Source organism: Magnolia sinica, chromosome 4, assembly GCF_029962835.1.
Source record: "Magnolia sinica isolate HGM2019 chromosome 4, MsV1, whole genome shotgun sequence".
In the NCBI taxonomy this organism is placed as follows: Eukaryota; Viridiplantae; Streptophyta; class Magnoliopsida; order Magnoliales; family Magnoliaceae; genus Magnolia; species Magnolia sinica.
This window is the reverse complement of record NC_080576.1, coordinates 100,573,413-100,645,501: the sequence shown is the minus strand read 5'-3', so window position 1 is coordinate 100,645,501 and position 72,089 is coordinate 100,573,413. Positions and strand designations below refer to the sequence as shown.

At 39.2% G+C, this 72,089-nt stretch overlaps 3 protein-coding genes across 11 annotated transcripts; 2 read left to right on the top strand and 1 right to left on the bottom strand.

Annotated features, from left to right (window-relative positions):
* Positions 1 to 17,408: 17,408 nt before the first annotated feature.
* Positions 17,409 to 30,712, top strand: LOC131243515 (endoplasmin homolog). Its single transcript, XM_058242912.1, has 15 exons — positions 17,409 to 17,577; positions 17,717 to 17,846; positions 19,735 to 19,888; positions 19,976 to 20,056; positions 20,397 to 20,508; positions 20,639 to 20,765; positions 20,847 to 20,985; positions 25,318 to 25,435; positions 26,522 to 26,709; positions 26,836 to 27,051; positions 27,198 to 27,363; positions 27,538 to 27,679; positions 27,765 to 27,915; positions 28,927 to 29,331; positions 30,103 to 30,712. The coding sequence occupies exons 1-15, from the start codon at positions 17,511 to 17,513 to the stop codon at positions 30,376 to 30,378; spliced, it is 2,472 nt and encodes an 823-aa protein (XP_058098895.1). The 5' UTR covers positions 17,409 to 17,510; the 3' UTR covers positions 30,379 to 30,712.
* A 133-nt stretch (positions 30,713 to 30,845) lies between these two features.
* On the top strand, positions 30,846 to 61,541 carry LOC131243517 (calmodulin-lysine N-methyltransferase). 8 transcript variants are annotated; one of them, XR_009170105.1, is made up of 9 exons: positions 30,846 to 33,688; positions 35,845 to 36,037; positions 40,241 to 40,320; positions 42,217 to 42,277; positions 42,463 to 42,578; positions 50,151 to 50,283; positions 52,661 to 52,970; positions 53,297 to 53,348; positions 53,492 to 54,083. XR_009170105.1 is itself a non-coding variant. In XM_058242916.1 (8 exons), the coding sequence occupies exons 1-7, from the start codon at positions 33,394 to 33,396 to the stop codon at positions 52,941 to 52,943; spliced, it is 1,161 nt and encodes a 386-aa protein (XP_058098899.1). In that variant the 5' UTR covers positions 30,846 to 33,393; the 3' UTR covers positions 52,944 to 52,970; positions 60,136 to 61,541. The 8 variants fall into 8 exon arrangements, 6 of the variants coding, with proteins under 6 accessions (XP_058098899.1, XP_058098901.1, XP_058098900.1 ...); XR_009170103.1 differs by having other exon boundaries at positions 53,297 to 53,363; XM_058242916.1 differs by lacking the exons at positions 53,297 to 53,348; positions 53,492 to 54,083 and adding an exon at positions 60,136 to 61,541.
* Positions 61,542 to 61,788: 247 nt separating this feature from the next.
* Positions 61,789 to 65,751, bottom strand: LOC131243518 (thaumatin-like protein 1). Of its 2 annotated transcripts, none has more exons than XM_058242920.1 (3): positions 65,267 to 65,740; positions 63,494 to 64,166; positions 61,789 to 62,401 (listed from the first exon to the last, which is right to left on the bottom strand). In XM_058242920.1, the coding sequence occupies exons 1-3, from the start codon at positions 65,319 to 65,321 to the stop codon at positions 62,182 to 62,184; spliced, it is 948 nt and encodes a 315-aa protein (XP_058098903.1). In that variant the 5' UTR covers positions 65,322 to 65,740; the 3' UTR covers positions 61,789 to 62,181. The 2 variants fall into 2 exon arrangements, with proteins under 2 accessions (XP_058098903.1, XP_058098904.1); XM_058242921.1 differs by lacking the exon at positions 61,789 to 62,401 and adding an exon at positions 62,966 to 63,014 and having other exon boundaries at positions 63,463 to 64,166; positions 65,267 to 65,751.
* Positions 65,752 to 72,089: the final 6,338 nt, after the last annotated feature.

Genomic DNA, 72,089 nt, shown 5'->3' with positions numbered 1-72,089 from the left:
GTTTGGGATTAAGATCTTTGCATGTGTGGCTTAAATCTTGGGTTCGGGAGTAGGACCCTTACTCTTTCATAGGGAATAAATCTTTGATTCGTGTGTAGGATCTTTGCTCTTTCGTATGGCATAAACCCCAGGTTTGGGAGTAGAACCTTTGCTCTTGTGTAGGGCATAAACTCTAGGTTCTTGTATAAGACCTTGACCCGTGTGGACTAAAGTATCGGGTTCGGGATTAGGACCCTTGTCCTCGTGTAAGACATAAACTAGAGTCCTTGTGCAGGGCTGTAAAGGTTTAAGGTAAACATGATTTAAAACTTTCGTTAGTGAAATTTGGTACACTCTAGGAGAGAGTGAGTCCGCCGGGAGTGAAGTAGGCAAATAGTCGAACCACTATACATGACTCTGTTTGGGATTGTCATTTAAGCATTTATTTAATTATGCTATGTGGCTGAATGCTTAATTATATGCTTGTATGACTAGATGAATGCTAGGATTGATAGGTAGCAAATCTCACACACACGTGTACATTATCTTATAGACTAGTTGCTTTACTTGCATATCATTTGTAGTATATATGTGATTAGACCCTCTATTAGCGTAGAAATCTTAGAGTTAAATTGTCTTGCTTAGTTTAATTAGAAAATAGTTTAAGTTAAACAATTTAGATTTTTAATTGACATAATTTTAAATAAGTCTTAATCACCCCCGCCCCCCCCCTCTCTCTCTCTTATCTAGGACTTAGTCATTCATTCATTAGCTCTACCAAGCTTCTGCACTTAAACGCATTGCAACCCATTACTGTATTTTTAGTGTAGTCCAGCTATTGTTAGTTGTCCGTATTCAACCCGACTCGATCGAACAAGCTTAGGGTAGCCAACCTAACTTGAGCTACCCCTTATTTCGGACGGTTAGCCGACTGTCCCAACATTGTAAGTAATTCTAAACATTACTACGGACTAGGCATTCGTCATGCAATCATAGTGATGTTTTATATGTAGCATAAATTCAATGACACTATTACTTAGGCATTTCATCAAACATGTAAATATCAATATAAATAACATGCTCACTTAAGCATTTTATCAAACATGTGATCATCAATAAAACCACACATTCACCTAGGAATTCCATCAAACATGTGAGCATCAATAGAATAACACATTCAATCACTTAGTCATTTTATCAAACATATTAACATACATAAATAAGCAATAATACATGTTGCAATGAAATTAAAATGTGAACACGTTAGCATCCACTGAGTTATTTACAAATAACTAATTATTGACTAAGACTCTCAAGGGTCGATAAAAAATAACTTAAAGATAATTGTCTGCACCTTAAAGGAATTCACGCGATATAATCGCACTTAGGGTTAGGATTGTTTTGAGGAAATGATCAATTTTTAAATCAAATCAAAAGGGTTAAAGTAAGATTTTTGAAAATTCTAACATAGGAAGTATGATTTATTTCTTACCTCCGACTCTAATGGGGTAGATTCGGTGAAGAGATCGTCGACTCTTATGGCTTGGTTGAAGCACTAGCAACACATAAGAACAATGAATACCAAATCCAACTATCAAATACTCCCACCCTCACTCTTTCTCTTCTTCTCATTCACTTTCTCTCTTTTTCTCTCTTAAACCCTAGCAAATTCAGATTCAGCGGAGGGGAGCCCAAATGGGAAGTATTTATAATGCCAAAGGTGGTGCTTTTGGTCCTAAGGGTTATGTTTTTAGTCATATAATCCTATGGGAGATTGTTTCTAGTTGTCAAGGCCCATTGGGAGATGTATGAGTTAATCTAAGGAATAGAATAGTTTTCCTAAATGATGATTTATGCAAGGCTTCGATTGTCTTACATATCAGACACATCGATCAACAGTTATAATCAAAAGTCAGTTTGACTGTCACTGATGGTCGATTTGGGCCACGATTATACGGATACGAGCATGATAATAATCTCAATCGGTGCCTTAAATTTGGTCATCATTTAACGGTTCAAAAGCCACAACTTTGGCAAATACGGATACAAATAATTAACTTAAGTTTCTGGTTAATTTCAGGAATATTCACATATCTCATGCACTGGCCTTGCTAGTCCAAGTTGAGCGATTTGAGATGCGATCTCAACTCGATTCTCCGCGATGGATGTCAATCCCACTAAGATGAATGTCTTTCTATAGTCTCAGGTTTATTGACCCACTAACAAGACCTACAAAGCTTGTTTAGATCATCATGGTAATTTTAAAATTAATTGGGTAGCGAAATTTCTTGTGCATGGTTATTAGGGTCTTAGATTAGCTAAGTACATAGTGTGACCTATTCGCAATTGACAGAAATGAAAATTCGATCATAATCACCCTAAACCGTTGGTTCTTAAGCTAAAGGAGTAACTGGGTTAATTTGATTTGTTAATTAAGATTCGACCCGTAGTTGTCTTGACTTTTGGTAGGTATATATTAAGTTATGGTTGTCTTAATTAGTCAGTGATAGGTCAGTTAGATTTATGCCCTAGATGAATAAATCATGAGACTATACTTGGGGTTTAAGTGATTGGGCAGATTCATTAGCTTCATACAATCGATTAATTAGATTTGTATAGTTCTTTACTGGTAGCGCCCGCGTATAAGCTCACCTCGATCGTTAATGGTCAGTAAGTGGCAATGTAAGCTAATTATAATGAAAATTTTAAAGATTTTTGAAAATTTAAAATAACAAAAATCTGGGACGTTACACACTCGTATTTGCATTTGGTACATTGTCATGTACACTTTCAGCTTTAGGCGATCCTATGATAACAATCATAACTATGTTGTTACAAGTTAAATCAGGGTGATTTTAGGTTCATTGGAAAAATAATTTGACGACATTTTAAATGGGAGTGAAATCATTTTATATGGACACCATTTGACTATTCAAGTGTGTGCTTAAAGTATATAATGACGTTCACAAATTATTTGATACCATTTCCAATATCACGCAATCCTATGAAAATGGTGATAGCTCCCTCTTATAGGTTGGATTTGGGTGATCTTAAGCTTGTTTGAAAAATAATTTAATGAGCTTTCAAATTGGACTACAATTATTTTATTTGGACATCATTTGACCTTTCAAAACCTGGGTCGTCTATAATAACGTTCGTATTTGTTTTTAGTATCGCGCGATTTCATGAAAATGGTCATAACTCCCTTATTACATGTCAGATCATAGTGATTTTGGACACGTTAGAAAGCTAATTCAACAACATTTCAAATAATAATGAAATCCTCTCATTTAGACACCCTTCGAGCTTTTAAAAGTATCCTCAAATTCTGACTATTAGTAAAAGATCCACCTAAGCCTAATCTTTTAAAGAAAGATGATAAATCAATCTTCTAAAAGTGGAGTTTTTGATATATCCTGTCTTCTTATATCAGTTTTTTCTAAGCAAATCTATTTGAGCATAATCTTTGTAGAAAAAATTTCATCTTTTAAAAGTGAAGTTTTATACTATCTCTTTTATTTCCTTATATTCATTTCTTAACAAAAGACCCCACTTAAGCAAAATCTTTTGAAGAAATAAGAATAACATATCTTTAAAAAGTAGAATAGTTATAATATTTTTATTTTCTTCTTGTAAAACTGTAATGTCCTAAAAATCGGCACTTGAGTCTATAGACTTCGATTCTGAGTTTTCGAGTATTAACTTAGTAAAATGCACGTGTGTCCTCACTCAGATTCACATTAATTTCATAAACAAATAATCAGAGTAACACATTAACTTACTAGAACCAAAGCGAGGTAGAGATAGCAAAAAATATAAAAATATAGGGTTAACACCCAAAAGTTACAGTTTCAAAAGTGATATCCACCCGTATGAAAATTATACGAACCATAATAAATACAATATGACCAGAAGAACAACTATCAAGTGGGAAGAAGCTAGATATCTATTGGGCGCCCTGAGTGCACCACCAACTGATCTTATTCCTGAGCTATCTATATATGTCAAATAGGATGTGTCAAATGTTAACATAGTGAAAATATATCCCCAAGATTGTTACTCGGGATATTTTAGTGAATAGCAGGTTCACACAAATACATATTCATACATGCAATATACTTAAGCATGTTATCTTTAATGCACAACTATTAAGCAAGTTACATATGTTACCAACACAATCGAGCACAAGTAATGAGTGCATAACAAACAAACAGTTTCCTAATCTATTTGGTAAGTATATTAATACTATGATAAAATGATGCATGATCCTTACAATCCGGTACTCCCTCACAAGAGACTTCCACGCCTATTTCGCAAATGCTAACACTCTCTCACAAGAGACTTCCACGCCTATTTTGCAAATGCTAAAACTCCCTCACAAGTGACTCCAACGCCAAATCGTAACCTATCATAGTATATGCATGATTAGTCGAGTGTTATTAGTCCCTGTTCATAGAACATGTTGGAAAAGCTATGATACCGCTGTTATATCACGAGATATTATCCGGATCACGTGACTCGTTTCGGCACGTGGCGGCTCCTCACTAGTGTCTATTGATCCAAAATAAGGGATCAATATGGTACGAGTCATCACCCAACACCAAGTATGAACAATCAATTTAGAAGTGTCTGCTTGTCATTCAAAACCAAATCATACAAAGGGAAGGGCTCCACTCAATCCCATTCACACTCGATTGTTTGAATGGTACTTTAGCACAGAACTATCGGCCGAGTAATTTGATGGAGGCCATTTGAACAATGTTATATCACCTCCATCAGTGCTTACTAGTCACTACGAGGAGGCTCGTTACCCCAGCATAGGCTGACAACTCAAACATGGTGTCCCATACCACCATACTTGGCTCATGAGTCTTCGTAGGATTATAATGCACTAATAGTTATGAGTAGACTAAATCGATGGTAATGGTAGTATCTCAGATTCTATTGAATGTTATACAATTACTAAGCGTAAGAATGATTGAGCTTGCATTTGACTAATGTGATTGACTATGGAGGACCCTATGCAGACCGACATTGGGTGTAAAGCATCCTGTATACATCTAATTATCACCGATTATTCGTGTTAAACTTCTGTTTGTTGTATAAGGGATAACCTCTTTAAAGTAGGTTACCTACATATTTAAATAATTTATGGAGCTCGATCCACCACAATAACACAATTAAATCATATTAATATTTATTAGCATTCGACATCAAAGAGTTCTAATATTAAGAGTTTCATGTCATTCAAGCGTTTCATCAAGCATGTTATTAACTAAATAGCAAACAAACACATTTAATTATTATAAAATACTAGATAGAAGGTCAATGGTAGATCTTCACCTTATAGTAAAAAAATAGTTAATTAGGATGCAGCCCTAGCGTTGAAAATTTAGAAAAACACTTCAAACCTTAATTCATTGACAATATGAACGTTAGTATCGTAGATTCTATTCTAATTAGATTTTAATTAAGGGTTAAGGGTTTTACCTAACTTAATTCGAGCAAACCCTAACTTGATTCGATGAGTCAGGGCCCCAAGTCCTAGCACAATCATTTCCTAGAGTTAAGGTTTCCGATAAAGGACAAAAATGAAAGGGAGTTTCTAACCCTAATGTCTCGAACGTGTAGAAATTGAAATAAATAGATGAAAAGACAACTGAGAGAACTCTTACCTAGCAATGGATAAAACATTTAATATAAAATTGTCAGATTTCAGTTGATGAAGGTGTGAAAATAAGCATAGAGGCAAGATATTACAAGATCCGACAAGCACAGTGATCAGACGACGATGATCTAGCATTAAGCCCACCATTTCTCTCATCACTCTCTTCTTTCTTCTTCTCTCTTTATCTAGGGTAAAATCATATGGAAGTAAGGGTTGCACCCAAAAGTCCTATTTATAGCATCAAATCTAGTGTAATGGCCATAAGTATTGGGTTTTTACTATACTAGTCATAGGAAAGTGTGTTTTTACCCTTTGGGGGCTATTATAGGGTGTAGGGTTCAGCACACACCATAGGATAACTAGTCCTAGTGATGATCTATACATAGACACAATCGCCCCACCATTTAGATGCGCCGATCGACAAGTATGATCAGAAGTTAGTTCGACGGTCACCAACAATCGATCAGACATGCGGCTATATAGATTTGTGTGGGATATTACTATAAGTTGCTGCTCTAAATTTAGTTACAATCTAAAGGCCCGAGATCCACAGCTTCGGCAAAGATCGGACGCAGGCAATTAACTTAAGTAATGGATTGTTCAAGAATATTCACACATCCCCATGCACTTATGTTGAGACTCAAATATTGCATATTTAACCATTCAATTACATTAGTTTTCCTTACATTTAATTAATAATTTGATTTAATTATATATGTTTTTGTCAAGTGAGGTGATTTGGAAGCTTATGATGAATATACGCTTAAAAGGATGAATTTAAAGCTCAAAAGAAGGCAATGAAGAATTAGAGATTTGGAAGTTATTTATGAAGAATTCACATGCCAAAGATCTAAGGAAACTAAGTCAGGAATGAAGAGAATCGAAAATTTGAAGTGAAGAAAAAGAATCCTGAAAATTATCCTGAAAAAAGATATTCTAAAATTCCGGGCCAGAAAAACATAGTTCTAAAAAAGTGCCAAAATAAACTTCGATTCTATCGAAGATTGTTCGATAGAATCGAATGTACAATCGAAGCCAGATTGATTTAATCGAGAATTTAAGATATTTCAAGCCAAATTCACTGGACAGTTCTGAATGATTTTTCGATGCAATCGAAGACCCTTCGATAGAATCGAAGGCGTACGCAGATTTTACGCGAACTACATAAATTTGAGGCGGTTTGCGGATTTTTCTAACTCGATGCGAAAGTTGGAGATCTCCAACTACAAATAGGAGTCCCTAGGATGCTCTAAAGCATCTTTTAGGATTTAAAAAGGTTTCAAGGAGCATAACAAATAGGTGGAGCAACCGCTAAAGAGTTTTTCTTCTTCCGTAGTTTATTTTTCACACTTTGTTTAAGAGATTTGGTTTCAATCATGTCTATGATTGGCTAAACCTCTTAGCTAGGGCTAAGAGGTGAAGCTTGTTGCGTGTTTGGATAATTATCTTGTTTTGATTCTTGTTCTTATTGAGCTTCATTAATTTTTAGTTTGAATTTAATGAATATTTTCAATTTTCTATGATTTATTGAGACTCAAATTACAATAGATACTGTGATAGCTTTGCATATCTTCTTTTCCTATTTTAAGATTGTGAGATTGGTAAATCTTATTGTTCATCATTATCTCTTGGGCATGGTAGGGTGATGGAATCCTTTCCAATCATCATAATTCTCCTCCATTGAGAATTAGGTCAATAAAAAGTTCAGATTTGATTTAAATTGTTTTATCTTCCAATTTGATAGGATGAGACTCCAATTTCAATTGTGTTCCTTGAACAAGTAAGGTAGCATCTTGATATCTATAAGTGGATTCTTGATGCTCTAGTTCCCACCTTTAAATTCATAAGTTTTAATAAATACTATTCATCATTACTTTCGATTATTTAGATTTCAATTTAGATTTTTTTCTAGTTATAGTTCTAGTTATTTACAAAATACGTACAAGTTTAGTCTTTATAAATTCGACCTCGGTCTCACGAGTTATTACTAAGTCGCGACCCTACACTTGGGTTTGTGAACAACTTATCTTGTGAGTCAAAGTTGAGAAATTCAAGACATTATCTCGGCTCAACATCCACGATGGACGTCAAGCCTGGTAAGACAGTCGTTATCCTATAGTTTCGAGTCCAGCGGACAACTAACATGTAGTTTAGATCTAATCCAATGAATTTGGGCATTTTTTGGATGAATTGGGGAGCAAGATTTCTCATGCACGATGATTAGGGTTTGAATTAGTTAAATTCATATTGTGGCTTATTTGCAATTAGTGAAAACGGTGATTCGGCTCTAAGCACCCTAATCAAGAACCTTATTTCAACTACATTAGAAGTGGTCTGAATTAGTAAAATATATTAAAAATAGAAAATTCTAATTTAACCATACATATAATTTCTAGCATGATTATAAGCAATTCCGAAGAAGACACTGAATATAAAAACTTTATGAAGAAAAAGATATGTCCAGACCATCGGCAACATGCAACTGCAGAAATTTTCAGTTTTAATAGGTCTATTGCTTATAATATTTTTGGTAACTTTAGTTATTAAAATATTTTTATATTTTTTTATTTTAATTCATTGTCAAGTTTACTTTATCTCCACCACATTTCATTTCATTTAGAGTTTTAGAAAAATTATAAAAATTTTAGAAGTACGAGCTACTTGAAACTAATAATTTTCTATGTAGTTTCCAAAACATCATGAAGTTAATCCCATTTTAAATCTTGATTTTAATATAAAAGTAGACTCATTAATCTTTGATATGGCTTTTGAATCACCTCAATCAGAATTGTATTTAAGGAGATGCAGAATTTTGAAGTCAGCATACTAAAACTATTAATTATGTACATAACTGTACATTATTATATAGATCTACTCGGTTCAACCGAGTCCCACTCAGTTCAACCGAACATTGCAGTCCCTGAGTTTCACTTGGTGCAACCAAACCTCGTTATCCAAATTTGCTTCGTTGCTTGACGTTTTCTTGGTGCAACCGAATATTACTGTGCTAATTTGATCGGTGCTGATGGGGATTTTCTCCTCATGGTTCGACCGGTCGAGGAGTCTGTTTGACCGGTCGAGGGTGGTGCTCGATTGGTCGAGCGGCGCTCGACTCAAAGTCCAGCGAGTAAGTACTTTTGGAACTCCGTGGTACTCGACCGGTCGAGGACCCTACTCGACCAGTCGAGGTTACGCAGATTTATATCCGGATTTTATGCGGACTGCGTAAATTTGAGGCGATTTTGCAAGAGGTGCGAAAGGAAGTTTCTTAAACTATAAATATGGGTCCCTAGGGCTGTTCTAGGGAATGCAAGAGAGTTTCCTAAAGCTTTGTAAGGATTTGCTAAAGGGTTTAGGGCTATCAAAGGTGTGTGTGTGTGAGAGAGAGAGAGAAAGAGAGAGAGGAAGCTTGTGGAAGGGAGGTTCTGCTCATAGAGGTGATCTACTGTACATTCGACATATCAGCGCTTCTACATCCTCGTAATCGGTGAAATCTCTCCATTTTCTTTTATTCTCTTATTGCTCATCCGCTCCTGTGTGAGTAAAGAAGGTTTAATCCAAGCAGTGTGTGCTTATGATTGGTTGTAACGTTTTACTTTATAGTGGATTATTGATATGGATGAGGTCTCGTGGTTTTTATCTCTTTGGAGTTTTCCACATAAGAATCTCTTGTGTCGTGTAGTTTGTACTTTGATTTATTTCATTACTTTATTATCCCATAATTCTGGTGTTTTTGGGAGGCTAGATCCTAAGGTTTTGTGCAACGGCCCCCAAAAAAGTAGTATCAGAGCATCCAGGTTTATTGAACGGAGTGGGATCGGTTCTGAATTATGGAAGGTGGGTCATCAAGGACGATCAGTCTCAATAGTTCTACCTGTACCATATGGAAGGCTAAGATGGATGATTCGTTTTATTGCAAGGACTTGTATTTTCCAATTTAGGGCATATCAGCAAAGTCAAAGGATATGGCCGATGATGATTGAAAGAAATTGGATCGGAAGGCGGTGGGGCTTATTAGATAATGGTTGGACGATTTCGTATTCCACCATGTGTCTACGGAGACCTCGGCCGCAAGCCTATGGTTGAAATTGCAAGGGTTGTATGAGAGGAAGACAATCGACAATAAGATTTTTCTGATAAGACGACTTGTGAATCTCAAGTTCAAAGATGGTGGTTATGTGGTTAAGCACATGAATGAGGTTAGCAATACATTGAACCAGCTCTTCGCTATGAAGATGGTTCTGGATGACGAATTACAGGCTCTACTAAGATCTTTACTTGATAATTGGGAGACATTTGTGGTGTCTCTGAGTAACTCCGTGTAAGACGAAAATGTGTCTATGGAACAGGTAACCAGTTGTCTCTTCAATAAGGAGACAAGGAGGAAGCCTCAGGGGTCTATTTAACAAGAGGCCCTTGTGACACAAGAACATGGGAGAGGAAAGAACAGAAAGGGCGGGAAGGCCCGACATAAATTAAGAAGCAAGTCAAGAACCAGGAAGGATGTTGAATGCTGTAATTGTGGCAAGAAGGGCTACTACAGGCATGAATGTTGTAAGAAGAAGAACGACAAGAAAAAAAAATGAAAGGAGCAAGAAGATGAATCAGATTCCATTACGGTCGCTCCAGATGGTGACGTTGTAGCTATTCTTTCAGTAGATCATGATGTTTGTCTCACAGCTACGAGTCAGGACACCACCTGGGTGATAGACTCGGGAGCCTCGTTTCATGCGACTCCATGCAGAGGTTTCTTCACAGGCTATTAGTCAAGTGACTATGAGATCATGAAGATGAGAAATTCTGGCATATCAAAGATCGTAGGAGTCGGTGATATTTGTGTGAAGACCGATGTGAGCTGTACATTGGTTCTCAGGGATGTGAGGCACATTCCTGACCTTAACCTTAACTTAATGTTGACGGGAATGTTGGATGATGGTGGCTATGAAAGTCGATTTATTAGTGGGCGTTGGAAGCTCATCTAGGGTTCATTGATCGCGTCCAAATGAAAGAAGTGTTGTACCCTTTATAAGGCAAGTGTCAGCATGTGCAAGGGTGGGTTAAACGCAGTGGAAGATTCAGCTATTGACATGTAACACAAGCGTCTATGCCACATGAGTGGAAAAAGACTTTAGCTACTAGTAAAGAAGCAGCTCATTACAGACGTGATAGGTATACCTCTCAAAACCTGTATTGACTGTTTACCAGGGAAACAGTATAGAGTTTCATTTGTTAAATCTGCTTCTCATGTTAATAAAGTGCATGCATTAGATTTGGTTTATTCTGATATTTATGGTCCTATGAGGACAAAAACTTTGGGTGGAACATTGTATTTTGTCACTTTTATAGATAATGTATCAAGAAGGGTTTGGGTTTATGCTTTGAAATCCAAAGACGAGGCTTTTGGTGTGTTTAAATTGTTTCATGCTATGTTTGAGAGAGAGAGACAGGTAAATCATTGAAGTGCATTCGCACTGACAATGGTGGTGAATACATCGGTGACTTTTATAATTATTGTAAGTCTCTAGGTATACAACATGAACAGATAGTTCCCAAGACCCCCCAGCATAATGGTGTGGTTGAGCGAATGAATCACACAATTGTAAAGAGAATCAGATGCATATTATCCCATGCGAAGTTGCCTAAGATGTTCTAGGGAGGAGCAATGCACATGGCAGTGTATTTGATAAACATGTCTCCGTCAGCCCCGTTGAATGGAGAAGTAGTCGAGAAGGTGTGGACTGGACAAGATCCATCGTACAGTCATCTCAAGGTGTTTGGATGCAGGGCATCCATTCACGTACCAAAAGACGAGAAGTCTAAGCTCGATATGAAGATCAGACAATATGTGTTCTTCGGGTACGGTGATGAAAAGTTCGGCTACAAATTGTGGGATCCGTCTGAGAAGAAGCTCGTCAGGAGTAGAGATGTGGTTTTCTTTGAAGACCAATGTATTGAAGACATTTGTAAGCCAGAAAAGACGCAGCTTAGTTTAGGAGAACTAGAGGATATGAATCTGGTTATTCCTCCCATGGTGCCTGATGACGGGGGAGTACAACAAGGTGCAGAGGACGAGGAAGTTCCTATAGAAGACGGACCGGGGGAGCAACTCCCACCTGATCCACCTGTTGAGCCACAAGTGAGGAGGTCATATAGGGATAGACAGCTGTCCAAGAGGTACTCATCGCATGAGTACATTATGCTCACTAATGGGGGGTAACCACGAGATTATTTTGAGGCCCTAGCCAATGAGCATAAGGGGGAGTGGTTGAAAGCTATGCAAGAGGAGATGAAATCCTTGCATATGAACCACACCTATGATATGGTGAAACTGTCTAAGGGCAAAAAAGCTCTGAGCAATAAGTAAGTGTTCAAAAAGAAGATTGAGCAGAAGAATTCACAAATGAGGTTTAAGGCCAAACTTGTGGTGAAAGAGTTTAGTTAGAGGAAAGGTATAGACTTCGAGGAGATATTCTCATCAGTGGTGAAGATGACATCCATACGGGTGTTGCTTGGGTTGACGGCTAGCATAAATATAGAGATAAAATAGTTAGATGTTAAAACTGCCTTTCTCCATGGTGACTTGGAAGAAGAGATTTACATGCATTAATCAGAGGGGTTCGAAGTCAAAGGCAAAGAGTATATGTGTGCAAGCTGAGGAAGAGCTTGTATGGGCTGAAACAAGCTCCAAGGCAATGGTACAAAAAGTTTGACTTGTTCATGTTAAAGCATGGGTATGACAGAACGGAGTCGGACCATTGTGTGTTCACGCACAAGTTCTCAGATGGTGATTTCTTAGTTCTACTGTTATACGTTGATGACATGCTCATCATAGGAAAAGACATCAAGAAGATTAACAGATTGAAACAAGAGTTGGGCAAGTCGTTCGCGATGAAAGACTTGGGCTTAGTTAAGCAGATCCTAGGAATGGAGATAACCCATGACAGAAGTAGCAAGAAGCTTTGGCCGTCACATGAGTGGTATATTGAGAAAGTCCTACATCGGTTCAATATGAATGCAGCGAAGCTGTTTAGTACTTACTGGATGGTCACTTCAGATTGAGTGATAGGCAGTGTCCCAAGACGAAGATAGAGGTGGATGCGATGCAAAAGATACCCTACACATTAGCAGTAGGAAGTTTGATGTATGCTATGGTGTGTACGCGCTTAGATATAGTATATGCGGTCGGTTTTGTCAGCCGGTATCTTGTCAATCCTGACAAAGAGCATTAGGCAACAATGAAATGGATACTATGGTATCTAAGAGGCTTATCCAGGTTGAGCCTATGCTATGGTGACGGAAAACCTGTGTTAGAGGGCTACACAGATGCAGATATAGCAAGTGACATAGACTCCAGGAAGTCTACATCGGGGTTCATGTTCACGTTTGCAGGGGGAGCGGTCTCTTAATAGAGCAAGATACAAAAGATTGTAGTATTGTCGACGACTGAGACCGAGTACATTGCGGTCACAGAGGCAAGTAAAGAGATGCATTGGATGAAGAGGTTCCTACAGGAACTTAACCTGAAGTAGAAGCAGCACGTGGTCTATTGCGATAATCAAAGTGCTATACACTTGAGCAATAATCCAAGTCAACGCTTCAAGTTGAAGCACATAGAGATTCGGTATCATTAGATCAGGGATACTTTATAACAGAAGGTATTACAGCTTGAGAAGGTCCACACGGACGATAATGGGTCAGACATGATGACTAAGGCTTTGCTCAAGGGCAAGTTTGAGGTTTGTAGAAACCGGGGTGGCTTGAAAAAGGTGAAATCCTTATGAGTCGAAAAGGAGAAAATTTGATGGGAATTTTCACCTCATGGCTCGACCGGTCAAGCAGAACTCCGTGGTGCTCGATCAGTCGAGGGAGGTGCTCGACCAGTCGAGGTCCCTACTCAACCAGTCGAGGTTACGCAGATTCATGTCCGAATTTTATGCGAACTGCGTAAATTTGATGCGGTTTCGTAAGAGGTGCGAAATGGAGTTTTTTAAACTATAAATATGGGTCTCTAGGGCTGTTCTAGGGAATGCAAGAGAGTTTTCTAAAGCTTTGTAAGGGTTTACTAAAGGGTTTAGGGCTATCAAAAGGGTGTGTGTGTGAGAGAGAGAGAGAAAGAGAGAGAAGAAGCTTGTGGAAGGGAGGTTCTGCTTGTAGAGGTGATCTACTGTACATTCGACATATCAGCGCTTCTACATCCTTGTAATCGGTGAAATCTCTTCATTTTCTTTTATTCTCTTATTGTTCATCTGCTCCTGCGTGAGTAAAGAATGTTTGATCCAAGCGGTGTGTGCTCGTGATCTGTTGTAATGTTTTACTTCACAGTGGATTGGTGATTTGGATGAAGTCCCGTGGTTTTTACCTCTTTAGGGGTTTTCCACGTAAAAATCTCTTGTGTCGTGTGGTTTGTGCTTTGATTTATTTCATTGCTTTATTATCCCATAATTCTGGTGTTTTGGGGAGCTAGATCCTAAGGTTTTGTGCAACGGCCCCCAACAGGTGCAATCAAGTCCCAATCGGTTTAACCGAACCTTGCTATCTATGTTCCGCAAAAATTTTAAAATTCACTCGGTCGAGCAGTTTTGGTTGGTTTAAGATCATTCCTTTTGATCCTAAACACATACGAATATATACACGAACATGCACTCCAGTTAAGAAATCAAAGATAATGTCACGCCCAACTCCAAAGTTGGCAAACATCTAAAACATTATAAAATTTCATTTTAACATAACGGATAAAATAAAAAAGAAAAATTTATTTTTTTAAGATTATAATTTTTGGCTGCCGAGTGTACGAGAAAGGATGAAGAGTAATTAGAATGCATGAAAGATGGGCCGATTATAATGACATAGGAAAAGTTAGCCGATGAATAAAATAATGTATAATTATAGAAAACTGAGAAAGGTATTTAAAAGTATTTTTATCTCCATGGAAAAAAAAAAGGAAGACATTTTGGATGTTATTTTTTTATTTTTTATTTTTCTTTTAAAACATTGGTTCTATATCCGGCCTCCAAGAATGCTTTCATATATTTACATAAAAAGGGCAAAAAGAATAGGAAATGTGATGAATGTTTTTAAGAAGATGTTGTTTTTAGATACATAGAAGCTAGAGTCGATCTACTCGTCTGGCAGTGTGGCACACGTGTGAGAAGTCCAATTTTCCTGTAGAGGGCCACGTTGCAGATCACGTGTCTCGATAATTAGGTCAATTTGTTCTTCTGATGGGCTATATGTGAACATGGTGGATGTATGGCCATGAGAATAAGAACAACCGTCCAAATTGAACATGCATGTATGGTCTGCTTTTTCATCAGACCAGCCTGAGTATTTAGATACGACATCTACATGGCTGGCTCTGACTGATGAGCGGCTGGGATCTTGTACACGTGCACCAATTTTCCGTTTTTGAGAGGGCATCCTGCAGCAATGTGCACTCGCTCGAGTTCACTTTCGAATTGTTCGTTGAAAAATACTCGCATCGTCAATCCTGCGAATCCAGGCCAACCATTACTTCTTATATGAACCATTCTTTTGAGGGCAGAAAATCGAGAGATGGAATAATTTTTAATAAACAAGATTTCTTATGATGGGCATTTCTTGTAAGACCCACCCGATGGACGGTCTAGAATTTTTAAGTACGCAGCCACATCTCCATTGTAACGGCGATGAACTATGCCCAATTCGTTGCGTGACGAATCAGAATCAGCCTCAAACGGATATCATGGTATGTCTTTGGAGCCGGCGACGCGCAAGTCGCGTTTCTGGTGACCTTGACCTAGAACTACAAATTGCATTATCGAAATGCGTTTTCCATGTGCTCGAGGCTACACATGTTACGATGGAAAATTGTGTGAGATCTAAACCGTTCTTCATGTGGGGCCCACTATTTAGATTCGTTGAACCGAAAATGAATTCATATAGACATTGAATGTTTACTCTTAATTGATTTCCATTAGTATTTCATTCTAATGTGAATTAGCCTCCTTGAGGAGAGAAGAACGGTTTGATCTCCGGGCCAAGGAATCTATGAGATAGACCGCACATTTTAACGGGTTGGATCTACCTCACGTTCTTCTCGTTGGCACTGGTAAGAGGAGAGTAGCGTGGAAGTGCGATTGCACGAGTGCGCTTCGGCAGGAGTTGACCCATGACCTTGACGTGGAAAAAATGTGCGGTGAAGATACATTTATTTCGCCAGACTGGACTACTGGAAGGTCAGGATGTCGCTGGATACAAGTGGCGAGGTTCTATTGGGTTTCGCCACGCCAGTGACGTGGAGAAATGAAGAATTATGCAATCTGGTGCTGAGAGTTTTGAAGTACGGTTTTCATACAATCAAGGCCCACAATTATCTGATCCAAACCGTTGAAACGATGGGCCTCAAATCAGATACATGATTTAGAAATTCCGGAATTTTTATATCTTATATCTTATATTTAGAGTATTCGGACTTTCTATTGAATGTTCGTCATTGCTATCTTTTCTTTGTCTCAACCAAATATTTATACGTCTATCTATTCTTATTATATCCCTCATATATTGAATATAACACTTGGGGACAGAGACGATAAACCGTTTGGATCATTGAGATATGGTTCCTGCGTGTACAAAATGAGAAGCCGTTGTATAGTACCGCGTGTAGAAATGAAAGACAGGTGGCGCATTTCTATTGGGTGCTTAAGGACCTATGACGTGGAGAGACACTCAGGGCGGTGGGCGGTGAGGCCACTGTGCCGGCCGCGTGAAATGGCCTGATTGGTTAAATTTCGTGGAGGAGTTATACGATACTCAGGCAGCGTATGACACTTGATACACCTGCACTCAGACACTGCGAATGTTGCCTATATTGACTCATGTTAAACCGACTAAATTTCGGAGCCTATTTCCCTAAAGTCAAAACACTAATATCAGATTTTTGGAATGATCCTACCCTCTGATTCATGGACTTTTGTTTGTGGAAATAAGACCATTAGATATTTTAATTTCTAACCGTCCAATAAATTTCCACTAATCCGACAGTCAGATAATCAAATACAGTTAATTTTTGGTTCATAATACATCCAAAAGGGAAAAATAATTTTACAGTTTAATTTCAATTAATAAAATGCCACGTATGCAATTTCTAGGCGCCTGCGTATCATTTATTATACTCTGCTGTATCAAAGTTTTCTGAATTTCAAGAGATTTGTCCCAAATACATCGGGAGGCATCGTTAGTTCTTTACGACCTGACTGTAGCCGTTGATCTATGGTCATCTTCAAATGATCCAAACCACTCATACGATCGTACTCACCTTGGATGGTTGATATACTAAAAATCGTCTGTATTGGAATATGTATCAATGCCATACAAAGCAATGGATTAAAGGAGACGGTTTATATTTAAAGGAAAATATTTAAATGATGAAAATGTTGAATATTCTAGATTGCAATATCAACCATTGATCATTCTACTCTTTTCTTTTGGTAATGGACGGTCTCCTGGCTTTTAAATAATTATAGATTGATACATCATTTAAATTGGAGAACGTCTCAAGTACATCCGATTGGATCAGAAGTTATGGTCCACCAGTGCATTAACTTCAAATCTAAGAAGTACATATGAGATCCAACCATTTCAATAGGTTGGCTCTACCATTAAAATCAGCTATTTAAAAAATAAATCCTAGCTACTCATCAGTTGGGCCACACCAATAAAAAATGCCTATGAGTATAAATTATTAAATAAAAGCACTCCGCTCTGCTACGAACCGTGAGTTGGTTCGTTGCGCGACGAACCAGAGAGCTCCTCCCTTTATAAACACTCCGCTCTGCAAAGATCGAAGCAGAAAGAAGAAAGAAAGAAGAAGAAAGAGGTGAGGAAGATGAGGAAGTGGACGCTGCCAGCAGCTCTGCTGTTATTGCTACTGCTCTCTCTCCTTCCAGATCAAGGCAAGCTAGGGTTTCTTCTTCTTCTTTGATCTTCTTTCAAGGGTTTTAGTGCATTTGGATCTGGTGATTGTTGTTAGAATCGTCTCCTCCTTAAAAAAACTGGATCTCAAATTTTTTTTTTTTTTGAAATTTTTATTAGGTCGGAAGTTGCACGCGAATGCGGAGGGAAATGACGATTCGGAGGAATTGGTAGATCCGCCAAAGGTCGAGGAAAAGGTCGGCGGTGCTGTTCCGAATGGTCTATCAACGGATTCGGACGTCGTCAGGAGGTTTGTGTTTTTTGATGGATGAATTCTCAGCAGTTGGATCTCTCTCTCTCTCTCTCTCTCTCTCTCTCTCTCTCTCTCTCTCTCTCGCTCTTATAGGATATGAGCAGTGGCTGGTAGAGTTGCCAGTGTTTGCTTTTGGGCCGTAATCCTGTATAGGTGCGGCTTGCATTTTGATGATGTGTAGATCGTTTATCTGGTTGGTCTCACTGTGGCCTGTGGTTGGTGATCATGTGATGTACTCGCAGTGTTGGTGAATCTCTGTTAGTTGACCGGCAAATGGATAATTGGAAGTAATATAAAGCCAGGGGTTCAATATGCAACAAGAAGAAGTTTAATGATCTGATGGCTGGGATTATTTGATGGAGTAGATCTTTTGGTCCACCACAGTCCATGATGGGGCCCACTAGATAAACGTTGTAGATTTTAGATCGCTGAAACTTGAGCCTTGCTTGTATGGAATTCTAGCTGACAATCTGCATAAAATGAGATAAATCCACCGATCAGTTGGCTAGTGATCTAGATTGTTCATCTGGTTAGCTCCACTATATATGGATGATGCTCTGAAGAACTCCCTGGTTCGTGAATCCTAGCCATCCTTTGACTGGCTTGCGAATGGTCAATTAGAAGTAACCTTTAGCCATTGGCCGCATGTGCAATGGGAAGAAGCTGATGATCGGATGGCTGGGATTCTTTTATGGAGGAGGTTTTTGGTGCATCACTGATCCATGATGGGGCCCATGAGGTAACGATCTGAATTGCTAAAGGATGGGTCTTGCTTGTGAGTAATACCAGCTGCAAGAGAATCCACTAATTAGGTGGCTGGTGATCTAGATTGTTCATCTTTTTGGCCTCTCTCTATGGGTGTTGTATCACAGCTGCATGTTGATTGGCCTACGAATGAATGATTGAAAGTAACAAATGGCCAGTGGTCCCATATGCAACGAGAAGAAATCCTATGATTGGATGGAGGAGATTTTTGGTCCATCCTCAGTCGATGATGGAACCTGTGATGTAAACCATCTAGATGACTGAAACCTGTACCCTGTTTTAAGTAATACTAGCAGACAATCCATATGAAACTGGAGAATTACTGATCAGGTGGCTGTTGATCTTGATTGTTAGTCTGGTTGGCCCCACTGTGTATGGGTGATACTGTGAAGAACTCCCCCATAAGTGAACCCTAGCTGTTTGTTGGCCTATCAATGGACGATTGTAAGTAATATGTAGCCAATGATCTTGTGTGCAATGGGAAGAAGTCTGATGGTCAGATGGCTGGGATTCTTTAATGGGGAAGGTTTTTGGTCCATCACTAATCCATAAGTAGGTATGAGATAAACAATCTAAAGCACTTAAAGATGGATCCTTGTTGTAAGTAATACTTGTTGACAATACTCATGGAATGAGGGAGATCCGCTGATCAGTTGACTTTGATTGTTCAATAGAGGACATTCTTGGGTCCAATCACTCATCCACAGTGGGGCCATGAGATGAAAGTTCTGGATCCTGAAAGACTGGCTTCACATGTACAGTGCTGGCCTTAATGAAAACTGAAGTAGCTCAGTCCAAGTGTTTCTCTTTTGGAGCAAGTTTCCATTCACCTAATGGGCACCACCATGCATCTGCCCTGGCCTAGAAGTCAGACCGGTCCGCTTATTAGGTTGATGGCATTTAGAAGTTGTATACGAGCAGTACATAATTCCTTTTACAACCAATTTTCCGTTCACGTTTGGTCCACATGCTGCGGACACTGGCCTGATTTTTCAGTCCATGGCACATACACAGATGGGCCCCACCTGATGAACAACTTGGAGCTTCTGGAGATGGTCTCAGATGGTCTCTTTGATTTCTGACAGTGATGACTAACTGAGGGGATGATTTTTTTGGTCAGGGAGGCGGAATCAATCTCTCGAAGATCTCTGCGGAATAATGCAGAGAAATTTGAGTTCCAGGCAGAGGTTTCACGGCTGATGGATATACTCATCAACTCGCTCTATAGCAACAAGGACATTTTTTTGAGGGAACTCATCTCTAATGCTTCTGATGTAAACAGATCTCTCATTATCCGATACATTATTTATTGAGTTTTGATGCCTCTGGTTTTAATGTGACATGTTCCGTTTGTTTGGCAGGCATTGGATAAGATCAGATTTCTTTCGCTTACGGATAAGGATATTTTGGGTGAAGGCGATACTGCAAAGCTTGAGATCCTGGTTAGTGATGGCTCATTTTTTAGTATACTAATTATTTTGGGTGAAGGTGATATTGGAAATGACTAAGAACAATGATGTTTCCTAATATTTATAATGAGGAAGTAGAGCTATGTGTTTTTCAATTCTAACTTGAAAGTGATTTATAGGCCCTCAATATAAGTAAGCTGTGCAGAAGGATTTTACAATTTGGTTGTTTCCACTTTATTAGACCAATACGTGCATTCAAGTTGCTAGTGCATCACATCGCACCATAAGAATGATGTTTGATATTAACATTCTGAGAAGTGGGTTAGTTTCTCTTTTTAACATTTTAGTTTGCTGTATTTGTTGTATAATGCAGATGAAATTGGACAAGGAGAAGAAAATTCTTTCTATTCGTGACCGAGGTATCGGGATGACGAAGGAAGATCTGATCAAGAACCTAGGAACCATAGCAAAATCTGGAACGTCAGGTATTTTTTTTAATCATTATTAATGTAGAAAATGTTTGAGCATTTTTATAAGAAATTTGTGCCCCATTTATTTTTCCGGAACAGAGGAAATGTGTTCTGAAAATGTAATTGCTTTCTGTTGTTTATACAGCTTTTCTGGAGAAAATGCAGACAGGGGGTGATCTAAATCTCATTGGGCAATTTGGAGTTGGGTTTTACTCTGTATACCTGGTTGCCGACTATGTTGAAGTCATTAGCAAACACAATGATGACAAACAGTAAGCAGTGAAATCTATTTAAGTGTTCATGTTTTTTGTTCCGATAGCATTGTTTTGATGTCTCTTTGTGGCTCTTTTTAGGTATGTTTGGGAGTCAAAGGCTGATGGAGCCTTTGCAATTTCTGAAGATACATGGAATGAACCTCTTGGGCGTGGCACGGAAATCAGGTTGCATCTTAGAGAAGAAGCTAGTGAATATTTGGAGGAAGCAAAATTAAAAGTGAGTATCGCAAACATTTGATTAATTGTTCTTTATTGTTCTTTATTATTTAGTTTATAATGCTGTCAGTCACTAGATTCTCTGAACACCTTGGGCACCTGATCATCTTCATTAGAACACTTATATCCATTTGCCAGGAACATTCCTGGCTTCCCATTTTACCACTCTATGTTCTCAGCTAAAGAAAGATGATAGTGCAATGACTAGGTGTTTTTGATGCTGCACCATGCAACTAATGTTGAACTAACACTGAATGCATACTCATTGGTTGACCTCTTTACATCGGTAATATGAAGACAGGTGTGCCTTCAAAAAAAGGAAAGAAAAAGAAAAGAAGAAGAAGAGGATAGGTTCCATGACCAAGAGGAACATAAGAGGATAGGTAACATGACCAGCAGGAACATTGTAATGGAAAGAAAAGCGAGCACAGCGAAAATTGCTCAGTCCTGGACATGTTAGATCAAACCACTGTTTGAAATCCTAGAGGTAGCAAAATCATTACCACTGTTTTAAATCCTTGAGGTTCCATGACCAAGAGGAACTTATGAGGACAGGTAACATGACCATGAGGAACATTGTAATGGAAAGAAAAGCAAGCACAGCGGAAATTGCTCAATCCTGGACATGTTAGATCAAACCACTGTTTGAAATCCTAGAGGTAGCAAAATCATTAGGGCCTGTTTGATTTTTTTGCTCAACTGTAATTACCTGGTAAATGGGTAATAATTATTTACCTAGGTAATTGTTGCATCTTTCCCAATGCAGACAATGACAACTTACTTTTTCAACACTAAAATTGAGAAATTTGCAACATAAATGTGGGGCCCACCGTTATGTATGTGGCTTATCCATACTGCCCATATGTAATGCCAGCTGAATTTAGGTCATGAGCCCAAAAATGAGGCAGATCCAAAGCTCAAGTGGACCACACCATAGGAAACAATGGGAATCGAATGCCTTCCGTTAAAAACTTCTTGGGGCCCCTAGAAGTTTTGGATCAAGCTGATATTTGTGTTTTGCCTTATCCATGTCTGTGTGACCCTAGAACCGGTTAGATGATGAATAAACCTCATTGTGGGCCCAGTAAAGGAAACAACTTTCAACGGTGGACGATTAAGGCCACCGTTTCCTTTTTTGTGGGCCATTTGAGGTTGGATTTGCCTCATTTTTCGGTTCATGATCCAAAATGTTCTTATAAAACAGATGGACGGTGCAGATATATCATATACATTACGGTGGCCCCCACAGATTTAAGTAAACACTTTTGGACCGATTTTCATGGTGGAATTACTCACCCATTTTTGAACCATTGAACCAGGTGAAAAAGTAATAATTACTTGTTTACCAGGGATTTACATGTATCATGGAAAATCAAACAGGCACTTACCTCAATGTAGTTGAAAACCTTAGTCTATATTTCAGGAAGTTTACTGTGGAGGGATAGAGCATTACAACTGATGAACAAAATGTAGGTGTATGAAAGGATCACTAGTGATCGAGTTTGCAATGTTTCAACCTGAGGGGTGGTGTTCGAATCATAGCTGACCATTCGGCTGCCAATCTAATTAAGATGGAAATGCCAAGGTTTGATGGGATATGAGTTGGACTAGGTTATGAAGAATAGATTCCAATTTTAAATAGGGAATTTTGGTGCTTGTTGTGCTTATCATGTTTGGATAGATCATTTTCTTAATCCATATCTTGGAAACCTTGTAATAGGAAATGATAAACTAGAGATGTCTTTTTATGATTTGATAACAGAGTGTTTGTTTGTTAGGATATCTTTTAGAGTTTCTTTTCGTGATTTATAATTCTATTTTGGTTGTGTCATTGTAGCTAAGGGATATACAACATACATTTTTAGTTTAATTAACCAAAAAAAAAAAAAAAAACTACTGAGAATCCAACTCCAATAGTTGTAGTCTGACATAGTTGAGCGAGAGGAGTACGATGAGCATATCACATACTCATAATCTTTTTTGGTTGCTTTCATCATTGTACCTCAAAATCCTTCACATCCTATATATGTCCTATATTGTCTAAGTCAAGAGTTTGATTATATGCGTCACTTGCCCTCATTCTCGACCTTAGTTTCTCCATATTACACTTTCTGACATAGTCAAGCGAGAGGAGTATGATGAGCATATCACATACTCATAATCTTTTTTGGTCGTTTTCATCATGGTACCTCAAAATCCTTCACATCCTTTATATGTCCTATATTGTCTAAGTCAAGAGTTTGATTATATGTGTCACTTTCCCTCATTCTCGACCTTAGTTTCTCCATATTACACTTTCTGTTATTAAAATATCAAAAATAATATTACACTTTCTGTTCTCCAGCAAATAAGCTCATCATTCAACCTTTTTTTTTTTTTTTTTTTTTACACACACACACTCACACCCCTACACACCTCCATGCACTCACACCACTGGTTTTTCACCACAATGGGTACCTCAAACCCATGACCCCATGTTGAAACTCTTCTGAGTCTACCACTAAGGCATGAGTAAGGACCCAACTCATCATTCAACCTATTGGCATGCAAATAGGCAAACAGACTGCTTGCATGTGCTAGAGAATTTTACTCCATGAGTTGAAGTCCGACACAGTCAAGCTAGAGGAGTGTAACGAGCATCTCATACCTCATAACCTTTTCCCTCCTTTTTTTTTTCCCTTCCTATTTCCATGACTTAGGATCCTTCATACTTCACATCTTAAATATGCCCCATCATCTCTAAGTCGAGATTTTGATTTTATGGTTGTCCTTACTCTCATTCTTGACTGCTGTTTCTCCGCTACATGTTTTTGTATTCTCCTGTGAGATGGCTTCATCGTGCTATATTATATTCCATAACTCTTGTTGTACAAGTCACATATGCTAATCACTTTGAAGAGATTGGCTAAGCCTTGATATTAGATGTCGACTTGAGTGGGCAGCGGAAATGAAAATTGCTGATTCGGGATGAGAAATCAATGTAGTACCCTTTTTATAAAGAAAAAAGAGAGAGAGAGGAGTTAGGAGACATTTTTACTCTCTCTCTCTCTCTCTCTCTCTCTCTCTCTCAAGGATCTACCTCTTAATGCATTCCACTAAATTGGAAATGTGAAACTTGTAACTATGGGTGTGTTGGGGAATGCAGTCGACCATATTTCAGGGGGAAGTGTTTCAAGGCCACCAATGTTCACTAAGGCGAGGCATTTGGGGTGGCCCAAAAATTGCAACCCACACTATATTGGCTATTGCTTCCCCATGTTTTCTACCGAAAGTTAATATTCGTGCAATGTAAGAGGTGAAACGAGTCGGCTATAAGTTTTGCATGGAAATATATTCTAATGTGGCATCTAACCGTTGACATTTTGACCCAAATGCACCCTAAGGTGGCATCTCGTATATTGTAGTAAGGCTTTTGTTTGTAATTTCATATATTTATCTTACAGTTACTGCTGTTTCTATGTTATTTTGCCTTTCATATCCTGAAAAAGGAATCATCTCATATACTCGTATAAATTTCTTATGCTATATAAAACTTTTTTAATAACCAGGAAAAATATTTGCAAAATTAAGAGGTGCAGAGGTTGCCCCATGTATAGCGAACCTGGGGTGATGCCCTCGTGACCAATGGATTCTGCTGCCATCATTCTCCGCACAAAGAAAAAAGAAAAAAAAAAAGCAATGAAAACTATACAAGACCCACCTGAAAAACAGCAATGACATTCACTCAACCCAAGAAGCACCAGGGACCACGTAATGCTTCAAGACATGCGAAGGCACTGATCCTTCCAGTTATCATTGGAATCAGGGACTGAGATGCCTCTGAATTCTGGGAGATTTGAAGCCCATCCCCACCACCATAAAAAGGCTCATTCTTGGAATAAGCTCTGCCTTGGCTTCTCTTGCTTAAAAGATACGGGCATTCCTTTTTTTTTTTTTGCAAATTGCCCACCATAGCACTGCAAATGGCACCATATCCCACAAGATTGAGCGACGATTGGTGAATGACCCTTTTCCCTATCCTGCTGTCAAATCATACATGGATTCATTAAGAATCCATGCCAATCCAAAAAGATTCAAAGTACTTACTTCAGCATATGGCCCTTGCAACTTTACAATGAATGAAGTTCCTTCATATTTACACTGGCAAATGTCATGTCTTGAGTGTTCAGGTATCATTCTATTTTACCCTTAAAAAAATAAAAAATAATAAAAATATCGTTCTCTTATTTATGATGTTTTATCTGACCTGCAAGTTGTGGAATAATGCTGAGATCTATTTAGTGCTCCAAGTTTCAATTTTTGTTAATTTTAAAAACAATCCGTTTGATTGCAGGAGTTGGTGAAAAAGTATTCTGAATTTATCAGCTTCCCCATATATCTTTGGGCAACCAACGAAGTGGATGTAGAGGTTCCTGCAGATGAAGATGAATCTGGGGAAGAAGGGGAAACATGTAAGGTTTATAATGACTCCATTTACTGGTTGTAAATTCTTGGTCATAATACTATTTCTGCTTGTTTTTAAGACCTGGACTAGACGGGACCTGATGGCTAGCTAGACTGGTTTGAGCCGAAACGGCCACCAAAATGCTCTTGCTTACTAGAAGCTTGGTTCAATTAGGTGGTCAACTGTTACCTTAAAAACATGAAATATCAACCAATATAGGGTTCACAACAACGGCATTTAGTTGCAAAGCAGACTTCCTAGCAACCAATGCTATTTGTAGATTGATTTTCCGAGTCCTTGTATTATAATACTTCTGGATTAAAAGCAAGGTACTAAAAGCAGTTACTAGGTGGGAAGCGTTACACGTTATGGGGCCATAATGGCCAGTATGGGAAAAATGGCCTGTAACGGCCTGTTACGGGGGGCTGATACAGTTATTTATTTACTTTTAAAAATAAATTGGCCATAATGGCTGTTACGGACCATATCATAACAGTACAACCACTGTTACTGTTATTGAATACCTTTATTAAAAGAGATTCCCAAGCTGAAAAGGATCAGGGTGGGTCTGACTGGTTGGATCCAGCCATACTTAAAAAACAGAGTTGGTTTCTGTCACGGGCGTTCACAGGCCAAGTCTGGTCAGCCCTCCTCAGCTCCTTCAACATTGCATGGTGTTTCCCCACCTCCACCGATGACCTGATCAAAGCTTGGCTTGGTCCTAATTTGGGAAAGCAAAAATCGATATCTCGGAGAATGGGTCTGTTGGCAGTCTGGTGGTTGGTATGGGAAGAAAGAAACAGGCGATGTTTCCTTGGAATCTCCAATTCTCCGGTTTCTACTATCCTGAGAGTCCAGCATATCCTAGCAGATTGGGGCCTGGTTCAGTTTTTTTTTCTTAGTTTGTTTTGTTTAGCTTAGGAGGTCGTTTTCTCCTGCTATCTCAGCGAGAGTTTGCCTCTTTTTCTATTGTACTTAAAAAAAAATAAAAATAAAATAAAAAATCTTTTTCTAATATATTTCAGTCACTTGAAAAAAAAAATGGTTTCCTCGTGTTTCTCTTCTATTCACAAATTGTTTCTATTGCTAACAGCTGAAACCAGCTCTTCAGAGGATGAAGAAACGGAAGAGGAAGATACTGAGAAAAAGCCGAAGACAAAGAAAGTGAAGGAAACAACTAATGAATGGGAACTTTTGAATGATGTGAAAGCCATATGGCTGCGCAGTCCAAAGGAGGTGACTGATGAAGAATATACCAAATTCTACCACTCCCTCGCAAAGGTAAAATTTTTAATCCATGTTTGTGCCTTGTGGTAACATTAGAAGGTTTATGAACTGTTAGGTTCTATTCAAGGGTCTTTCAGATAAAGGTTTCTTCATGAGGGTTATTATCAAATTGTTGACCAGGATTTTAGCGATGAAAAGCCATTAGCTTGGAGTCATTTTACTGCTGAAGGTGATGTAGAGTTCAAGGCTGTTCTTTTTGTGCCTCCTAAGGCTCCTCAAGATCTTTATGAAAGTTACTACAACAGCAACAAGTCCAACTTGAAGTTGTATGTTAGACGGGTCTTCATATCAGATGAATTTGATGAGCTTCTACCCAAGTACCTGAGCTTTTTAAAGGTAATCAGGTTTTCACCAGATTCGGATAATTACTTGCAATTAAGCCTATAGATATTCGCCAGGGCTCCATCACATTTCAGGCTTAGGTTCAGTAGTGATAGTGAGCTTTGGATCCATAAACTCATATATTTTCCTGGTTTATGTAGGGTCTTGTTGATTCTGACACGTTGCCTCTTAACGTTTCACGAGAAATGCTTCAACAACACAACAGTTTGAAGACAATTAAGAAGAAACTCATCCGGAAGGCACTTGATATGATTCGTCGCATTGCAGATGAGGATCCTGATGAGTCTGATGATAAAGACAAGACAGGTATAACTGCTGACCAGCGTATGCAGATATTTGTACTTAGTGTTTCTTACTAAATGGTCTTTCTTTCCTGGGGACTACCACTTGGATTTCTTTATTCCTTTTTTCTTCTCTCTCTGTGTTTTTTTTTTTTTTAAATTTTAACTTTTTAATTTTAAATTATGGATGTTGTCATAGACGTGGATAAAACTAGCGAGGATGATGAGAAGAAGGGACAATATGCAAAGTTCTGGAATGAGTTTGGCAAGTCCATAAAACTTGGCATCATAGAGGATGCTAGTAACAGAAATCGTCTTGCAAAGCTTCTCAGATTTGAAAGGTAACATCTTGCTTTGTCCCTGCCCCCACCCCCACCCCCAACCCCCTGAGTGATGATTCACTTGGCACCTTTGTTTATCTTTCAGTACCAAATCTGGTGGTAAGCTGACGTCATTGGATCAGTACATTTCAAGAATGAAACCCGGGCAGAAGGACATATTTTACCTTACGGGATCCAGCAAGGAGCAATTGGAAAAATCCCCATTCCTTGAAAGACTCACAAAGAAAAACTATGAGGTTTGATTGAATTAGATTACAATTACTTTACACTTTTATACTTATTTAGTTGCTTGCAGTTTGTATTAGTGGTGTGATTCAGAACTATGCTTTTGAGGAGATTCCATATTTTTGGATCAATTAGTCTTTTGCAAGATTGCTGACATTCTGACATGGGCTCTAGCCACACAATGGAACACAACCAATTTATATCTTGTTCTTGAGCAAACTAGGTGAACCCATTGTCTGCCTGACCTTTTGCGTAAGAAATGGATCTAAATTTTTAGAATGATCCAATATTTTGTCTAAAATACTGATGTTGTTTTCCCTGGGAACTGAATAACTTGTAGTTTGTTTTTTACTGGAAAAAAAGAAAAAGAAAAAAGAATAACCTAACCTGTATTTTAAAGGAAGTCTAAACGATGAAAAAAATGCTTCTGATTGTTGAAGTACTCAAACCCCAAAGTGATCAGTCTGTACTCATCTTTACCAAAAATGACAAAAGAACTGCAATTATGAGAATGGAAAAAAAATTTCTTCATTTTTAAAGGCTTCGATTGGCACACTCGTCCTTCATAAGTATCAGATTTATGAAAGGCTGCTTTTTGACTACCATAAGGAAGACTTGGTTTTGCTAAAAAGAATGAAGCAATACCAAAATTTGAAAGGTTCAAGTGGCATCACAGCATCTCCGGAAATGTGGCTGGGCAGAAACAATCAAAACACTATTTTCAAGGCAGAAAACTCGAAAGCAGACAACCTATCCATTTTGGTTTTTATTTTTCTTTTATTTTCCCCTTCCCTCCAGACTCTCAGTCGGTTTACAAAATTTTAAGCACTTTCAGTTTCAACTAAAGGTCGATTTGGGGTTCACTCCAAATGCTTACCTGAATGACCTGTTCTCTTAAAAGCTGACCAATTGCCATCTTTGCCCCTTTTCATCTCTATATGTGCTGTAGCTGCTGCTATTTGTGTTATCTTTCTTGACATCAGACAGACCTTTATTGTTTATTTTTCACTATATTGTTGCAGGTTATTTTCTTCACGGATCCAGTGGATGAGTACTTGATGCAATACTTGATGGACTACGAAGACAAGAAATTCCAGAACGTGTCAAAAGAGGGCCTGAAACTTGGAAAGGAGTCGAAGAACAAGGACCTTAAGGAGTCCTTCAAGGAGCTAACCAACTGGTGGAAAGATGCTCTTGCCAGTGAGAATGTGGATTCCGTGAAGATAAGCAACCGTTTGGACAACACTCCCTGTGTGGTGGTGACGTCCAAGTACGGATGGAGCGCAAACATGGAGAAAATCATGCAGTCCCAGACTCTGTCCGATGCTAGCAAACAGGCATACATGCGAGGCAAGAGGGTGCTTGAGATTAACCCGAGGCATCCTATCATCAAGGAGCTTCGTGAGAGAGTCGTTAAGGACCCTCAGGTACGTTTTGGTCTGAATGCTTTGAATGTCTTAGGATCTGTGTTGCCAATGCCGCATCACTTGCACATGAGTAAAGTGCAGGGCTGATACACAGCACATTCTTTTCATCATACACTTCCCAAACATGTTGATTGGGACTTGTCCATCTGTATCCGTTGGACCATCTCATGTGGTTGGGCTATAAGCTGAACATTGCAGTGATTGGACTTGCTCTGACCATCCAGTGGTTGTGAGTTTTTCTGGTTGAATGTGGACCAATATTCTGTTTTGACCTAATCATTCTTGTGCGGGCCACCTAATGAGATGGCTAACCTGCTCTTTTATCCGCTTTCTTTAGGGATATTCCCCTCCATGTGGTGGCCCACCGGATGAACAGTCCTGATCATCACACCTGATTTCCTGTCAGGGATTTGGTTGGGGCAACACATGGTACAATGGTCCACATTTTGGTGACCAGTAGTTGCAATTGACTGTTCGGACAGGGATAATCTGATATGGGATTTGTTGAAGCATGTATCATCCCATGACTGGGACTCGCAGATCACCACTCATCTTACCAAAAGATGGCTCCCACTTGTGACATTACTCGGTCAAACACATCCCCAAAGCACTTCCATTGATCAATCTTAAGCACCACTTTGAAAATGGATGGCTCGATCAGTGTGCGATTCGCGTGAAACCAATGAGTTGGCTCCTTATTGGTGTATGCATATTGTGCTTTTTTTCCTTTCGCGATTTGGCTATTCATATGACTACAAAATTGGGCTGCAGGAGGAGAGTGTGAAGCAGACGGCACATCTGATTTACCAAACGGCACTGATGGAGAGCGGTTTCATGCTTCCCGATCCCAAGGATTTTGCTTCTCGTATCTATAGCTCAGTCAAGGCAAGTTTGCACATCAGCCCGGATGCTGCTGTGGAAGAGGAAGATGATGCAGAGGAAGAGGTCGAGGCCGATGCCAAGGAAGCAGCTCCCAAGGGAGATGGTGCTGATGAGGCTACCAATGACGAGGCAGACGCTGAGTACTCAGCCAAGGATGAGTTGTAGTTTGTCAGATGGGTGTCCCCCACCTCGTATCGATTTTGATAGTCCACATAGGAGAGCTTAAGGCCTGATTGCCATGGCGTTGTTTGTGGTAAAACGGGAAATGGATGGTCTCTAATCAATGTGTGCTTGGTGTAGTGTAGTCAGTGGGATTCTGCCTCATATTTAGTACACGACTGTTTGAGTTAAGTGTCAGGAATGGCTGTAGAAAGGTGTGGCCCACTTTACATTGAAAGGTCCAGCATGGGCAAAATACTGGAACCACTAATGATGAGTTGGGAGAATGTGGGATCACAGCGTCATAGATGATCTTGAAATGATTATCCTTTTTACCTAAGCATGCATTTGTTTGCTCTTTTTTTTGGTTCTCTTTAGCTTTCTTTCCTGTTCACTTTAAAATATATGCTTGATTAGGAAAGGAGGTGTGAACTGGTCTGGCCCATGTACATGAGAGTTGGGCTATTAGTCAGGTTGCGGTCTGGTCTGCTCATATGGTGGGTCTGCAGCCATGTAGGAAATCAACTGTTAAAATCAACAGTTGAAATGATTAGCAGCCTGCATTCGTGGAATTAAGGGCTGTGTTTTCGGTAACATGAGAAATGCATCCCCCCTAAAACTTGATTGATTGAATTTCATGAGAGGAATAGAAGCCCTACACCTTAGTTCTACACATTGGGTCAGTTGCCCACTGTCATATGCAGTGTTTTTTTCTTTTTTTTTTTCTTTTTCTTTTTCTTTTCGTTGGGGAGCTATGACTTACATCAAAGAGTTTTGCTAGTCCTACTTCTGTCCTGTTATCCATTCTGAGATGTTATTGTTTGGTCTGATTTTTCATCAACTTTCTAACACAGCCATAGATTTTAATTGAAAAAATTAGGAGAAATCTTTCTGTCACTCTCTAGCCACGTGGCTATATATTTTATTTCTGTGACTGTTTAGCTGAGATGTGCGAGAGAACTATGGTTTTGGAAACAGCAACTCGGGATACTACTCCCGTTGGTATGTGGCCTGCCAATGCTGCGGAGGTTCCAGAGCATAGAATCCTCTGTCGTGCAGCTACTGTATGAGAGGTGAGTTAGAGGGGAAAGATATTCTTACTCTATTTCCCGTAGCTGTCATAGAGGTCACCCCAAATCTTGTTTGGTGCGCGTACTTTGAGGTTGAAATATCAAGTCTTTACTGTGATTCAGGTGTAATCGGGGTGAAATGTCCTTTTGACTCTTTTTAAAGACTGGACGGTCACAGGTGTCACAAATATGTTGCTGGGCTGTTAATCAGTTCGAACACTAAAATCACATTAATAGAATGATATGAACTATTCAAACATTGGCCATATAAATGGATAGTTGTGAGTTGCTCGTTCATGATCCTTGCGTTTGTGGCCCACCTGAGGCTCGGGATTCCTTCATTTTTGGCCAACATTTGGGATATTAAAGCCGATTTAATTAATCAAATTTAAGGTCCTATAAATATATTAAAGAATTCCAATGTATTTCACATACAAGCTCCCAAATGAACTCGTTAGTTTGCTGGCTTTGGATAACTAGCATGCTAGTGTTGGTAGAGATCAACTTGGACATGGATCTTATAAATTGGAACCTACATATTTAGTAAAAATTTAAAACATCAGAACACGGAGGGATCCTGGCTAACTCAACTAGGAAAGAGACGTGGAGAATCTTAGATGGGCAGCCCTTAATTCTTCCCGAGAGGAATTGTAGGTGTTATTAACAATTGTGCCTTTGGCATCTTGCTAACTCAACTGCTAGATATCTTAATTAAGCTTACACTCCTTATGGAGGCCCTCATCAAATTACTTATTTTAAAATTTAATGGAAATGAAAACATGAAAATAAAAACACCTACTGAAAATAAAAAGATCTTTATATGTCATCTAATAAAAAAGGATACTTAGAATTAGAGAACTGAAAGTAAGAGAACAACAATAATAATAATGGGTGAAGGGAATCTTGGATCAGATTCACAAAAATGACAAAAAGATCTTGAAAAGATTGTGCAATCCCACATTAGATAACGTCAAAAGAATGATCAATGTCAGTGAGGAAATGAAATTCAGGGTTTATCCTGAAAATATGTTTGCCTTTTCAATTGAGATGGATGATCGTTTGAATGAAAAAGAATGATCAATGCTATTCAGGTATACTGTCTCCTGCTTTGGCGGACAAATGCAGAGGAAATTGCTGCATCTTTTGTTCAAAGATGAGAAATACATATTATATTCGACAGTACAAAAAATATACAGTGGAACAATATAAAGAAAGAACACGATAATCTCCTTACACATGGAAATCCAATTCAAATAAATACACGTGTTGTCATTGGAAGCTTGTATTTCAAATACTAGCATTCTGAATCAAGGTGATTGGGAATAAATTGATTCTGAATCCCTCATGCGTATTTAGCAACTTGTATTAGAAATCCCTGTAGTTAAAAAATATTTATGCATTGAATTTTTTAAATTTGTTTATAAGAGTTTGAATTTAATTACTAAATCAACTTTAATATCCCAATGATATGATATAATGATTGTAACAAACCTATTGTAGATTTTGAATACCCTCCAATCCACGCTTACAAGCTACCTTCGATCAAAATAAATACCTCTAACACGTAAGCTAAAAAAATAAAGCAGTTTCAATGCCACTGAATGCCGCTGCCCCAACCTTCTTGGGCTCACGAGTTTTGATTAAGCTGATATTTGTATTTTACCTTCATCCCAGGGGGAATCACCGTATGAACGGATTGGATGAGCTATAAAAATCTGGGCCCAGGAAGGTTTCATGGTGGGCATTTTCATCCCCACTATTTGTGGAATGGCCCACTTGAGTTTTAGATCTGCCTCATCTGTGGATCATGTCCTTAACATCAGCTGGAACGACGGATGGACGGAGTAGATATAACGACGTGGATGGCATAGTGGGCCCTGTAGAGCTTTTGGTTACACGGTTGTAGGAAATTCGCGTCCAATTAGCCTTTCGTATAATTTGAAATTTGAATATGTGTGTCCACTTGCATGATCGGTTTGGTTCGATCTCTGAGACAAGACATCGGTGGAAATGGCCTGATGAGCGGCACTTGTATCACACGTGTGTGCCTCGGATCCACGTGCGGGCACTTAACAAGCATTCCTCAACCCCACGGAAGATCAAAGCGCTGCAAAACACTTCCCGTACCGCCCGAAAAACAGCAAACATGGAAAATACACCTCCCGTTGGGCCATCCACAGCGTCTCTGAGGTGGGCCATCCTCCGCCGGGCGTTCATCTCTCCTCGTCTTTCTTCTTCCCGATCAGGTACTCCCTCTTCCTGCAATTCTCAATATTCGATTCTATCGATTCCATTTCAGGCTTTTGACGAGTCTTTCAGCTTTTGGATGCTAACAGTTTATATTGTGATATTTTAGTTTCAGTAAAGTGGAATTTCAATGTTGGGTTGTGTGGAGGATAGCTCCAAAGTGATTACATTCGTTTTAAGATGGATTTGAAACAAAAACAATCTCGATATGGTCAGGGAGCTGTGGTAGAATCCCGGTTCTTTGTACTTATTATGGTGTGAGTTCACCTATGATCAACAATGACCATTGGATATGAGGAATCGACTGTAGGTTGCAGATGACTCAAAAATGACCATGATTGGATAATCAGATCTGTAATATTAAGGGCATGCGGAATGGATGGTAATGTTAAAATGATCTTAACCGTCCATTTTTCAGGCCCTCATGTGTATGGCTGTGATCACCTGGGAATGGTGATATTGACGCGAAGTGCATCCCATGTTGCCCCTCCTATCCAATGCTCAATGATCAACTGATCATAGCTTGGCCCACTTGGGTGACGCATATAAATTCCATTACATACATTTCCGGACATATATAGTCGTGGATTGTGTGAGTTGGCTTGATTAGGAGAAGTAATTTTATGGTTAGGCTTTTGGTTTTAGTGTGGTTAAGTCTTCAATTAGGGTTAGCAATGGTTAGCATATTTTTGTTATAGAGCATAGATGTCTTACGACCTATAATCAACAAGAAAAATAATAAGAGTTTTGGCCTTTTTTTTTTTTGATATGGCCTAGGGTTCTATCAATTGGTATCAAAGCTGTCTTCCCCTTTTGTTGATGGTACCACAAACTGGAGAAGCGGTATTGAAAATTCCATCCGAAAGCATTTATGTCCATGATCAAGTGATGATCATCAATCCATTGAGGGAGATGAGCCAACACAAGTGATGGTTGCCCTCACATGGGTTTCCAAGGTGGTGGGTCTATAGTAAGCTGACAGTCAATCTGACATAAAGCCATGGCCTAGTTCAATGTCCATTTTGGACTTCATATGCAAATCTTGGAAAGGAAATGGTTGTACAGGCTTGGTTGATCAATATATAATTTTTGAATTTGAAGGAAGATTTTGAAGGCAAAACAACTCTAAAAAGAATCAACAAGATTCTTGATGATCAGATGATTTTGTTGGTGCAAGTGCATCTTCTGAGTTATGGGTGATACAATTTCATAGTTTTAGTGGATGGACTGGACTACTTGGGTGATGATTGGCCTGAGTTCTCACGGGCATTGTGCACCTGATTTGGGTCCCCTGAAAATGTAGACACCGGAGGAGCCCTTTCCATGTTGTGTCAAACAGTATCTATACTTGAATGATCTTTCAAAAAGTATCTATACTCGAATGCCTAAACATCTCTAGCGGTATGCCATTCACACTAAAAGGTTTCCCAAACCCATTTGCATTGGGCTTGAAAGATGCGATTCGTGTAGAAATCCAGATCTTGCATCCAACATCTTTGATCCAATCTTTGGAATTGGGCAGACTTTAAGAGGAGGCCGTACAAGTGAGTGTGTATGGTAAGGGCCCATCCTAGACTGATTGTCAAGTTGCCAGTCACAGAGGTTCCTCTGCCAGCAAGATGGTCTTGCCTGTTGAGATGGTAGAAGGGATAAGGGGGTTACTTTTTAATTGTGATGAGAGATTCCTTCAGGGCAACCAATGTAAGACCCAACTTGTGATTTTGGAGGGTTTCAACAGCCATGCTCAGGGGTACATGGGGTGGTGGGTTAATGAATTGCTGTGGGAGTCACAGGATCCACTATTTGAGAGGTTCTGAACCTGCAAACCTTGAACCATGGGTTGACTTGTATAAACAATGGACCTAAATATACTCTACCTATCCTTGGGTTGAGGACCATATAATTGTCTATGAACTAAATCCATAAAAGCATGCTTGTTTAAGTGTTTGTATTCAGGAATGCTCATCTGGTCAACTAATCTCTATATCACAGTCATCATGGAAATTCTTTCATATTTTATATCTAATTTGACATGTTATTTGTTAAACAGTATCTCGTTTTATCTGCTTTTTCTTAATTGCAAGCTACTGCATGCTTCAGCTTTACAATTAAATATGTGGCGCTCATCCTGATAATGATATGAGATGCTTTGCAGATCGTATATCTCAAATGGATATAAAGTCAATTTCTCGGAAGGCAGCATGTGGCTTTAACCTAATTCCATGCCATGTCCTAAATGGGCCTGCAATAGAAGAAACTTCGCTGAAAGTAAAAGATTTGGATGGTCATAGAGATGCTTGTATGTGCTATGTGTTACCAATGGGCAGGACTACAAGACTTGTTTTGATGTAAGTTTGACATTTATTATTCTTGGATTTTCTTGTGTCTTTGTCATGTAGAATAATTCTAGAAATACGCTACGGGAGGAAGGGAACATTGATTGGGGTTGAAGGGCCTGAAAAGAGGATGAGAGGAAGACCTGAAAGGACTTGGATCGGGATGGTGAGAAGGGACATGAACGGGGATATGGCCTTCAGATAGGATTGATTGACGAAATGGGATTGGTAAAGCTGAACCCAAATAGTTGGGACAAGGCTATGATTATAAATTTATAATAACTTCCAGTTTGTGGGATAGAATAAGATGGCATACATGTTTTTATTTCTGCTATATTTGCTTCTCGCAATGTTTTATTTATTTAGAATTTACCTCATATCCTCTTCAAATATACAGAAGTATCTGGACTATCAATTGTTTTTTACATTATCGGAAATTTCTTTTGAAGAGTCTTTACATGGTTCTTAATTGGTTAAGCTTTCTGTTTTTCCTTAAGTGCCTCATCCTTTAGAGCAATGTTTCAAAACTTTGTACTTAATTGAGTTAATCAAGACTAGTGTTTAGAGTATTGGTGTCTTTACAGGTATCGATGACTGGGGATATAGAAACATGTATTTGGTATCGTCGATAACTCAGAAAAATATCATCTTCTGAGGGAAACATTGGGGAGATGTAGGGAAAAAGTTGGAATTATTTAGTGAAACTTTATGAGATGTTAAAAGACACATGTTTATCGTGTAGGAACTAAAATATTGTAAAAAACAACTATATAATAAATTTCCATTTTATAGGGGCCTAAACGAAATGTTGTGAAAAAAAAAAGAGAGCATAAAATAAATATATAAAATTTATAGTCAATTAATAAATCTGCCAATACTCATTCTTGTATAAAATTTCCACATTAATTAACAGTAAAAACATTTTCAAATATAAAAACGGAGAAATTAGGATTTCTACAATTTCCCCCATTTTCCACTTAAAAATGTTGATCTTTTTGCCACAAATCCATGTAAATGCATGAGAATCATGCATAGACATGAATTTCCATTGCAATCCATGCTAACATTTTTAAAAAAAGAAGGAGAAGAAGTTTCTATGGATTTTTTGTCAGCTTCCAACCCATCTCAACTTCGAATCAAGATTTCTCCCACAAATTCAAATTTTAATTTAATACAAATCAAGATTGATTGAAATCACCTAAAAAAAGGGAGTTTTATTGGGTTTCTGATTTTTTTTTTTTTCTTTGTGGATTTACACCTATTTACGGATGTTTTCCTAGTATCGGCGATATTATTGATAGTTTCACTGATTCCAGGGAACTTTTATAAGGGCCCGCTTGGATTGACTCGAAAACATAGGAAAGGAAATAATGTTTCTTGGGAATCCTTATTTCCAGGAAACTGTGAGAAAGGAAACATTATTTTCCTTGTTTGTTTTTCAACAGGATTTTCCTAAAAATTTAGTATATATTTCCACATTTGTTATTTGGCAAATTTTTTTTTTCTTAAACAAAAATTGTAGGTAGTCACTAGCATGGGCCAGATTAGCATATATAGAACATATGGGATGCTTGAAGATGGATAGTGGCACATGTGGCATGCATAGCATATGTGCGCACTTGAAGCCAATATGTGGCACGTGGTACATATGAGGTGCTTGAAGCTATACACGGTGGGACATGTGGCATGAGACATGCATTGGCACATTTGGCATGTGGGCACTTGAAGCTAGATGGCTGCACTTGTGCATAATGGCACCATTGGCACATTGGCCATATTTAAAGTGATTGAAGATAGATGATCGCACATGTGACACATGTGGCACATTGGCATGTGGAGTGCTTTGCACATGTAACGCTCAAGATAAGATGAACAGTGGTACATGTGGCACTAGCACATGTGGGGCACAAGAGATGGATGGTGACACAGGTGGCACATTAGCACATGTGGGACGCTTTACATGTGGGGTGCAAGAGAAGATGGACGGTGGCACCAATGTTCGAGTTATCAGTATCACTACAAATTTCGTTGGCTGTGGATACTAAAACAATACTATTAGAATTGGAAATGCGGGGAAACATGGGGAAAACAATGGAATTTTTTAGTGAAACTTTAGGAGATGCTATATATATATATATATATATATATATATATATATATATATATATTTGCATATTTAGGAATTAAAAAATTGCAAAAAGAATGCATACATAATAAGTTTCCATTTAATGGCAGCCTAAAAGCATGTGCTATCATAACAGATCAGTCTAATAGTAACAAAAATGAGTTTATATAATACAAATGCAGGTACTATATAATAACTAGGACATGTAAAAGTCAATGAACTCAAACATGCATCCATTCATGATCTATATAATACAAATGTAGGTACCATTCATGATCTATATAATACAAATGTAGGTACCATTCATGATCTATCCATCCATCCATGCATGCATACATATACACACATACAAACATGCATTTCATCATACAACCATGCGCCCATAAAAAAATTGAAATGAAATTTTTTAGTAAACAAAATTTTGGCAATATCGATACATTGGTGATATTATTGAAATATCGCCAATAGAAGCAATACCTGGAATTTATGCAGTCGAAAATATTGGCAATTCAAGTGACGCCTGAAATTTACATAGTTGAAAATATTGGAGATACATTGGCAATACTCAACGATATATCGCCGATACCTGGAATTTCTGATACTACTAGTATTATTGGTATCTTTGCCAATTCATCGGTATCTCCGAGCTGGAGATACGGATAATATCGGGGATACTCTGAATAATGGGTGGCACATGTGGCATAGTGGCACGTGTGGGCATAACCAACGATGGACAATGTCTCATTTGGCATATGTGGAACATGTGAGGCAATTGAAGATGGATGGTGGCACATTTAGGCTTAACCCTTAAGAAACCCGTTTTCCTTCTATCATGGGAAAATGCCTTTCTTAGGAGTGGAAGTGGGGACATAACTTCGTTTATTTTCAAACATGGAAAGTGAAAAATGGTGTTTCTCGCAAATTACCACAAAGAAAGGCTTGACAAACAACAAAAAGTGAGTTTCATAGGAAACGATGTTTACTTTCCTTTTCTTTCCATGAACCCAAATAGGCCCTAAGAGATTCTTTTCAAAATATCATTCGTATTGATAATATCACCAACTATTATCGAAAATATTGGTGATATTTGGAAAATTTTGAAATGCTTGCAGTTTCGGTGTTGCTAACCTGTCAATATTGATAATGTCGACGATATTATCGATCATATCGCAAATATTTGAAACATTGATCAGGACCATTTTTGGTCTCAAAATATCTTTTGTTTCAAGTATTTATTAGAAACTTAGTGAGTCAATGGCTGATTCCACTGCTTTTTTAATTGAGTTGATTAAGGACTAGTCTAGCATTGCGTGCTTTACGGCATCAACTGTTCTCAAAATTTCCTTTTGTGGTAGCATACAGTAATTACACTAAAGTGCAAGTGGGGTGCTACCTTGTTGGCATGCGAGTGGTGTTGGTAATCATGCATTGGTGGTTTCCCCACTACTTTGTGTAAACCAACCACTTGTGCATGACCTTTGATGTGGTGGGTGCTTGCTTAACAGTTTGCCTTACAGCTACCCCTCCATGCCCCTAGTTTGCTCGCTCGCCCTTGGGTGTGGCTGTAATAGTTTGGCCAGTAGTCAGTGCTGGGTGGGACTATGTTGGCATGTGAGCAGTGTCAATTTGGGCCTCTGCAGGGTCGGTTTCAATAGCCTAGTTAAAGAGGAGGGTTCACGTCTGGTGGTGGTGGGTAGTCAAATTTAAAACTTCTGCATATGTACAATATAAAAGCGAATCCCAAATTGCTGGAAGGGCTAAGATGATGAAATGCAATTATGCTGATGGTGTTAGTGTGGATGATGATGATGGTGGCGAGGATGATGATGGTTATGTGCATGTTTAACTTCTTGGATAAGGTTCATGAATATTTATCTTAGTACCAACATAGCAGTTTGTTTGTCTTGGTACAAGTGTGTCAGTTACTAATTCATAATGGTACTTTGGTTAGGTAAGTGATCCCTGTGAAAAGTAAACATTGTATGCAAAAAATGCCTACTTACAAGTTACAACTTAATGTCTCGTATAGACAGTAACTGAACATATTTTGCTTGCAATTAGTTTCTAATTACATTGGTATTTCTTTGCAGCCAAAGAGGAGAGAACCATGTCAACCTCAATGATTTTGAGATTTGTAGCATATATGACATTGACAACACAGGGCTTGTTTGTAAGTAATACTCATGGAAGATTTTTGTATTGTGTTTATGCAATATGCGAAGGCTGTGCTTATACTGTTATTATTGCTTCCAAGCTCTAGGTCCCTTTATTCTTTTATTACCATGCCAAGTCGAGATGGATGATATGAATGATATGAAATTTGTGTAGGAGATTCACTTAGAGTATGTTGTATGGTTGCTAGAATCTTGTAATAAATGTATTGTTCTTGCTTTGAGATCTCACTTTTCAAACAGTATGTTTGGCTAGTTTATGGCGACATTCAATCACCTCTGTTGGAATAGATGTCATTCCTGCAAGTTGTATAATACCATCGTTTCAGATGTCTTTGGCTTCACCCTGAACTGACAGCAAATAACCAATCAGTGCATCAAAAGCTCCATAGCTAAAAAAAGAAGCTCCAGAGCTGATGGGGAAGGACTGGTTTATCCCTTTGCACGGGTTCCCAAATTGCACGGTCCCATATTGGGCCCCACCTTGTGGCAATTCTGCATCTCACAAACCCCACCATGTGGGCCATCTCACCCCAGCGTGGAGATACGGTGCATCTTTGGAATCATACCAAGATGTGGGTGGCCAACTCAACCCGGTATGGAAATACGGTGCATCCTTGGAATCATACCAAGATGACTCTGCATCATCCACCCACACAGGAGGAGAATCGAACACTGGGGTCCCGCTCTAATATCATTTTTGATTGTGGACAACCGATCAGTGCACCAAAAGCTCTAGGCTGATGGGGAAGGATTGATTTATCCCTATATATAGACCCTCTTAGACAAACCCAGGCGAGACCTCCCTGTGGGCAACCCTTGCTTCGCATGGGTCCCTGAATCGCACGGTCTCACAGTGGGCCCCACCTGTTGGCCATTTTGTATCTCACAGACCCCACCTCGTAGGCCACTCCACCCCAGTGTTGAGATACGGTGCATCATCGGAATCACACCAAGATGCCCCTGCATCATGAACTGCTATGAGTAATTATAGGATCCTCGAGCAAAGGGTATGCTTAGTATGGTAAGGTTTTCAGTTTGTAGAAGTAGTATCCATGGTGTAGTCATTTAGACCATTGGTCTTTGGGTCCCATTAAGGATAGACCATGCCCTGAAAAGTCTCATACCAAGGCTACATCAGAAGTTCCTTGGCACCGACCTTGGGCTGTTTCTAGTTGATTGTGAACTATTGTTGCATCTCCTATTAACCATCTATTTGCAGGATGCTAGTTTAGGTTAGGATTGTCCTATTGAGGAAATTTTCTGCATATAATCCATCCGTGGTGAGTTGCAACTTGGCCTGGTTTGGTCAGGTTGAGCATCAAGCTGAGCACAACCTGACCTCGAGAAGACCCAAACCGCAACCTGACCCAACCCGAATTCCAGCCTGAGGTGCCCAACCCAAATTCCTCTGTGCTCAACCCAACCCGACCCAACCAGACCTCAACCTGATCCCCGTACATGTGATTATTTCCAACTGACCTAACCCGACCTGAAGTTTCTCAACCTGAATTCAACCTGTACTCAAATTGGTTTGGCATTTTCCAACCTGAACCCAACCAAGGACCTTGAAGACCTGGCCCAACCTGAATCAGGTTGGGTCAATTGGGTTTGGGTTGATAGGAACCCAAGTTGCAATTACAACAGAAGGTTGGATCACTAAACCATGTGTTCTGCAGCTCCAGCTTGTACAAATTGAAATCCTGAATATCCTGTTCATCTCCTCTGCTCAAGGATCATATGATTCCTTGTTGATATATATATATATGTGTGTGTGTGTGTGTGCGCGCGCGCGCGCAGATTCCTCGTTGTAAATTACCTTGCACTATATGACATTCGTGAAACTTAGAACTGAATTACATATTCTTTGAATATAACTTTCTTTTGGCATGCAGGTCGTTGGCCGTCAGAGGATGTCCTTGCCTATTTTTGCCTGACTCATGCAGACATGTTCAGGTTTATTATATTTTATTTTAAACTCATCGTTTTCAGTCTTGATGAACATGTTTCTGCTGGTGAATGTTGAAAGTGTGCTTTTATCTTTTATCTTTGGTTCCTGCTTTTCCTTGAGAGGACTGTATCGCTAATACATTCTATTCAATGTTTAATTGTTGAATGTGGTGCTTTTCAATTTCATCCAGGTCAAAAAGAGTCCTTGAACTTGGATCAGGGTATGGATTAGCTGGGTTAACTATTGCAACAAATACAGATGCCGTTGAGGTTGTAATATCTGATGGGAATCCTCAAGTTGTTGATTGTATCCTTTCAATTATGTGATGCTATGTGTTAATTTGGGCATTATAAAATTTTTGGATCAAATTATAGTGTTTCATTTGGGCCAATCATTTTGTATAGCTTGGGCCCACCTTTCACTAATCTGCTGGTGGGTCCCAAGAATATGGGTGCTGGGTGCATAATATCCTCTATCGAGAATTTCCAGCCATCTGATGAGTGGAATTTTTGCTGTTAGATACAGCCATCTGGGTGCATAATATTTTCTTTTAAACCATCTATTTGCAGGTCAATTTGGACAGCAAGGATTTTTCCGTGGTGGAATTTTGTGCAACACTCACCCTTGGTGGGGTCAACCAGATGAATGGTAAGGATCAATAGAAGGTGCGAACCACCTTTATGGAGTGCTTGCCCTAATTAAAATGTCAGCAATTCAGGCGAACATGGTATATTTCCTAACTAAAGAGATGAGATGGTACTAAATATTTTATGCTGACATAACTGTTAGAAAAACCGTTTTTACTTTTTCAGGATTGTTTTTAAAATCATGGATAAAGAAGACATGATGTTATTTGGATGAATCTTGACAGAGAATGTTTAATGTACTGACGTCTTTCACATGACTGCTTTAATTTGTTTGTTAGCCTGTTCTGATAAGGGCACCATTAGAAAATGGAACTTCTTTGTCAAGAAACATAGAGACAATGACCACTGAGTAATTGCAGTTTAGTAACTTCTTTCAGTAAGTCCTTTGCCAAATAGAATAGTACAAGATGCCTTCTCTTTCTGTAAAATGAAATAATCTCCGCTGAACTTATGACAACTATAAAAGGCTCCTTAGGGCTTATTTGCTTTAGTATTTTTGTTAGCCACATTTATGTACTGGACCCTCCCAAGAGACTATTCTAGTGGCTTGGCCAATTTTGGTTCTTCTTGTAGATCAAAAGGTTTGGACATAAAGTGTAAGAACTATAGAGAATTTTGGAGAATGGTAGAAGCATGTCAACTAGTACAAAGATCTCTGGAAGTGTCTAACGTTTTCTGGTGGGTTCTTGTAAAGAGAGTGATGTAGAATTTTCTAGAAGGTTTCTAGAGTATTCTTATCTATTGGGTGATCGCCGCATGGCTTCGTCCTAGCCATTGATGTAAAGTAGCTAGAAGGTTCCCAAGCCTTTATATGGGGGAGGGGTCTTCATTTGGGAGGATCTCAAAAGCTATAAGCATTCTTGAGTTCTAGGGCAATTCATGCCTTCTTCCTTCAAGTCTCTCTTGTGTGCTCTCTTGTTTCTCAAGTTAATGTAACAAATACTTAGATGGTTGGCTGATCCACCCACAAAGGGGTTGTGAGTGGAATGTAGCATGGTTGGGGAAGCACTTATGCCATGACAAGTAGTATAAAACAAGGTTATGAAGGGGTTCATGACTGCTTGTGGGATAAGAGAGACGATGCTGTCTGTGGTAACCGAACAACAAAGTGGTTCGTGGGAATGATGGTGATGGTTGCAACATGCATAGGAAGGAGAAGTCTTGTGATGTGATGGTGGCTATGGAGACATGACTTGCACAGTTGGATATTATCGTGGGTGCTGGGCAAGAATGGTTTGAGTTGAGGGGCAGTGACATGGAAGGCCTTGAGAGAAGGCTCAAGGAACCTAAAGGGGAGATATTGGGCGTCTTCAACAAGCTGGTTGACACTCAACATTGAGAGAGGGAAGGCTTCTAGGCTATGATGCTGAAGATCTTCACCATGCTATGAGAACAAATTGAGCAGATGTGGGGTGATTGGGCCCTATGGAAAAGGGTTATGCAACATGATTATGGCTATAGGGGAGGCATCTAAGGTATGGATCCCTAACCCTAGGTTGGATGCTTCCCCTAGGATGTTTAATGGATCTAGGGATGCTAGGGAACTGGACAACCTGCTATGGCAGTTGGAGCATTATTTTGAGTTCATTTGTTGGTGTGGATTGTGGTGATGTACCCCATTGACATAGCAACTCTACTGCGGTGGGGGTATCATTTAGACATGGAGTGATGTATATGTAATATTGATCCTTGGGAGGACTTCAAAAGGAAGGTTAAGAAGCAATTCTACCTCGAGAATGTTTTGTATTTGGTGTGGTGGAATTTGAAGCAGTTGAAGCATATAGGTTCCATTTGCGAGTATGTCAAGGAATTCTCAATTCTTACACTAAATACTCCCAACATGCCCAAAAGGAACTACTCTTCAGTTTCTTTGGAGTACAACATTTGGCTTGGTAGGAATTGCAACGACAGGGCATGCATGACCTTATGACAGCCAAGTAGCAGAATTATTGATAGAGATCACAAGGAGTGACTTGTGAAAGTCAAGATCTCCTTGGGATGGTCATGACAAGGAAGACTCGACCGCAATGATGGATCTTGCAAGCCACTAAGTGGCAATGACAAATGGGACATTGTCCAAGCCACAAGAGATAAAATGCTTTTTTTACAATGGGCCTCATCTAGCTAGGGAGTGCTCCAACAGACAGACCCTCATGACTCTTGTAGCAAAGCCAAATAAAAAGAGGATGAAGGGAATATGGCATTATATTTGGGTTCGATAAGTCCTTAATGCTATGAAGGGGTAGGCACAAGAGCTAGGGGAGGAGTTCAAGTTGCTTCATTTGTGATGGCGATCATAGGGCTAGGTAGTGTCCACAAAGGGAAGCCCTTGAACTCTATCCAAGGATTAGGATTTGGAACGCACCCCAAGCCACTTGAATGAGAACTAATGTACATATACGTATATGTAAATGTGAAGCCATGCAAGCGATGGTGGACACGGGTGTAACTCATACCTTCGTCTTCTATGAGGAGGCAAAAAGGAATGGGTCTAACATTGGTGGACTTAGGTAGGATCAAGGCGGTCGCCTTAAAAGCTAAACCCATTCATGGTGCGGCAATGGATGTGGAGCTACTCATAGGTGGGTGGTTGACAAGGCAATTCTCCCCACCATTATGTTGGACAACTTGAAAATCATCTTGCGCATGACTTCCCAAACAAAGTGACAAAAATTCTAATGTTCTTGAGTTGTTTTGCATTGTGGATGAGGCTCCCATACATGGTCTTTGTAGAGCACAACCGGAAGGTTGAGGTTGGGTCGGTCTCGTCCTTGTAGTTGATCGATGGTTCAAGCAAGATGAGGCAATGCATATTGCAACTTGAGTACATTGTGCCACTAAAAGGCTCAAGGACAAAGGTTCCTCGACAAGAGCATCAACACAATAAGTGGGGGAGATATTCACGGATTAGACATTTCCAAGAGGCTATTCTAGTGACTTCGCCATTTTTGGCTCTCTTGTAGATGATGCGGTTTGTATATAGTGTGTAGAGGATTATAGAGAATGGTAAGGGCATGTAGACTACTGGGGGATTTGAAAGTTTTAAGGGCTACTTTGGAAGCTTGTATTGGAATGCATTGGAATCCAAATCACAATTACATTAGAATAAGGTGATTTTAAATCCTCAATTGTGTTTGGCAGCTTGTAATTGGAATGCATTGGAATCCAAAAACTATGTTTGGATGCATATAATTGGAATTCATTGGAAGTTTTAGTATATTCACAGGAAATTGAATTTGATTAACTAAATTAGCTTTAATATCCCAAATTAGTGTACATATGTGATATTTAATAGAATTATTGTAATCAGTGTTCGAAATATCGGCATCGCGTTACATATCGCACCCTTGGGATACCGATACATATCAGATATTGCATGGGATATATCAATTTTATCGCGTAATGTATCGTTGTTGTTGAAAACATGGGGAAACATTGGGAAATTGGTTGAATTTTTCAATGAAACTTTAGTGATTGTTAAAAAAGACATCAATACACACTTATAAATCAAAACATTGTTAAAAACATGTGCACATAATAGGTTTTCTTTGTATGAGCTCCTAATCTATGTGCTGTCTTAATGAATTGATAAGTATATTCAAAGTTTATTCATATAATTTATAAATGTAAGAAGAAGTGTGGAAACACAAGCAATACATTCAAAAGCAAAAGAAGAATCACTAGATCAGGTTACATACATGTTTGATTTTATGTTTGGACACAAAGATTGCAACCGATTTTCGAGAAATTGGGAAATTTTGATTTTTTTTTTTCAATTTTTTGCAACTTGGGCCATCTCTCCAAATCTTGAAATTGAAGCTCCTGATCCATGATTTTTTATGCAAAACATGAAAAATCATGGATTTGTAACAATTAGACACTGATTTAACTTGATTTACAAAAAAAGGATAAAAATTCGAAAATGTTCACCGGATCGAACATGTGGGATATATCCCACTACTTGTGCATTTCGTATCGCACATGTGGGATACAAGATGTATCATGGGATATATTGGCTGATATCGTCGATACTTAAAACACTGATTGTAATAAGCCCATCGAAATATATTCTTTGGCAAAAAATGACAAAATTTGAAGCCTTGGGGACCACAAACTTAAGGATCACAAATGAGTGACTCATCAACATTTTTTAACCACCTATTTAGATGGCTAATGTTTGGACAGTTCGGATCATTCTACTGATGTAATTTTAGTGTTGTAGCGGATAATTGGATTGTTTTGGGGTATCATCAGTGTACCATGTGTATAGCGGATTAGTAGCCTAGTAACACCTTTGTCAATTGAGTGACTCTCCCGCCTTTAAAATGGGGGTAAAAAAAAAGGCATTTAACTCTATTTAGACCGGAATCATAACAAAAATGTGAGATTTCAAAACAGACCAAAACTTTGTATTTCAAATACCTTCTATTCCATTTACCTCTAAAAATACAATGCCAAACATAAAAAAGTAGCCACGAGGAATCTATTTACCCCCAAATACATCTAAAACAGGTTTGCCAAATGACTAGGGGTGTCAATGGCCCAGGTTAGGGCTAGACCAAGCTCTATCCAAGCCCATCCCGTTGATCCTGGAAAATTTTATTTTAAATTTTGATTGGGCTAATGGGCTTTTGAATTGCTAGGCCTGAGCCCAAACCGCTTGAGAAACAGGCTCAAGTTTTAAGGCTGAGCCCAGCCCTCGGGCCTAGTACTCGAACCCAAGCCTGGCCCGAGGCGGGCCAGCCCTGCCCATTGGCAACCCTAGAAACGACTTGTAAAGTTCTTTGGTGCATTCTTGGTGGGATCATCATCATCATCATCATAACCATGTGATGTTCCAACTAGATGGAATTGAGTTCAATTACACCAATTATATGAGCACAACCCTACCTTTAACTGTTAGAAATTTAATATATACTTAAATTGGAGTAGAAAATAGAGAAAGAGAAGATGGGCAAAAGAGACAAATAGGTGTGGTCTCAACTTTTGGGTTGTAGAAGAGTCACACTTTTGGGGCATATTTCAAATCTCAGGAAACAAAAGAATTCACTTTATTCAATCATGTATTCCATCCCACTCTATATGTATGGCTATGTATACGTGGCGTTGAACACAAAAAAAATCCCTATTAGAATAAAACATCAAACTTAGTTCTCTTTGGGAGCTTAGTTGCAGAATCCTTCTAACCAGGTGTTGTTCCCGCTTTCCAATCATGCTTCGGACTTGCACTCCCACTTCTCTTCCTACCCACTGTTAATTGACAACATTTTGAAATATGCTTCCCACATCGAACTCGCACTCTCCTTTTTTGTGTGATTCTTCTTCTAGCTCTTCCACAATGGAATTCTCTTTGCAATAGTTGATATTCTTGGAGGGCATACAACTGTGAAGTGACTTTTACCTCACTTTAACAAGAATCATTGCTACTGTTTCTTTGTGATGTCACCATTTCCTTTGGGATCATTATTTCATGTGGTGGAAATGGTACGCTGATTGCTGCCGCTGTTTGTTGCAGGAATGTCGTAACCATTCACGTAACTTGTGCTGTGAAAGTATGTTAGGTGCAACTGTTTGGAGTGGGATTGGATTATTGTGTTGAATGCCCCTGGCTGTCAAAGTGTTGCGCCCAGTGACTGCCTTCTTAATCTGCTCTTGGAAGCCCCATCCACGTTGTGAGGTCAAACAATCATCATCTTCCTTTTAATATCTCCTCATAGACCATTGTAGCAATGGGCTATAGCTTGTAGCATATTCTCTGACACCTCACTTTTCCTTCACGTAATGGGATAAGTTCTTTGAATGTGACTCATAGTCAAGGGCCAGGGATTGCTCTTTCAGTTTGCTCCTCATTTCCTGCCAAGGTACTCACAGGAGGGTTTCACATGACCACCTAGGATGATTGTGTTGAGAAATCTAGAGATCTACATCGCCTTCCATAAGGCTTTCATGGAGTAAACGTCCTAAAAGGATTTCCCACAGGGAACTCCCAAAAGCATTAAATTTTTACTTTTAAAAAAAAAAAAAGCACTTCTATCAGCCCCAGTGCAACTATGACTAGATTCTTAGGAACAATAGTCATAACCCAATTAGGAATCTCAATTTTAACCCATTTTAGAAACCTAATCCAAATAAACTATGAAATAATCCAATGATAACTATCTCCCTAATCTTGTCATATAATAGAATGGTACACCTTGACATTTGAGTAGATTGTCCCTGTGGACATCCATTATCTCCCTAACACAATTAGGAATCTCAATTTTAATCTGTTTTAGAAACCTAATCCTAATAAACTATGAAATAATCCAATGACAACCATCTCCCTAATCTTGTCATATAATAGAATGGTACACCTTGACATTTGAGTAGATCATCTCTGTGGTCACCCATTATTAGGCAAATAGATACTCAACCCCGAAGGGTTTAGCATATACTATTGAGGCAGTATAACTGTGACAGAAATCGATTTGAATGTGCAGATACCAATTTTGCGCTCAAATTCTCATGGCTAGGCCACACGATTGAGCAATCAAGCAAACAAGGGACTGTAGCCCTTTATAAAGGCCATGGACAATCCTCTAGTACATTCTAGATCTTTCAGCTCTAATGCAATTGTATCCATGTAATTGATTTTAATACAATCACAACCCTCTCAGCTTGCTATAAAGAGACCCAGAATATCTCCAACTGGCTGTATCCGTATCGCTAAAAATATCATTGTATGATTATTTACTACTGAAAATAGCATCAGATTGGTTGTGTGGGCGCCAGTCATATTGGATCCCCTTTTAGAGCTGGATATTTACTCATGTGTCAGTTGTGGCCCATCTCACACCTTTAGTACACACGTGTGATATGTGGCCTGAATGCTACACTCATAATTATCAATTTATCACACACATGCACACATAATCCTCTTGAGAGCTCAATATATTTCACTAGTAGATCTCTCTTTTATTGAATAGATCTCGACCATGCATAAATGTCTGCTCTGTTGAAGGTTTTAAACATTTTGTTTATTTAGATGAATTGTGCATGCAGGTGAATAGAGTTAAATACCGTAGAAAACAAGTAATGATTTTTTATTTTTTATTTTTCTCTCTGAAAGGTTGCTTCTCAAATTGCATGTGATCTTATGGCTGAATATAGAGTTGATGTTTATTTTCAACTTCTATTATTTTCTGCTCTGGTTATTCTTTTTGAATTCCCTTCTGAAGTCCTTAACATTCAGACATTCAGCGTAGCATCCATGCCAATACCGAACTTTTCGGTCATACAGAAGTGAAGCCTATGACATTACATTGGAATCAGGGACAAGTCTCACAAATGTTGAACACCTTTGATATCATCGTTGCAAGTGACTGGTACCTATATTTACTTTTGAAATGAATTTCAAGTGTTAGATAATATGCTTCAGATGTGTTTTTCTTTTTCATTTTCCTTTGGTTCAGTTCATCTTGAAACAAATAAAGGGATTAGAAGTTGTTGAGGAACTTTAATTTCTCACAAATTGTCCCAATAATTTTGCTCGTAGTTCTAAAATTCGATAACTTGACTCGAACCTCATCTGGGTCAACTCGATTTGATGGGATTTCAAGCCAAGTCACTAAGAAGCTCCCTGTCGAGCAAGACGCTGTTCTGATTTGACAAGACTCGTCTTGTTGGCTCGCCAACTCGGTTGACTTGACATACTCGGCATGACTCAAACTGAGTTGCTGAGCGAATGCCATTTTATTAAAAAAAAAAAATACAAAGTGGAAAAGTGAGACTTGAATGCCTGACATCGTTGGTGAGGTATGCACATCAATCCCACTCCGCCATTTGCTGTTTTCTATGACAAAGTAATCGATGTTTTCATAATCATAATCAATGTTTTAAATAACAAATCTTGTGTGGCATTAGCCCTCTGAAGCATGAGGTGTAAGCTACGTAGTGTGTAATGTAAGCTACACATTATTTCTAGATTTTTAATTAAGGTTGTCTGGTTTCACAAAATATCATGGAAACTGCAAAATATCATGAAATTTCATGATATTTGGTGCAAGTGTGCAACCCAACACATCCTAAAATGATTGGAAAAATAAGCAAAGATTAAGTATGAAGATAAAAAATAGCAATGGAACAAAGGTGTTCCGTATCCATTACGATATAGGCGTAACGGCCGATACGTATCAGTAACAATCGTGACCATTACACGATACGGGGGTGAAACAGAGCATATTGATTTTTTGGGACCGTAACGGCCATTGTAGGCATAACGGCCGTTACCACTGTAGTGGTAAAAAAAATGCCATTTTTTCCTATTTAAATTTATTTTCCTCATTTTTTTCACCTCTCTCATTCCAAAAACTTTTCTAAATTATTTTATAGCAGGATTCGATCACTCTCACTATAGTTTTTAGGATTAAAACAGTAGATTGAAGCGATTTGGGCGAACCAAAGCTCTAGGGGCCATTTGTTTCAAAAAAATAGAAAAAGAGGTATTTTTGCCTCTTTCTTTCTCTCTCTCTTCAATTTCTAGCTCTAATGCTTGATTGTGATGTGTAGACATTTAAGACATATAACCATGTTCATAAATTCACTAGACAGCTTGATTCAACTCTCTCACCAAAGAGTAGACCATTATGTTACCATAAAATGTTCAAAACAAAAAATGAATGCACATTTGAAATATTTACATTATTTTAGTTTCTTCAGAATTTTTTAGGCAAAAAAGAAGAAGAAGAAGAAGAAAATTCAACCATTACGCCCTCATATCGGCTGTTACGGTCGATACCCGTATCGGTAATGGTGGTGACTGTTACAATCATTGTTACCGATACAGAGTACCTTGAATGGAGCTGATTTAGTATTTTGCTATTGTATTATTTTATTGTAATAAGTGAAAACATCAACTAGTGTTTATTGAAAATAGCAAAATGTAACAAATCATTAAATCATTAATTAATTTTAATTTTTAGTGAAAAATAAAGTGTGGTGTAAACTACATAGCTTGTAGCTAGCCTGTAGCGTAGGCTATATGTGACTATTTAAAACATTGGTCATAATATTGCAAACATGTATTATTAATCTAAAAGCTTAATTAAACATCCAGTCGATAGAGTAAGTCTTCAGGTCCCAACCCAGCTGAACGTCAAGTCGAGTCGAGTTTTCTGGTTTTTGAACTATGGTCTTACTAATTCTAAATGCACCATCTCTCCATGCAGGCACACACATCAATGTGTGAAGGATTCAAGCTTTTCATCAGTTGGGACCATCAAGTAGATTCCCTGGCCCAAAAGTCTGGTTGGTCCAATCATCGGGTAACCTAAAAGCGTATCTTGATTGTGGACCATTGGGCAAAAGTTTTCTCAAACCATATATTTGTTTCTGCTTAGCCCGGCCTGCATGATCTGTGAACCAGCCTTATTTTCTTAGCCATGGCTTCTACATTCTGGTGCCTACCTGATGAATGCCTTGCATATTGTCTGTGTGGGCACACGTTGACCAGTTTGCCTGCACGTGGAGAGGTGGCTGTAGAATGGAAAAAATCTGAGCTGCTGATCCCATTGTAGCGGTTGATGAGAATACTATCATGATTTATCTCAGGTTAAAGCCTAAAGAAATTGTTGGGGTTTTTCTCAACGTTGTTTACATCACTTAGGAAAAGAGATGGTACTGTAATAGTAATCATGCCCAGCAATGCATATCCATATACTACAAATTCTCTTGCAAATCTCTGACTATATTTCTTCTCAACAGCACTTTCTTCAAGGAATTTCATGAAAGCCTTGCACTTACTGTCAAATCCTTGCTAAAGCATTCGGACACTTCTGAGGCCCTATTTTTCAGCCCAAAAAGGGGTGATTCGCTTGAAAAATTTCTAGAGAAAATTGAAGAAATTGGATTGCGTTTCCGTGTGATTGACAACTACAACACCAGAGTATGGGAGCTTCATCTGAAGTACCTAAGTGGTGACGATTCTTCCTGGCCCAACTATGATGCTGATCACTGCTACCCTTTACTGGTCAGAGTCACCTTCTGAATATATGGAATCTGCTTTTGCCATCCCGTAAGTCAAACATTTTCAGACGTCTTTCTTTGGATGCAGTTTCTAGAAATGTAATTTTGTGGGCATGGTCGAAGTAGGCATTAATTGTTCTTGTTATTAGTGTTGCTAAGCCCACTACAATTTTTACACAGGGCCACATTTGCAAGACATCCGATCTGTGCACTGTGTGGAGCACTCTGTGTAGGTGACATGGCCAAATTGGTTAGGACAACTCATCAAGTGGGCCACACACGTACATTGAATGTGAACTCTCCATTTTCTTGATCATCACTGTCTCATACATACATGGTTCACTGATGAAATGACCAGCCAGATTCTTGTGCCAGGTCTTTCACATTGGGGCCCATCTGATGCAGGGCTCAGATTCCTCTTGAACGGGTACAGGTTGACTTTGTAAGGCTCTACTATTATATTGTTGTTCTCAACACAATCTCGTTCAAGTCTTCACAAGCAGGCCTTGAACTGTCTTGGCTAGCTTATTCATGGGTCTCCATTCTTATCACCTTCCTTTTCTTTTATAGGTGAATGCTGAGGCGATTCATGCAATAGATTGAAATGGTTCTTAGAACACATGGCACACGTGTGAGGGATTCAGGCCTCTCACATGGTGGGGGCCACCATGAACTTTCCTCCCAAAATCAAGAAGGTATGCTCATCAGGTGGGTGATGCGCGTATACTGCATAAAGGAAAAGATTATTGGCCATCCTTTTCCTAACCATCCATTTTTCACATATACGTTTGTACCATCTGATGAGTGGACTAGCCTGAATTTTAGCCAGGGCATGTTCAGATATACCCCACCAATGAGTGGCTTGGATCTCACAGACTTGTTCCGCATTGGCACATGCACCGTGAATTACCTCTCCAATTTCATGAATCTCTATAGCACTTTTCATAGTGAATCCTGACTTTTTCATCACAGTTTAGATTGCAAATACAGATACATAGCTGTAGATACTTCCTTTCTGCAATGTATATTAGTGGGATCCAGATACAATATTCCCATATTCTACACATGTTTAGACATTGCTTTCGAGTACATGGATGAGTGGGCTGCCTACTCATCAGGGTTTATCATCTGAAAAATAAGATTATAGTGACTATTCATGATTGATCTTATTCATGCATTGATTGCTTTTTCTAATTTAACATTAGCTCAGTGCACGCCAGCTTTTGACACAGCACAAGATTCCTGTTTTCACTTTGGCATGGAATACTACATAAATAAAGCTTTTGAGTAGCTACACTTTAGTAAACAATGGCTGTCCACCGAGATGATGATGCACTGGAATCTTACAAGAGCAAATCCGATGGCTCTTAAAACTTATGTAATTTTAATTAGAATTGATTGCAGAATCTGGTAGACGGTCTGTTGATTTCATTGATATGCTAACACATCTCATGGAATAAAATCGTAATCCATTGACTGACTAATTGCTTGACAGAGAGGAGATTTGTTGCTGTGATTGACGGTCACCATATCTTTGGTTTTCATATAATATAGACTACAGTGCACCTATCCTACAACTTGGTATAATTTGTAGTTCTATGACCAATGACTGAACTCGAAACTTAGGCACGTCATTATCTAAATCACTGGTGAGCCTACTGAAGGGGACATCTCCCGCACACGCACGCCCCCCTTATGCACGTACGCAAGGAGGAGGGCCCCACCTTCGATCTGGATCGATGACGACATCCATGGAGGGCTTCCTAGTTAGAGGACTGTGTTTTGGTTCCTTGGGGTGGACCCGATCATTGTGTGGATCCCATCATTGGATCTCATGATCGTGGCCCACCACCTTAGGTGATCTAGGACTTTGAGTTTTGCTTACCGTTATTAGGAACATCACGAACGGTTTAGATTGTATTGATTAGTTGTTATTTTTTATTACTTCGTCTTTAAGTAATAGTATGTGTAGCTAAAAAAAATGTAATAATATACGCACATGGCGTGGCTTTTGGGGTATATGTTTTTTTTATAAATAGGCAACCCCTTTTAGGGTTTTTTTTTTTCTCATTGAATATGATTAATAAAATTCTGTGTTTTCCTGCTTCTCTAATTCTCTGAGCTGTGAAAACCTAATTGGGTGCGAAACCCTCCCTTCTTCGAAGGGCTAACTACTGTGATGCGAAGCCACACCCATCCTAAATCGCCTCCATCTCCTACCCTTCATATTCCTCATCTCTTACAGCCATCCCCTCATCAAATCCACGCACATTTGCAGCTAATCTTTCCCTTACAGCAGATTTTCAGAATCTGGCCCTGCAGGAGGGCTGAAACTTTGGCAGAGCACCGTGTTCAAATCGATCATCCGTTTGGCTTGAAATTTGGAAGGAAGGTGGCCCATCCTTGGCCAACTAGGCCCTACTTGGCAGATTTCGGATTCGTAGGCCTCACACATGTGCGGGCTTCCATCCACGCACGTGTGTCAGGCCGGTTTGCTGTCCACACGTGTAGGCTGATCACAGGTTCTCTCTCGTCTTTATTTCACTCCTCTTTCGCCTTGTTTCCATAACCTTAACCATAGTCCTCAAGTTCTATTCTACTTTTAAAACTCTAGGTTTTTCCGAATTGAAACGTGAGAATCCATTGGATTAGGAAATAATCGTTTGCATGTGTGGATGAATCTACTATCCTTTGAGCATTGTTTGGTATATAATTTTTAATTGATTCAGCCCTAACATGTGTAGGCTTGGACCCTCATAGATTTTCCTTGTTGAATGCTTGACTTTATGTGGGATGTTGAATTATTGTGATTGTTTCTAAATTATTATGATCTAAAGCCCGAAATCTTGCACATCATATCTAATTTTCATGTCTTACATCAAATTTGGTATCAGAGCTTAGGTTTTTCATATGGGATTGTATGTTTAGGGTTTAGTCTACTCGTGTTTAGTTTGCATTAAATTTCATCATATAGGGCTGTTTAGGACCCATCATTCACAACATAGATTATCGAATTTTCTATTGTCAGAAATTCCCCAATTTTCATTGTTGAATTTTCTGTTAACAAACTGTTTCGACAGTTATGTTGTTGGAATTTTAGGAGTGTTGCGTAGTTTCCCTCATATAAAATCATATAGGAGCATTTAGTCCCATTTAGACGTATATAGTTGCATTAGAGGAGCTTTGAGTTGAGTAGGTAGTTGTATGCATACACGTATTGGTCGCGGTTTTGGGTTGCACCCTGCACTAAACATGGAGCAATTACAAGAGTCAATGGACAACATAACCCGACAGTTTGAGTCTTTAGGTAGGCGCTTGGAACAACATATTGACCAACGCTAGGATCAACTTAATGTACGCGTTACCTAACTAGAGACCTCCGCCCGGGCAAACCTCGCCATTGGGGAAGATGCCCAATCTCAGGCAGGTGGTCAGGAGGATAGACAAGGGAATGATGGTGGCCAAAGAAATAGACATGGGCCCGCACCCATGCACCCACCTCGCAAGGGACATTATGATCTAGATTTGCAACTCCTCTAGGGAGTTAGAGTAGAGGCTCCTACGTTTAATGGCCACTTAGGCCCTAAAGCTTTTCTATATTGGTCGGTGGATATGAATCACTATTTTGAGTGGTACGATATGTCGGATGCTCGTCAAGTCCGATTTGCCAAGATGAAGCTAGTGGGCCAAGCAAAGAGGTTTTGGGCTATTGTGGAGCGAAAGAAAGAGAGCTTAAGGGAACCCCCAATAGCCCATTGGGGAGAAATGAAAGAAACTCTTAAGGAAAAATACCTCTATTTCTCTTATCACTTGAGGTTGGTTGAGGAATCAAAGTCCAAGTCTAAGCCTCTCCATATTCTAAATACCAAATACTTTGATCGAGAGACTGAGTTGGACTCGATTGTGTATGCCCTTGTAGCTAGAAAAAGTGCACTAGGGGCTAGTGTAGAGTTACCTACTGAGGCCATTCCGGTAGTGGATGAGTTTTGTGATGTCTTTTCCGATGAACTACAGAATGAGCTTCCCCCTATGAGGGATATACAACACACCATTGATTTAGTCCCTATGGCGACTCTACCAAACCTATATGAGGTAGTCAATAGGAGTCTGAAAAATTTGCTCAGGTGTTTAGTGGGGGAGCACACTAGGATGTGGGATACTGCACTACCTATCGCCGAGTTTGTATTTAATAGTTCTGTCAATAGATCCACAGGTTTAAGTCCTTTTGAAGTCGTTACTGATTATAAGCCTAGGAAGCCTATTCTTGTCCCTATGTCCCTGTCCCATAGGCCATCAGAGTCTGTAGAGTCCTTTGCACATCATATTCATTCATTGCATCAACAAATCAGGCTAAAGATCAATACTAGTAATGAACATTACAAAATTTCTGCTAACCAATATAAACGATTTAAGGAATTCAATGTAGGGGACTCTGTGATGATCCGCATCAGGCCAGAGCGGTACCCTTAGAGAGCCGTTCGTAAATTACACGCGCATAGTGCTGGACCATTCAAAATTATAAAACAAAACGGTCTCAATGCGTATCTAGTAGATCTTCTACCTTCCATGAGAATTAGTTCTACATTCAATGTGGAGGATCTAGTTACATTTCAGGGGACCACTGATATATTGTCCACCTTGTCACCTAACCATCCTGATTTCCCAGACCTTTCCCTTGATCCATCGCCCTCTCCCGACTCATCTTCCCAACCTCTACCTCCTATACATACCCTTCCCACACCCAGAGAGGAGATAGATGATATTTTGGATCATCAGATAATATCGACGTCAGACGGCGGATTTCAAAAGTTCGTGGTCAAGTGGAAGTCATGCCTAGCTTCAGACAGTACGTGGCTCAATGAGGAGGAGCTTCAGAGATTTGATCATGACATCTTGAAGTGGTTCAGGAGTTTTGTTTTGTCAGTGGCGAAATCTTCGCAACCGAGGAGAGTTGGGGACATCTTGCGCACGCGCACACCCTCCTTATGCACATACGCAAGGAGGAGGGCTTCACATTCGATCTGGATCGATGACAACATCCATGGAGGGCCTCCTAGTTAGAGGACTGTTTTGGTTCCTTGAGGTGGACCCGATCATCATGTGGCTCTCATGATCGTGGCCTACTACCATAGGTAACTTAGGACTTTGAGTTTTGTTTATTACGGTTATTAGGAACATCATGAACAATTTAGATTGTATTGATTAGTTGTTATTTTTTATTACTGTGTCTTTAAGTAATAGTATGCACACATGGCGCGACTTTTGAGATATATGTTTTTCTTATAAATAGGCAACCCCTTGTAGGGATTTTTCATTGAAGATGATCAATAAAATTTTATATTTTTCTGCTTCTCTAATTCCCCGAGTTGTGGAAACTTAATTGGGTTTGAAACCATCCTTTCTTCGAAGGGCTAACTACCGTGGTGCAAAGCCACACCCATCTCAAATCGCCTTTATCTCCTACCGTCTATATTCCTCATCTCCTATAGCCATCCCCTCATCAAATCCACCCACGTTTGCAGCTAATCTTTCTCCTATAACAAATTTTCAGAATTTAGCCTTACATGAGGGCTGAAGCTTCGGCAGAGTACCGTGTTCAAATCGATCATCCGTTTGGCCTAAAATTTGGAGGGAAGGTGGCCTATGGTCGGCTCTTACTGGCCTATTCCAGATTCGTGGCCCCACACACGTGCGGGCCGCTATCCACGCACGTGCGTCAGGCCGGTTTGCTGTCCACACGTACAGGCTGATCATAGGTTCATTCTCGTCTCTATTTCACTCCTCTTTTGCCTTGTTTTCATGACTCTAACCATAGATTATCTCAAATCTCTAAGTTCTATTATACTTCTGAAACCCTAAGTTTTCCTGATTTGAAATGTGAGAATCCATTGGATTAAGAAATAATCCTTCGCATGGGTGGGTGAATCTACTATCCTTTGAGTATTGTTTGGTTTATAATTTTTAATTGATTCAGCGCTAACATGTGTAGGCTTGGACTCTCATAGATTCCCCTTATTGAATGCTTGACCTTATGTGGGATGTGGAATTATTGTGATTGTTTCTAAATTATTATGATCTAAAGCTTAAAATTTTATACATAGTATCTAATTTTTCATGTCCTGCATCACCTACTCAGCTCCAAATTGTTGAAACTCATTGAGTCTACCCGCCAACTCGGTGGAATCAACCTAACCGATTTGAACCAAGTCACTCACTGATTGGACTAATATATATATATATATATATATATATATATATATATATATATATGACACGAAAAAGTCAATGCTAGGAAGATGATTTGAACAGAGGACAGGCGGCGTCGTTACCATTATATTGAATAAATTCACCATTTTTTAACATTATTATCTCTAATCGTTTCTCAACTTAATTATTAAATAACGAGTCGATCCAAGTTGTAGGGCATAAAGGATGGATGAACATAGCCCAAAAATCACATTGATAAGAGGATCTGACTATGAAATTGGTCGCCATTGGAATGGACAGTCATAAATTTGTCATTGGTCCAAATGGATGGGCGAAATCTGATTGTCCATGAGGTATGATATTTGGATTCTGTTCCATCCACTATGCGGCGTACAGTTGGATGGTCTGGATTGGAGTCCGTGTATGCCAAGTCCACAGTATATGATTTGTCACAGTAGTAACTTGTTACTAAGACACTCCAATACTAGGAAATCAGGAAATGGGTCACTCAGTGTTCTAGCTGTGCCTATCCGTTCCATGTTTTGGCTGGTGATCCAAAGCAGAATTTTTTCTTGATTTTTTACGACGGGTGATGTCGGTCCATACTGTAAACCAGTGGGATTTGATCTGGTGACGTTCCGTCCGCAGTGGGCCTATCAAGGAGAATATTGGTTTCTATATTAGCCACGTTGACGGGTTGTAACAGTAACGTAGGGTCCATATTACCTATAATCACGGGTGTATGGATGTTACAACCATTATGGATGGGCCATAGTAACATTTATAATGGAAAGTTAGGTGAGATCAATTTAAAAATGAGAAAAGAAAGACAAAACCCATTAAAAGAACAATGGGCATTATTACTGTAATAGCAAGTTTTTTTTTTCCTTGACATTTTACATGTTTTCTGTGCTTTATTCCTTTAGAAAAGCCTTATTTGGTAATGTTATTATCTTTACCCTGAGATGATTTATCTGTTTCTAATATTTGGATGGTGGGCCCCACAGGAATTGGCATGGGAGAGTCATTCACCTCACAAACCCCACCAAAATAGGAAATCTTATAGCTTTTGAAGCAACTTGCACAGGCATTTTTGATACTTTTATCCCATCTTCTGTGGAGATGCATTATTAAAATTCCCACTGGTATGTGCATTTTTTTAGGAGGGATGATATTGGTTTGAGACATCATCAATGAAAGTTCTTTTCTTGGTGGGACCCACATCCCGTTATCACCGGCCTGCTTGATCGCGCCATTCGAAAAGTCAAATTGAGTGGACGGCCGCTTGGATGTTGCTATTTTTCTCCTCTATCAGCATCTTCACTTTTGTTTGTTCAATTGCCTTTAGATTTAAATTACATACATTGATCATTTCACTTTAGATTTTAAAGGAATATGAAATCTTGAGAGTTGAATAAATGGGCCATCTTTCAAAGTATCCATCATAGGGTTTTAGACAAAAACTCCACAATAAGTCACTTTTTGCTTTTGTTTGTACTGCCAATCATGTGAAGATGTCCAAAAGAAAAAAAAAATTATACTTTTTTGTTCTCAAGAGGAGCCAAGTTCCCATCATAGTAGTAATATTAATCCATGAGCAATGACCCAAACAAGCATTGTACATGTATGTGAACTTTTAACTTACAATCCCTATCTATTCTGGCAACAGGTCACATAACATGTAGGACATTCCATCCGTGCGAAAGATGGGCCACAAGCAGATCACCTGCCTTCAAATCAGGCAGATAGCTGTGCATTAAGTGAGATCATTGGCTGCCCTTTTATTTCTAACCCGTGGTCTGCTTGATTAATGGAGCAGCCTGATTTTCACCCCAGATGATCTTATTGGTGCAATTTGTTTTTGTATGGTTCAGATGATCTTGATGCTGTAAAGATGAGGCTGTGTGAAAGTTCAGCATACAATGCATCTATGGGTTTATCTCATATAAACAATAGTGGGTGTTATCTTGCAATTAGCTAGAATGATTAGTAGCCACCAACAACATGGTCAGGATCATGGGGTGAGGTTTATCCACATTGAGGTCCACTAGATGAATGGTCTGTATCGCCCAATAGTGGGTCCTGCTCCAAAAGCTGTTTTCCTTGGTCAGGGATAGTACATTTCCTCCTAAAGAGTTGCATGTGAAATGTCCCGGACTAGGCAAAATCAGTTGCTTTGGTCCTACTACTTTCACCTACCCACCACACTCACTGGTTGATAGAAGTTCCATCCTTTTTAAGGACAATGACGGATTACTTGGAGACCCGGTCACCAGGGCTATCTGACATTGTGGGCCCATCGTGATTTATGTGTTTTATCCATGCCGTCCATCCCATTTTGCCAGATCATTTTACAGCATGACCTGAAAAATGAGGCAGATCCAAAGCCCAAGTGAACCACACCATAGGAAGCAGTTGGATAGTGACACCCACCATTGAACCATGATGTTTATTTGCCATCCAACACGTTCATAAGATCATACAGAGATCATACAGACTTGGATGAAGGAAACGGGTTTCAAAGGTAGGCATTCAATCCCCACTGATTCCTGTGATGTGGTCTGCTTGAGCTTTGGATCTGCCTCATTTTCCAACTCATGCCGAACGGGTGGAACACATACTTGGTCTTCAAGCAATCAGCATACATCGATCAATATCGCTATGTCAAAAAAGGGCCCATCCATAATGATAACAGAAATCCTCATTACAAGTTCCATCTCATGGCAAACAACTACCATACTTGCTGTGGCAGCAAAGTGTTCTAAAGGCCCACCAGGCACCAACCGTCTAAAACCTCAGATTGACATTCAAGCAACAAACCCAATCATCCCAAGAGTTTTTTTTTTTTTCCCTTTCTGGTGCATTTGCTTATCTCCACATCAACAAACTAACATACATACATACATAAGACTACTGTTATCTAAATCTCAAAATGGATTTGCAAGGAAAAAAAAGGGGGGAGAGAGAGGGAGGCCGCCAGGGGTTGCTAAACCATTAAAGTGCTGCTCTGAGCCTGACTCAACACATTAAAGGGGCATTGAAAGAGATAAAGGCTACAATAGAAGGAAGGCCAACATGATAATAGTAGCAATGAATGTAGTTTCATGGGCTAAGGGGGCCCTCCTCCTTGCATCTCCTGTTGCTAAGCTGGCTAACCATGAGTCATCTGCCAGCATCACCCCTGCTGAGCCTGAGCCTGAGCCTGAGCCTGAGCCTGAGCCTGACGCTGGCACTGTTCCTGGTGTTTGTGGAGAATCTTTGGAGGATTTCTGACTGTAAAGAAAATGAAAAACAACTTAACTGAGATCCAAGAAAAGAGTAATAAGAAGAAAATAATAAAGGAGAGATTGAAGAAATCTGGAAGAAGAATCTTTTTTTTTTCTTCTTCTTTTTTATTGTTTCTTCTCTTCTTTTGAGGTTTCTGTAACTGATAAAGGAATTCAACAAAACCCAGTTTCCCATAAAAGGAGAAGTGGTACACTGAAGAAAAGTCACTATGCAATAATTCACCTCAAAATGTCTATAGAAAAAGAAAATCTCAAGGAAATTCAGTTGGGGCCAACTGATTTACCCCCAGAGAGAGAGAGGCGTAACCTATAAAAATCTAGAACAAGAACACCCTGAAAAAAAAAAGAAAAAAAAGAAAAGAAAAAAAAAGAAAAAAGAAAAATCAAAGTTGTGTATGTATAACCAAGTTCTTTCTTTCTTTCTAGTTTTTTGATAAGCAAAATAAAACCCAATTCACAAAAAAGACAAATAAATACAAAAGGATATTTTCAACCATATTTTCAATATAATCAAACAACTCTAATCATCAATTGGATATTAAAAAAAAAAAAAAAATCCCTCAAGAAATACCTGAAAACAAACACAGATCTAAAATACACTGTAAAAAAATGACAAAAAGGAGAAGTGGTATACTCAAAATGTCTATAGAAAAAGAAAATCTCAAGGAAATTCAGTTGGGGCCAACTCAATTACTCTGAGAGAGAGAGGGAGAGGTGCAACCCAGAAATTTCTGGAACAAAAACACCCAGAAAAAAAATAAAGGAAAGCTTAAAGCCCAAAATGATAAAAAAGAAAAAAAGAAAAATCAAAGTTGTATATTAAAAAAAAAAAAAAAGGAAAAACAAGACCCAATTTTTTTTCCTCTAGCTTTTTTGGAAAGGAAAATAAAACCCAATTCACAAAAAGATAAATAAATACAAAAGGGACATTTTCAACCAAATTTAAAATGAAATAAAACAATTCTAACCATCAATAGGATAGAAAAAAAAAAAAACCCAACCAACTTCCCTCAAGAAAAACCTCAAAACAAACACAATTTAAGATACAATGTAAAAAAAATTACATCCTCTTCCATACCTGGGTCCAGAAGGACAGAATGTAATCTCATAATCCGCTCCCGAACACGTAAATGTACTCGTAGCATCATCGTAGGCGTAGCTATATGATCTCGGGCATGCTGACTTGAACATCTCCGAATACACCGACGGCCGACATGTGTTTGGCGTCGCATATTCTCCACTACAACAAAATTCAGGCTTTGCAAATGCCTCACATGCACTCCGGCAACCCTGGCCATCTCCCACCCTGAGCTCAGCTGGGCATCGCTGGTTCAGATCAACAACACACCCAGTCATACCACAAGAACCAGAACCACCACTCCCCTGAATCACCATCTGAATATTGTACCCATCGACAAGGCTAACATCGTAGAAATCCTGACCGCCCGACCCACCGAGGGTGAATTCTGCAAGAGTGGCAGGTGGGGCTGCCCCCGCGCCATTGCATTCGACTTGCCCAGATCCACAATCACCTGTGACACAGCTACCCTGACCTGAGGAATCGAAATTGCACCCTGTCCTGCCCCAGAATCTGCCAGACCAACCCGTTGGCGCTAGGAATGATCGGCTGCTGCCCCTCGAAAGCTCGAAGCCAGTGCTTTCGAGTTTCGGGCTTCCAGCATTAGATAGAATTCCAGGCCAAACACTGTAATCACACTTGTTTGTAAATGTGAATGTAGCGCTTGAAACACCTACAAGAGCCAACCGAAGAAAGCGAAATTTTCAAATGTGATCAGAATCTGCTGTCAGAATCTGCCTCATGTGATCTATGAATTGGGAAAAAAAAAAGAAAATCAATTACAAATGCAAATGGGTGCCATGGAATCCTATGCCAGACAACTCAGTAAAACAGAATTATTCCAAAATGCAATCACAGTCTGCACCATGTGATCTGCAATTATTCAATAAAATAGAAAATTCTATAAATCTCAGTATGGAGATCACATGGCAATGATATGGCTGCATCTGGAATTTCTAAAATAACATTCACATGCACACAGGACACGTTTTGTGACGGCCCTGCATTTGAAATGCGGCACGTTTGGAAAAACACAGAAAGCGAATTCCACGTAGAGCAAGCTGTTAGTTTTCTGCCAAACCGGCAATTTTGCCGGTTTCATCTAAGGGGTGCTAAAACAGTGGGCTATCAGTTGTAGGCAGAAGTAATTTCTTTCCAATTGCAATCTCAAGACACCCAAATGCAGCTTTTAACCAGAAACAAGAAGCAACAGCCACAATTTAGACTAAAAAACCTTTTGATTTTCTCACATTCAATTGTCAATTTGGAAAAAACAGTGTCACCCACTCATTAGATGAGTAGATAGAGAGTGTGTAGTGTGTGAGAGGGATCCAGGGTTCAATCCCTGGTAGTGTTATCTTTCAAGAAAAAGGGAAAAACACTACAATATCGTAACTATTTCAATTCCCAATATGTAAAAATGGGTGTATGAAAATCAAAAGAACTAGGTGTAAATATCATAATAACCAAAAGAAAAATAAAATATTATTGCACCTAGACACCAAATGAACAATCTGGTTATTTCTCTTTCTTTTCTTTTTATAATTTCCTAGATAAACCCCAAATGCATTGATTAAAAAAAAAAAAGAAAAAAGAAAAAAAGAAAACATTTACAGATTTGGTATTATTCATAAAATGCAATGAAATGTGAGATACCATAAGTGCATGTGTCATGACCAAACATGTGTAATGATACAAGACAGTTGAAAAAAAAAAAAAAAACACTGAATAACAGTAATGATAGAAAGGGGGAAGAACAAATGGGTCTCTTACCTCCCAAAATAGCAAGGAAAACCAAGCTGAAGATTTTAGAGAAAAACATATCCATCTTTCTCTGTATTTGAGTGTAGGAACTGGGTTTTCCTTGTTTTTGGTTTATTTTTGTGGGAGGGGGTTTCTTTTGTTTGGACCCTCTTGGATTTTTGCAGTTGTTTCTCCTTCTAAGAATCTCTCACTCTCTCACTGTAAGGAAAGGTGCATTGATTGGGGAAATGGGTGTTTGTATATTGGGGTTTTGGAGATAGAGAATGGGAGTAGAAATGGAAACAGGACAGAGAGCGGAGGGAACAATGGGAAGAAGAAGAAGAAGAAGAAGAAGAAGAAGAACAGTATCCAAGGCAAGGCTTCTTAGATTGGTAGATAGCAGTAAGAGAGGATGAATGGAGAATGGATTGAGGATCACCACCCATATAACTTGTGTAGAATGGAGGGCGGAGGGGAAATCTCATGAATGCCTCTCTGCTACTATTTATGGGCATGAATCCGTAGTAACCAGCTCACCACCCTTTTACCTTTTGGAAGTGGTTTGCTTGCGGTAGCACGGAAGCGGATTGGCTGGTGTACTGCACATCACCGACATGCCTGGTGTGTGCTCTGTCGTCGGAAGACGAGCGCATATACCAACGGTTCAAAGGAGATCAAAGTTACATAGCCCCACAAAGATTTATTTATTAGATCCACACCGTTCATTCATTTGACGTGATTATTTTAGACAATTAGTCCTAAAATGAGTCATATCCAAGTGGACCACATCACAAGTAACAGTGAAACAATAATTATCACTGTTAAAATTTATTTCGCGGATAAAGAGGAGCTTTCAGAGCTCGGACGCGGATTTTCTGCCAAAGCCTTGCGCAAGAAGTGCAGGATGCTCTGTAGGGCCACTTCTATGTTTGAAATCTATCTCGTTCATCCGTTTTCCGAGCTTATTTTAAACACGAGAGCAAAAATTAAGTGAATCCAAAACCCAAGTGGGCCACATGAAAGGAAACAATAGGTATTCAGTGATAACCATTGAAATATTCTTATGGCCATATAAGCTTTGTGTCAGGCTAAATTTGTTTTATTTTCACTTCACTAAGTGGTAATGACTTTATAAAAGGTTTGGATGGCATATAAACATTAAGATGGAGCTCAAAGGTTTCAACGGTAAAGTATTTCTTTTCTCAATTTTTGCTCTCGTGTGGCCCACTTGTGTTTTGGATCCACCTCTTATTTTCTCTCTTATCCTAAAATGATTTAAAAACACGGATGAACAGAGCAGATTTGTAACAAATATGGAGGTAGGCCCCACCCAGAATCCTTGCACAGCAACTTCGTGCGAAATGCTTTACCAGGAAATCTGCGTAGCCCAGAGCTCGGTGAGAACGCGGATTAGGTCATGCGGCGTCCGTATCAAGCTAGGAACGGACCGGGCTCTCAACGGCCATCGTGGGACGCGTATTACCTACTGAACCTGACAGTAGCGAGCTGGCTATTGAAGTCACGGGATCATGTTTTGTAGACCCTACCATGATGTATGTGTTGTATCCACACCGTCCATCCATTTGAAGAGATTATTATAGGGCACAAGTCACTGAACGAGTTAGATCCAAAGCTCAAGTGGATCCCACTGTAGAAAAAAGTGGGGGTTGAATACCTACCATTATAAATTTCTTGGGACACGAAAGTTTTTGATCAAGCGCTGATATTTGTTTTTGTTTTTTCCTTTTTTTGTGCCTGTGTTAACTTATAAACAAGTTGTATCTCAAATAAACATCATGGTGGCCTTGGGAAGGTTTCAATGGTGGTCATCGCTATCCCCACTGTTTTCTTTGGTGTAGTCCACTTGAGCTTTGGATCTGCCCCATTCTTTGTCTCATGCTCTAAAATGATCTATCCAAATGGATGGACGGTATGGATTCAATACATACATCATGGTAGGGCCCACAGAACTTGGTAACATCACTTTAGTGGCTAGATTGGCTACTGTAGGATTCAGTAGCTAATCCGCATCTTGCCCCCGTGATGTTTGAATTTTATTTGCACCACCGTCTATCCATTTGCTCCATCATTTTAGAATAGAATTCGGATCCTTTGCAACCATAAGCAAAAAAATCATGCTTGTTGCAATCTAATTGAACCACATCATCACACGTTGCATTTAATGTAGCAGTGCTAACAATGTCAGTGGTGATATGGACCAATCAAATGCAGGAAAGCAGGATTTTTCTGCTTGTGACAAGCAAAGGTTCCAGATTTGAATAGAATATAGGCTCAAAACTGAGCCAGGGCTCAAGTGAACCACACCATAGGGCTCAAAACTTTTTTAGGGCTCATCGTAATGTTTATTTACCATCCAACCTATTCATAAACTCACATAAACTTGGACAAATGTAAATAATGAATATCAGCTTGATGCAAAACTTCTATAGGCCTTCAAAAGTTTTAAAATGTAAGAGTTTGATTCCCATTCTGTGGTTCATCTAAGTCTTGGATCTGCCTTGCTATAGACACCCTACTCTAGGTTGACAAGTTGATGAAATGGACCATCTTGATGGATTCTAATCTTGATCTAAACCCTAGTCTTAATCTAAATCCAACCCTATGCTTGACCTAAACCCTAAACCTAAAACAAGATCCCAAATTGTAGAACTCTAGAAACCCAAATCCTAGAACCTCCGAAACCTGGTTCAACCAAGTTAACCCACTAAGTCAACTCACTAAGTCGTTCCAAGTTCACTCGCTGACTTAAAACCTAGCCAACTCACCAAGTCAACCCAACCCTTATACAAGCCTTAAACCAAGCCTAAAGTCCAAGCACATAAGCCCAACAAATATTCACAGTTCAGACAATAGATGAACATCACAATAGCTAAAGGTCCCTCGTACATGTGGGGGAACCCTTGCCAAAATAGGGGGAAAACTCTACCTTGGGTGGTGGTTTGACCGCCACCCATGATGTGGCAAACCCTTGTTTTAGCAGGGAGCACCCCAAGAGTGTCGGACCTCCATTTGTAACGTCTACATGCTAAAAAATGCAGAGTTATCTCCTTGTCCCTTATTTGAACCCAGAATCATTCTTTTACTAAGCCATCTAACCATCTGGATTGTGTCATGTGGTGATATGGAATCTCAACCATTCACTCTTGATTAACTCCTAGACTTGTCGGGAATTACTAAAAAATCGGGTTGGGGGCTATAAATATCCCCCTCTCCTTCTCATTTCAACAACAATAATCATCCACCAAGGCCATAGCTTCTAAAGCCTTAATCATCCCATCCGTCTACTAAGTAGAGTGAAAGTGAGGAAGAGAGCTTAGGCTTTGTCCAACCCTAATCCTAGCTTCTCAAACCAACCAAGTTCCAATCTAAGTACCAATCCAAGTTAATTGATCTAATCCTTCTAACAGTATCGTCCATCAACCGTCCAAATACTAAGTAATTTCGTCCAATTCTAATATTAACATTGTGCAACATCTACTCCCTCATCAACCCCCTTGCTTGATGGAGTCATCAACTCCGCATTACATCACATTTTACACCTAATCGATCCGGGGCGTATGCTCTGTGGCTTGCTGATATAATCGGATCCTTCCCATAAGAAACCTTAGTCGGATAGTTATTATGTCATATATTATTGCATCACATATATAAATATCCATACATCTACTTAGTACAAGTGTATGCTCTATGACTTGCCAATATAATTGAATCCTACCCATCAGAAACTTGTGCTGACTTGCATTTAACATTATAACACTCATCATCGGATCATTGAAGTGCGAGAGCCATAACTAATACTCGTAGAAAGTTGAATTTTGCGAAGTAGAGACCGTACATCTCTACGGGCGGAGTGAGGTGCCTAAAACCTTTTATCTCTGTAATCACAGTCCTTACCCTAAATCTCTAAATGCAAATCAAAGAGTAATCATAGGGTGGAGAATCTTCAAATCTTCTCTACCGTTATGTTTTTATAGGCCATATAGCCAACGGTAAAGAAGAAGTAACTGGCTAGTGGCGAATTTGGTCAAACATAACACTCTTTCAACCATACTAGCCCAAAAGCCCTTGAGAGAGGCAACGCATGGAAACCACAAGTTTGTTCCTAGCCCCGAACGAGTGGGATTGATTAATCGAGATTCCCTCGATGGTGGGTTAACGTGGAAAAGTTCTTTGGGCTGCACCATGAGGTATGTGTTATATCCATATTGTCCATTGATGTTAAAAGATCATGTTAGGGTATGAACCAAAAATAGGCCGATCCAAAGTTTAAGTGGACTACATTACAAAAAACAGTGGGGATAATGATGCCCACCCTTGAAACCTTCCTAGGCCCACATTTATGTTTATTTGCCATCTAACCTGCCCATAAGGTCATGTAGACATGGATGAACAGGAAACACAAATATCAGTTTATTCCAACCTTTTTATCGCTAGACATGGATGAAGGGTACGGTTGAAAACTTCTTGGGGGATTGAAAGCCTATCGTTGAAAACTTCTTGGGGGCTACATAAGTTTTGGATTGAGCTGAAATTTAGTTTTCCCTTTGTGAACTTAAGAACAAGTTGGATGGCAAATGAACATCATGGTGAGCCATGAGAAGTTTTCAATAATAGGAGATGGATGGCAAATGAACATCACTGTGAGCCTTGGGAAGTTTTCAATAATAGGAGTTCAATCTCCATTGCCTATATTATGGTCCACTTGTGCTTCCATCCGCCTCGTTTTGGGGTGCATTGCCTAAAATGATCTTCCAAAATAAATGGATGGTGTGGCTAAATTATATAAATCATGATGGGCTCTACATAGCCTCAGATTGCATGTGCACACACCACAATGGGTACTTGAACCTGCGACCTTAGTGTTGAAACTCTTGTGAGTCTACCACTGAGCCATGAGTAGCCCCATAGTGGACGCATATTATTTATAAGTAAGCATACTCATTAAACTCAATGGGGCTTACTATTATCTATGTGTCTTATGCAGGTTGTCTGCCCATTTTTCCAGTTCATTTTATGGCAAGTCCAAAATTGAATCATTTCCAAAGTTCAAGTGGACCACACCACATGAAATAGTTGAAACCTTCCCAAAGCTTATAGTAATGTTCATTTGTCATCTATCCTTTTATTTTTATTTTTTTTTCTTACTAGCTTGTTAATACACCCCACTGTCAGTTCACACTTCAGTGTTAGCTACCCCCACTAGGGAACGATACCAAGACCTCAGTGTTGAAACGAGATATCTTTCACTCAGTCTACCACTTGAGCTATGGATCAAGGTGTCATTTGTCATCTATCCTATTCATAAGGTCTCATGTATAAGAATTTTTTTTTTTTTTTAATAACAAATATCAACTATATCCAAAAGTTCTGTGGCCCCGAGAGGTTTCTAATGGCAATCACACACCACTGATCTATTGGGTTCTTTTCCCTCTGCTAGGCCCCCAAGAATAAAAGTTACTTAGATCCAAAACTCAAAACTCAGGGGGACCACATCATATGAATGGGATCTGACATTAGTTTGTGTATGGGGGAGAACGCCATGGTGTGTCCTTCATCAAACTCATTTATCAGGTGTAACTCACCGGAACGAAGAAAAAAAAAATACAAAAATCAGTGAAAAATAAAGAAAGAAAGAAAGAAAGAAAACTCAGGTGGGCCACACCATGTGAACTTATTGGCTTTTGAAGAAATTTTAAATTGTTCCCACACACATGATCTTTTTAATCCCCCTTATATTCTGTATATGTGGCATAAATAATGGTTCTCTCCTGATGGACGGAGTGGATTTCACGTATACAGCAAGGTGGACCCCACAAGCTTGGGTATTTTACGGATGTGCAAAATAAGTGCGTGTAAATGATTCCAGTCGCTTTTTCTTCACGAATCCAAGACAGCCCCACGCACCCTTTTCAGCCTTCACTCTCTTCGATGTTATAATAATCACTTGAAATTACTAAATTACCCTTTCATTGCAGTTTTGGGAAAATAATAAAGGCGAGGTTACTTTTGGAAGGAGGAAATCTTTGATACTCCGTAGAGTGTGATGGATGAGGCGCAGCTGGATCCCTGAATGTGGTGCCCAATGTGATGTCCGTGACTTACATCCACACCTTCCATACGTTTTGACAGCTAATTTTAGGGCATCATCTCAAAAATTAAGTAGATCTAAATAGGAGGTATACCCTACAAGAGCAAACAGTGGTGAATGGCAATTAATAATTTTTCGTGGGCCACATAAGTTTTGGATCAAGCTGATATTTGTGTGGTACCTTTATCCAGGTCTTTGTGACATTATCAACAGGTTGGATGGAAAATAAACATTCTGACGACTCCTAAGATGTTTTTAATGGTGTGTATTCAATCACCACTGTGGTCCACCTAAGATTTGGATCTGCCTTATTGATTGTATCATGCCCTAAGATTAACTTTCAAAACGGATGTAAGGAACGGATATATGGCACATACATTAATGTGGGCCCCACTTTCATAGATTCACTCAAGCTGCACCCTTATGGATGATATCCAGGCGCTTTGAAATTACTCGTAAATTACACCGAAATGATTCGAACTATTTAGCCAAATGAGAAGCCATGTGTGTTGACACACTCATACAAAGTGTTTACACTTACTTTTAATAAACCGAAGTGGATCAATGAAACGTGAACAGGTGTCACCACTACGAGATTAATAATGATATAAATTTATTCGTGTATGAAAGTATCTTTTGCCTAATTTACTTCAGCGATATGTCTTCCGTTTTACATGTAGTGGCACGCAACTGTACACCTACCTTTCGAAGAAACGAAGTGTCGGATTACATGGACCCGTAATT

What these genes read in the sequence shown, in the direction of transcription:
- LOC131243515 (XM_058242912.1), top strand. Translation starts at nt 17,511, where the DNA reads ATGAGGAAGTGGACGCTGCCAGCAGCTCTGCTGTTATTGCTACTGCTC. An exon ending in CTCTCTCCTTCCAGATCAAG is followed by an intron (nt 17,578 to 17,716) that starts GCAAGCTAGGGT and finishes AATTTTTATTAG; the next exon opens with GTCGGAAGTTGCACGCGAAT. An exon ending in GAGTCGTTAAGGACCCTCAG is followed by an intron (nt 29,332 to 30,102) that starts GTACGTTTTGGT and finishes ATTGGGCTGCAG; the next exon opens with GAGGAGAGTGTGAAGCAGAC.
- LOC131243517 (XM_058242916.1), top strand. Translation starts at nt 33,394, where the DNA reads ATGTGTGTCCACTTGCATGATCGGTTTGGTTCGATCTCTGAGACAAGA. An exon ending in TGACAACACAGGGCTTGTTT is followed by an intron (nt 40,321 to 42,216) that starts GTAAGTAATACT and finishes TTTGGCATGCAG; the next exon opens with GTCGTTGGCCGTCAGAGGAT. An exon ending in GAATCCTCAAGTTGTTGATT is followed by an intron (nt 42,579 to 50,150) that starts GTATCCTTTCAA and finishes CTTAACATTCAG; the next exon opens with ACATTCAGCGTAGCATCCAT.
- LOC131243518 (XM_058242920.1), bottom strand. Translation starts at nt 65,321, where the DNA reads ATGGATATGTTTTTCTCTAAAATCTTCAGCTTGGTTTTCCTTGCTATT. An exon ending in TTTCCTTGCTATTTTGGGAG is followed by an intron (nt 64,167 to 65,266) that starts GTAAGAGACCCA and finishes TGGCTCTTGTAG; the next exon opens with GTGTTTCAAGCGCTACATTC. An exon ending in TTCTGTCCTTCTGGACCCAG is followed by an intron (nt 62,402 to 63,493) that starts GTATGGAAGAGG and finishes TTTTCTTTACAG; the next exon opens with TCAGAAATCCTCCAAAGATT.